A 71551-nucleotide genomic window follows, 5' to 3' on the forward strand; every position below is an offset into this window, starting at 1 on the left:
TGCTCGATATCTTTGCTAGGATAAGGGTGAGATACAGAGGTCCGTGCATGCGGGCACGAGGCAGCTGCATTAGCTGCATTAGCTGCATTAGCTGCATATATATGGCAGCTTCCCCCCTGCGTCCCCCGCCCAGTCAGCGGGTGCAGCTGTGGTGAAACGTCAGGCCGGACGACTGGTGGCTCCACAGAGAAAGTACTGTTCTGTCAATGTTCAGCTGCAAATGAAAGAAAGCAAGAACCCCCCCACCACCACCACCACCACCACCACACTACATCAGACATCCTGAGAAAAAACAGATTTGCTTATTTGTTCACAAGTAAGACAAAATACTGTTCATTATTCAGCGTAATTACGGTGAGTACAAGTTAATGGAGGCGTGTTGATGTGATCATGAGCCCAGTTTTTAAGACATGCCTCTTCTCAGTCTCTTCTCCGAGTGGATGTAATGGCCTCTGCCACAGACAGGGGGGAGAACGGGTACCCTGAAATGCAGATTTGGCAAGACCTGTTGACAACGCCGGAGTATTTGACTCCAACGTTGCTGTCAATCTGACGCCCCACGAGGACGTCTTGCCCTGCAGGCCCTGCCAGTTGCACCTTGGGGCTTTGCAAAGGTCACCGACCATTATCCAACGACCAGTCACTGTCACAACCTGCCCCCCCCCCATCTGTCTCCGGTGACAGTTTAATTGCAATTTCAGCGAAGCACCCTCTGCCGAACCCCCCCCCCCCCAAAAAAAAGTGAAACTCAATAAAAATTTGATTTTTATTTTTCTGTACCTTTCATATAAATGTGTACAAACTTCAGTCGGTCAACATATATCTGAAGTCTTCCGGTTAGTACCAAATCACCGGTTTAATGATCAATGTTCGCCTATTCAAATACAAAAGCGTAAAGGGTAATAATGTCTTCTTAGTTAGGCGTAAATCCACACATTTTAAGTGTTAATAGAAAAATTGAGCGTAATTACTATGTCATTACATGTCCAGCTTTTGACTCTTCTCTTGATTTGAAGAGGGGTGAAGCTTTGCCTCCGTGTGGGTGGCGCGCGTGGGCGGTGTCGTCCTCCGTCCTCAGGGGTCTCTGTGCTGGGCCGGAGGGGCTTGCACCGTGATCACCGGCTGACAGGACACACAAGCATCTGATTGGTTAGCGGCTCAAATGATCCCTGACCTACAGCTGGCCCGCATGACAAACAAACACCGCGTCATCACCGGGGGCGTGTCGCGGTGTGGACCTGCGCTGCCAGGTAGGAGGAGTCCGGCAGGCAGCGGCTCACAACACAGAACCGCGTGGTAATGTAAAGCGTAATATTGTAGCGACTTCAGGGGGCAGCCGGGACGCGAACCCGGGTCGTTAACCAGTCGACTAAAGGCTCCGACCCGTTAGCCAAGGGTTAGCGAGTCTGGTCATTCGTGGTCGTTACACCCCCCCCCCCTTCGGAAAGCGCATCCCCGCGCTTCAGCATACCTGCTCCCTCACGCCTCTGGACACGCGCGCTTCCGGTGGCCTCGCGGTCCCACCAGCCCACTCTGACACCAATGGAGAGAATTCAGGCGGCAGCCGGGACGCGAATCCGGATCGCTCGCCCCACGGATGACTACCCGTGATGCGAGCGATCCGGGTTCGCGTCCCGGCTGCAGCGGTTCCCGGCTGCCCCCTGAATTCGCTACAATATCACACCAGAATTAGTATTCAAATAACGCTCCCTAAATATCCCAGAGTAGATTGTGCGTTATCTTTCATTTCCCAGATAGCAAACCTGCGAGGTTTGCATTTGTAAACAAATGCTGGTGGAGTTGCTGAATTTAGCTGCAGAAAGTCAGTCTGTGACTGCCGGGTTTCCGTGAGACATAAATAGTCCAGTTTGTGCTCTGTGATGAAGTCACTGACTGGACACAGATAGCAAAATTGCCGTCCCACACTGACACTTTCATTCGGCCCACATACCGCGTGGTATGATGGCACTTGGGCGGTCCGCTCCTTTTGCCAGATCTGGGCCAGAACCAAGCCTTAGCAATGCCGCATATGGGCCAAAGGTGGCCATATTTGTGCTGTGATATTTGGGCCATATTCACCGTTTACCACACGGGCCACTTCAGGGTCACATCCAGACCACATGTTGCCCAGAGCACCGCATCTTTGTCAGAGAAGGCCCACATGTGATTTGGCCTATTTGGGCCATATTTGCTATTATACATGTGGGCCACTTCAGGCTCACATCTACATATTTTGTCAGGGCCAGAAGAAGGCCATCCGTGCCGCATCACTGCCTGAAGTGGCCCACATCCGGATGCTGTCTGGGTGAGATGACAAAATTATATTTCACGATATGGAAATGTCCGAATTCCAGTCAACCATTGAAAGACGACAAACGGTATTGAAATCATGCTGCGTTCAAGACAAGCCGGAATTTGGAAATTCCAAGTTGGAAATTTCCAATTTAGCACGATGTCACAACTCCCGGTGTTGACTCAGTGGGAGAAGAAATATGCCAGCAGGAACAAATTTAACACTGACATAGATCCATGCTAAATAAAACCCTTATGATTACTTTCTAGAAGAATCTCGTTATTTACTTAGCAAACAAACGTTGGTTGCTCCACTTGCGCTTCCTGTGGCCGGGTAAATGGGAGCACTGAAACGATACCCACGTTTTCCACCTGTAATTCCGAGTTCGATGACCATTCGTTTACTTCTTTACAAGATGGGTGTCGTTTTTTTACAGGTTTCCTTTAACGCAGTTCTACTGCCCGGCGCTATGGTACTACTACAGTGGTTGAACAACCATTCACGTGGGCTTGTAACTGGCCTTCTCTCTGGTGTCGCTGTCAGTCTGCTCACCATGTTGGCAGTGGGTGAGCAGCAGTTGACCACCTTGCAGCAGTAGGCAGCCAAGGTGGCGGAGATGGCTATCAGCGCAGCGTGGATGAGGATGTTCTCAGCATAGCGGTGGTAATCGGCATTCTGATTGGGGGCAAAAGATAAGCAGAGGTTAGGATTTGGCGGAGCAGTAGATAAAACTGGATGAACGTCCAGAAGACAGCCGAACAGTGAGTCTGCTTGACTTGATCCGTGCTCCGTAATCCAGGTGAGGAAATCACAGAAGGTTGAATCAGTTCATCGGGACATAGTGTTTACTGGGAGATACGTTTCATCATCATCTGAGTGATCTCTTCTGTCTCACCTGACTGCAGGTATCCATCCCCACCTTACAGCGGCATAAGGGCCGAAACCAACCATCAGTTTCATATGCAGATATGGGTGTGACCATTAACTAGAGTTACAACGGCCATGTGTACTATTCACAGAGGATTTGGGAATGTTTGCAATCACAGCATTGTAAGATGGTGACAGATGTACTCTTAGGCCGCCCTTCGGTTCAGGGATGGCCGTTCCCTCATCACATACTAGATGGCCTCTTTGACTCCCCGTTCAAACCAGCGTTCCTCCCAATCAAGGATGTGCACATCCTCATCCTTGAAAGAGTGGCCACTGGCCTGCAGATGGTGCAGACTGTGGAGTCCTGGCCTGATGTGTTAGCTGTTCTGTGTTGTGCCATCCTCTTGGCCAGCATTTGCCGAAGCCAGGAAGACACCCAAACCAGTGCACCAGCTGATCAAAGAGAGAAGGACAACAGCTGTCTAAGCATAAACGGATGGTGATTCTCTATGTGACGGGAGTGTCGGAGCAGTCGAGACGCGTATTTTCCAAACATCGTATCTCAGTTGCTTTCAAACAGAACAATATAGTGTACCCCATAGGCCGCGGAACGCATTTCGAATGGGTAGGGCCACGAATTGCCGTTTTTATTTGTCCTGATTATAGCCTACACTTGGGTCACAATCAAATAGTATAATCAGTATGATTAGAAAGCATCAATCATTTGACACGTCAAGTCCAGTTGCATAGGATTAGAAAATGTCAACGCTCACCACCCCGTCTTAAACGTTCCCAGAGAAGTTCCTCCGCCTCTCGTTGTGCTGGATGACGTCACTGGCAATGGTGAGACCATCCACACTGGCCAAAGCATCCCTGTGTGTGTGGCTGCACATCAAGTCATTGAGTCTCCTTTGAGTCATTGTTGACCTTAGATAAGTCTTCATACGATGAAGGGTTGAGCAGGGTTCAAGGGTTCAACAGCCTGTGTACATCTGGCAATAGGGGTTTCGACGCTTCATCGTTCATTTGAACGTTACTATTGCTTAAATTTAGCGAACACACTAGCAGGTAGTCTACTTACATAGAGCGCTGGTATTTTGTTCTGTGAAATTCACGTCCGTGTGACGCTAAGCTCATGTGACACAAATAACCAATCAATCATTAGGAAACAGAGTTTGTAGCTTGTGATAGGCTACGTACTGTACGTAGGCTTACAGCTAGCGGAGATTAGCCCGGGAAGCACGCAAAAGGGCAATATATTAAGAATGTAACGTATTTGCGATTTGAATTTTTACACATGTTTATGTTTGATGCACGCCAAAGTAGGTATGGCCACGGCCCCACTGGCCATACCGGTTCCGCAGCCTATAGTGTACCCTGTTAAGTGCCAGGAGGGATGCCGCGACTTGTACACCAGGGAAACCAAACCGACGCTGGCCAAGAGGATGGCACAACACAGGAAAGCTAATACGTCAGACCAGGACTCCACAGTCTACACCATCTACACCATCTACATGCCAGGACTCCACAGTCTACACCATCTACACCATCTACATGCCAGGACTCCACAGTCTACACCATCTACACAGTCTACACCATCTACATGCCAGGACTCCACAGTCTACACCATCTACACAGTCTACACCATCTACAGGCCAGGACACCACAGTCTACACCATCTACAGACCAGGACTCCACAGTCTACACCATCTACACAGTCTACACCATCTACAGACCAGGACTCCACAGTCTGCACCATCTACAGACCAGGACTCCACAGTCTGCACCATCTACAGGCCAGTGGCCACGCTTTCAAGGATGAGGAAGTGCACATTCTTGATAGGGAGGAACGCTGGTTTGAACAGGGAGTCAAAGATGCCATCTATGTGAAGAGGGAACGACCATCCCTGAACCGCGGGGGGGGGGGGGGGCTAAGAGTACATCTGTCACCATCTTACAATGCTGCGATTGCAAACATTCCCAAATCAAAGTTTCCAAAATTGGGTGACACAGTGGTCCAGTGGTTAGCGCTGTCGTCTCACAGCAAGAAGGTCCTGGGTTTGAACCCCGGGGTTGTCCAACCTTGGGGGGGTCATCCCAGGTCATCCTCTGTGTGGAGTTTGCATGTTCTCGCCATGTCTGTGGCAGGTCTTCTCCGGGTGCTCCGGTTTCCCCCACCATAAAAAAAGACACGCATGTCAGGGTTGATACTCCTGTCTGTGGCCCTGACCGAGGCATGGCAAGACCAACTGGAGTTGGTACCCGGGCGCTGCAGCTGCCCACTGCTCCTCACTACACAGCTAGGATGGGTTAAATGCAGTGAAAGAATTTCCCCACGGGGATCAATAAGGTAGTACCAAAACCCCCTCTGTGAATAGTACACATGTCCATTGTAACTCTAGTTAATGGTCACACCCATATGAAACCGGTCGTTGTTTTTGGTCGTTATGCCACTGTATTGTTTATAAGGGTGGGGGTACCTGCAGTCAGCTGAGACTGAAGAGGTCACTTGGCTGATGATGAAACGTTTGTCCCAGACCTGGACTGCAGCCTCCAGGTGAGCTGCTTCAGCTTCTCAGTGCAGCATTACTACTATGTGCTTATCCTTCTGCAACAGACCACCTTGCTGTTCAGCCGCCCCACGGCAGTCCAAAGCACACAGGAACGGGAGAGTCTGCCTCAGAAACAGGGTAGTGATGTACTGATCTGATATGCTAAAACCCTGCACCATTCCACTTCAGCTGTATTACCTCACCATTGGTTCAAGCTGACAGGTGTTTTTATCAAAGTAGCGTCATTTGACCTTCGTGCAGCCACGCTGGAGGAGTCAGACGTGCAACTCACCTGCAGCTGCTGGCAAACCGAGCGGGAAGTGACGGTGACGTTTTCCTCGTACAAAATATTCCAGCAGTAGGCTGCGTGATACTCCATGGCTAAAGGGACGTAGAAGACCAAGCTGAGCGAGGTGGTGACGCAGCCCATCACCTGCAGCCCCAGACAGGCCTTGAGCTGGAAGACAGATGAGACAGTGTCAGGGCACACGGTGCCGGCGTTGCCTAAGCACACATCAGAGCACTTTGGGAGGTTTCTGCAAGGGCCTTCATGCGGATAGGCCCACATGGCGTTTCGCTCCAGCGGGTGATGGAGGTCCTTACTGTGGGGAGATGGAGGTTCTGTGCTGCCATGGCCAGACTGCCGGCTATGATCACCTAGGGAACGGACAGGGAGAACACGATTAACACCTTGCCAAGAGCAGTAGAGGAGGTGCACAGCGGTCTCCTGGTCAGGTCTGGCCAACAAGTCAAACGTCACCTTCTGTCTGCATGGGGACACAGTTTGTTGTCTGAATCGAGGAGAAGTCGAGTGTCTGAAATTTGGCACATAATGAGGTCTGACATATTTGTGATTTTGATCTGCTTTATTGATCCCTGTAGGGGAATTCTGCTCTGCATCCTCGCTGTGTAGCAGGGCGGCACGGTGGCGCAGGGGTTAGCGCGGTCGCCTCACAGCAAGAAGGTCCTGGGTTCGAGCCCCGGGGTAGTCCAGCCTTGGGGGTCGTCCCGGGTCGTCCTCTGTGTGGAGTTTGCATGTTCTCCCCGTGTCTGCGGTGGGTTTCTCCGGGTGCTCCGGTTTTCCTCCCACAGTCCAAAGACATGCAGGTCAGGTGACTCGGCCGTACTACATGGTCCCTAGGTGTGTGTGTGTGTGTATGTGTGTGTGTGTGTGTGTGTGTGTGTGTGTGTGTGTGTGTGTGTGTGTGTGTGTGTGTGTGGGCCCTGTGATGGCCTGGTGGTCTGTCCAGGGTGTCCCCCTGCCTGTTGCCCAATGACTGCTGGGATAGGCTCCAGCATCCCCACGACCCTGAGAGCAGGATAAGCGGTTCGGATAATGGATGATGGATGGATGGATGGATAATGGATGGATGGATGATGGATGGATGGATGGATGATGGATGGATGGATGATGGATGGATGGATGGATGGATGATGGATGGATGGATGATGGATGGATAATGGATGGATGATGGATGGATGGATGGATGGATGGATGATGGATGGATGGATGATGGATGGATGATGGATGGATAATGGATGGATGGATGGATGATGGATGGATGATGGATGGATGGATGATGGATGGATGGACGGATGATGGATACCTGTGTAGCTAGGAGCAGTGGGCGGCCGCCGTGCAGCTCCGGGGACCAACTCCATTTCATCTCGCCATGCCTTGCTCAGGGGCACAGACAGGAGTATTAACCCTAACATGCATGTGTTTTTGATGGTGGGAGGAAACCGGAGCACCCGGAGAAACCCACCGCAGACACGGGGAGAACATGCAAACTCCACACAGAGGACGACCCGGGACGACCCCCAAGGGTGGACATCCCCGGGGTTCGAACCCAGGACCTTCTTGCTGTGAGGCGACAGCGCTGACCGCTGGGCCACCAAGCCACCCTGAGGTACCATGAAATACTTGAGGAGGTATTACTTCACAGCTGCTTGTGGTTTGGTAGCATGCTGGGCGGTACCAACTCCGTGCTGGCTCCCCCCTGTATAAAATCCCCCGTGGCTGCTGCTTTCAGCACCACCCAGTCCTTACCAGGAATGAGGAAATGAGGAGGGGTACGTCCCTCTCCAGACGAACATAGGTCGTGGTGGAGGTCACCCAGCTGATCTGGAACACACTCAAGGTGATCTGCGTGATCTTGGGGAGACAAAACACCGAGGGGCTGTTTCAAAAGTCATTCTCATGTGTAGGATGGAGCACCACTGTCGTTCTCTTTCACGCAAACACACACACACACACACGCTCACACACACTCACTAACACACACACTCTCACACACAGACACACACACACACTCACACACACTCTCACACACACACACACTCACACACACTCACACACTCTCTCACACACACACTCACACACACTCACTCACACACACACTCTCACACACACACACACGCTCACACACACACTCATATACTCTCACACACACACACACACTCTCACACACGCTCACACACACACACACTCTCACACACACACTCACACACACACACACTCTCACACGCACACACACTCTCTCACACACACACACACACACTCACACACTCTCACACACGCTCACACACACACACACTCACACACACACACTCACACACACACACACGCTCACACACACACACACTCACACACACACACACACACTCACACACTCTCACACACACACACTCTCACACACGCTCACACACACACTCACACACACACACACTCTCACACGCACACACACTCTCTCACACACACACACACACACTCACACACACACACTCTCACACGCACACACACACTCTCACACGCAAACACACACACTCACACGCAAACACACACACTCACACGCAAACACACACACACACTCACACACACACACACTCACACACGCGCGCACACACACACACACACACACACACACTCACACACACACACACACACTCACACACACACACACACACACACACACACACACACACACCCCTAGAGCTTTGGGTTCCGAATCCAGGTACTTCCGGGCGCGCGCTGGGTTCTTCTGGAACGTCACCGACACCAGGGGCGCATGCGCAGTGTTGCGCGGCTGGTCGACGTCCGCCTCCACAGTCGCCTCCTCGTCTTGGAATGCAAAACAAACAGACGATTTCAACATGCTCCGCGCGGACTGTGCGGCTCGACGCGAAACGGCACGAAGCGTCGCCGGCCGGCGGCGCTACGTCACCCGCAGAAGTAAAGCGCGTGCAAACGCTTGGCTTTTGCGGAAGTGACTGATTCCCCCCCCACCCACCCCCACCCCCCGTCTTCATCACACCGCCGCAGATGGAAGTCATTTATCAGGACGAACAACACGGACGGCCCAGCACCCTGAAGATCATGCAGCAAAAACCCCAACCAGTTTTACCGCGTACCTGCCATGACGTCAGCGCTCCTCTCGGCTCCTCAAGGACCACAAGTCTCCCGATCACGTCCCGCACACGACTGCCTGACTGACTGCCTGACTGCCTGCCTGAGACTGACTGCCTGAGACTGCCTGCCTGCCTGCCTGCCCGACCGCGGTCAGCTCGGACCACTGTTCCGCCTATGTCGACTATTATCGGAGGAGGTTTCAAACTACGCCCCTCAAACCTCCGCATTTCCACTCGTTTTAACCCAACATCGCCCTCTGTGTTGCGCAACCAACTCCACCCAACTCCAACCACATTTGACAGCCCAGCACCCCCCGGCCGGGCCTCCTCACGCAGGAAGCCCGGGGGTGGGGTCGGGGGTGGGGGGAGTGCTGACCCGCTGACACCGCGCAACGCTGCTCATCACAGGAATATGTGCATCCGCCTACGGTCACACCGGAATTCACACAAACCGGGTCTTGTTCCGTACTCCCACGTCCCTTGACAAGGAGACCAGAATCCATTTGCACAAAACTCCACCCGTTAGCAAGACAGTCGGTGAAATGCGTCTTTATTCGTATGTAAGTAATAAATCATATCGCTACATGTGTGTGTAGCGGGGATGGTTGTAACACAGCACCTACAAATCGGTTCTTTTGGACACGAGCTTCCCTTATTTGTCCACCAAAAAGACACGTTTACAACTACATGACACAACTCATTAAAGTGTTACAACCTGCCCCGCCACCGGGGTCAGTTATAACAACAGGAGGGGTCAGTTATAACAACAAGAGGGGGGTCGGTTGTAACAACAGAAGGGGTCAGTTATAACAACAGGAGGGGGTCGGTTGTAACAACAGGAGTGAGGAATTAGAAATCGAGACCACGCCACAAAACAGGCATGCCAATAAGTTTATTACACGTGCCAACACTTGAACGACTTCCTGTCGCCCACCGAGCACAGGAAGTCCCTGCTGACGTGGAAATCACTTCACAACCTGCAAGACACAGCCGCCCCTACTTCCCAGACTGCAGAGGAACTTTATTAGACTTCAGAAGAGCTTTCGTACAGGACATCAGCTACACAGTGGACAAAACGTGTGTGTGTGTGTGATCAGAGTTGCCGTGGTGACTGGTGTATGCAGGTCCACCAGGAGTGCAGTCTTCTTCGTGGGTCTAGAACTTGCACGTCTGATCCTCTTTCCTTCGGGTCTGTCATTTGCACAGGGCTCCGTGCCCACAAATCTTCTTCTGTGGTGTCCAGATCTTCCTCCCTGACCCTCCTGGACCGCCTCGCCGCTGGCTTCCTCTCCGCCTGATTTCGTTTTTGCTTTGCCTGTGTCCAAAACATGGCCTTTCCCCACATTCTTTAGTCCTGCGTTTAGTTGTGTTTCCGGGGTTAGTTGCAACCCCCCCACCTATTTAAAAAAGTGTTACAACTAACCCCGCCCAGCCAGCCATCTTCCGGCTAGCTGAAGCAGCATGGCGGTGTGACGTTAGCATGGTACACAAGACACTACTCTCCAATCTAATACAAGTTACACACTTATAACCTCAGCAGTGTCAGCAGTCAAAACCCTGGCTTGGTCCAAAGCCCTGGCTTGGTCCAAAACCCTGACTCGGTCCAAAGCCCTGGCTTGGTCCAAAACCCTGACTTGGTCCAAAGCCCTGGCTCGGTCCAAAGCCCTGACTTGGTCCAAAACCCTGGCTTGGTCCAAAACCCTGGCTCGGTCCAAAGCCCTGGCTCGGTCCAAAACCCTGGCTTGGTCTAAAGCCCTGACTTGGTCCAAAGCCCTGGCTCGGTCCAAAACCCTGGCTTGGTCCAAAACCCTGACTTGGTCCAAAACCCTGGCTTGGTCCAAAGCCCTGGCTTGGTCCAAAACCCGGCTCGGTCCAAAACCCGGCTTGAGCCGGAGGAGTGTTTCGTCTGTAAAATCTGCAGCTTTCCACCCAGCTATGCCGGGTCACATGGCCGGTCGGGAAGGAAGTTGGACAAATGTGGCCAAGGAAGTGATCCCGCTCGCTCACATGACTGTTAGGTCATCCCTTCCTGGTGAAAGTGACACGGTTACAGCAACCGAAGTCGCCGCTGCACAACGTGTCCTGTAAATACACACACGAGTATCGTTACGAGGCCCCGGACTGCATAACCCGCACCCGCCCGCTTCACGTGTGGGCAAAACTAAAGCTGCAGAAGAGATCCTGTCCCGAGTAATCAGTGCAATACGTGAACGAAAAAGAAGGAAGCTCTCACAAAACATTGTTTTCTCGTTGTGAGCGAGGCAGCAGGGGGCTGAGAGGTAACACAAACAACTGCCCCGGAAACACAGGCGCTTAAACGGACCACCGGTTCCCCAAGTTTCCATCCGTTTTATTGTACTACTGTGATACAACATCCCTTTAGAGAGGAGGGGCGTGGCCCCGTCATCCTCAGGCAGGTACAACATGAACGAGAACAACACAACAAGAACACAACAAGGACACAACAAGGACACACTGGCTGCTGAAAGAACGGCGCTAAATTGGACCGCCCGACCCGGTGTGGGTTTAGTAATACACACCCGTGTCGAGGGCGGGGGCGTCTGTACGCCACGTAGCAGAGGCAGGGCGGACGGTAGCTCGGCCGCTCCGTGTGTGTAAATTATGCAAGTAATTAACCTTAATCAAGGACAGAGCTCATTTCGAGGCCTCTGACTCGTTACAACCCGTGTTGACCGTCCTCGGCATTTCATTGGACAACTGGCGGTAGCCGTGACAACGGTGAAACAACAGAAAATAAAATACAATAGCTGAGTGGAAGTGAATCAAGTGCCCTTTAACCCCTCAGTGTGTCAGATGGGAGTGACGTGTGGGCGGCGCCTCCTCGGCCCCCACCACCCCCCCCCCCTCACAGAGACTGGTAGCCGCTGCCCCTCCTTCTCCTGCCCAGGGCGTAGGCCACCAGCACGATGATGATGAGCAGCAGCAGCGTCACGCCCACCGCGATGGCCACCGTGTTGTCCGGCACGTCCGCGGGGCAAGGGTCAGCTGAAACACACACACACACACACAACTTTAATCTCACTGACAACTGATGGATGTGTTGATGAAATTGTCATTTTATCTGAAACATTAAAACCCCCGACTGCATCCTCTACCTCCACCACCCCCACCGTCATTACAGTCTATCAGTTGTAGCTAGCAGATGCGCTCTCATCCGTACAGCAGCCTGTGCCTGAAACCTCCTAGTGTGCCATTAGCGAGGCATATCTGGTCTACGGCCCCGTGTGGCGCCCGGAGACCAACACGCCTTCGCCGAGGCGAGCGTATCCACCGCTCCACACCATCTCGCACATCCCACAGCGAAACACTTACGGAAGCCAAAGCCCTTGTTGCTGGTGAGGTTGAAGGCCTGCATCTTGCTGTGAAGGACGTCTAAATAAAGTCCGTCCCCCATGTAAAGGGACTCGCTCCTGCAGGAGTAGGAGTGTCCGATCTTGGCAGCAAACAGATGCACCGACTTGTTGTTGGCAGTGTACACGTTTTGTCCTGCGAGATTGGGAAAAAAAAAAAACAAGAAGAAGAAGAAAGCCACTTTATTCCTTCATTGCACAGTTACAGTGAGTGTGCTCTCCGCATGCCGCCACCCTACCGTGCAGGGGCAGCACCCGGGGACCAACTCCACTTCTCTATCCGTCGCCTGGCTCACGGGCACAGGCAGCAGTATGAACCCTAACATGCATGTCTTTTTGATGGGTGGAGGAAACCCACGCAGACACGGGGAGAACATGCAAACGCCACACAGAAAGGACCTGGGGCGGCCTGGGGTTCGAACCCAGGACCTTCTTGCTGCGAGGCAGAAGTGCCGACCCCTGGGCCACCGTGTCGCCCGATACCGAGTTAAAGATGTCAAAACGGAGCAGGGTTAATGATCAGAAGTGCAGTCTTCACGCCGCGGTGTGTGGCCACCACAGTAACCCAGCAGCTGCTGCACAGTAACCCGGCAGTCTACATGTAGGCTAAGAGGACTCGCAAACAAGGAAGTAAGTTCATGTATCTACCGCTCTTGCGCAATAAGCACCCGCAGCTACACTGTGAATGTGAGTCAACCGCTGGCATGACCTGATTAGAAGAGTCTAAAGGTCCACTGATGGATTACACTGGGGGGGTTTTCAACGGATTCCAGCTAACTTTTGGGTGCTGAATCCAAATCTGCCATTAGCTTTTGCCATCAGGTTTTTGAACTATGAAAAATCATTAGTTTTGAGAAAACAGCAAGTTAAAAAACACTGTTGCATTAGAACAGTGTTTCTCAACCCGGTCCTCAAGGAACCCCTATCCTGCATATTTTCTTTGCAACCCTGAATAGGTACCTGTTTGTAGTTATTCAACCAATCAGCAATGGATTTTGTCAGGCGTTGCACACCTTGCATAATTAAGTGCTGCGAGATGATTGGTCGAGTAAGTACAAGCAGGGCTACCTATGCAGGGTTACAATGAGAATCTGCAGGATGGGGGTTCCTTGAGGACTGGGTTGAGAAACACCGCATTAGAAGATCGATAGATGCAAAAATGATTACAATGATTAAATAAACACTCAGCCTAGCATGAAATTACTTAGGAAATGAATAGGGGTCATGTTTATCCCCACCAAGATTGCCAGGCTAGATGGTCAACCTTTGTAAAATCCTGAATAAGGAGCATAGAGATAGCACGAAAACGTGACGGGATAGAGCAAACCTGAGCTCAGATTTGGATTCAGCAGCCCAAATTGAGCCGAAAACAGTTTCCAAAGTCCATGCAAGAAAAAACAACAACTATATTTTTGTAGACCGGTGTTATCTGTCAGTACCGTGTCAACACTGTTCAAACAACTTTACTAGCGTTTACTGACGTGCTCCCTTTCACCTCATTCGCTTACCTGCAGAGCTGAAGGGGTAGGTCAGCTTGAAAGACAGGGCGTTGACATACACGGCGTCCTCAGTGACGTCCTGCAAAGAAAAACACCGCAGGGACAAGCTGTTACCACACGGGGTGGGGAAACCAAGAAGTTCAAACTGGGCTGAGTGGCGGGCCGGCAGCAGGGACGTGCAGCAGACTCATCACAAGGGTTTGTGGTGCGAGGTGGTGTGAGATAGTGCGACGGCTGCAGCAACGTGACAGGCATGTTGTGGTGTGCAGCGACAGAGAATAGGAACGGACGCCGCCTCGAACCTCTGACAACTGATTCATCGCTCTGCAACTCAGTCAAATGTTCCATCACATGCTTTCCAAATAGACCTGTCATAATGCATACTTCCTTTTTCTTCACACTTCTTCACCGATTCCAGTTCCCTTGTGAAATTGTGGTCTTCAGTTCACTGCTGATCGAGAGGCTAAACGGGGGGACTTGTGATGTGTTTTGGCGACCAGCTCACGCCCCAGCACGATCAAAGGGAAGGGCAGGAGGTGTGCCGGCATTGCATCTAAACGACGATTAAATCTACCACAGTCAGTGTAATGGTGTCAAAGGTCACACAAAGTGTGGTGACGAAAGGGAGGCCGGCCGGCCATTTCCTGCTTTAAATGCAACTCATTAACGTGAGTCCTCGTTGTGCTGTATGTGAAACAGCTCGAGGGCAGCAAAGTACCTTATTGAACAAGAAGGTAATGGCGCCTTCTGTGAAGGTAAGGGTAAGGTTGGCTGCAGTTTTCAGGCACCCGCCCACCGCTTGGGTCCGTTTTGGCTGGACGATGTATGTTCCATTAACCTGGAGGACAGTGGAGAGATACACAGTTCATATATATCATCAGGTCAGCTACACTGGATTATCACCGCTCTCTTAGTGGAAATCAGATTTTCTTTTTGAATTTTTGGATTTTTACCCTTTTCTCCCCAACTGTACCCGGCCAATTGCCCCACTCTTCCGAGCCGTCCCGGTCTCTGCTCCACCCCCTCTGCCGATCCGGGGAGGGCTGCAGACTACCACATGCCTCCTCCCATACATGTGGAGTCACCAGCCGCTTCTTTTCACCTGACAGTGAGGAGTTTCACCAGGGGGACGTAGCGCGTGGGAGCATCACGCTATTCCCCCCAGTCCCCCCCCCCCCGCGAACAGGCGCCCCAACCGACCAGAGGAGGCGCTAGTGCAGCAACCAGGACACATACCCACATCCGGCTTCCCACCCGCAGACACGGCCAATTGTGTCTGTAGGGACGCCCGACCAGGCCGGAGGTAACACGGGGATTCGAACCCCTTTTTAAAATTTTGAGTTGATCCCCGTAGGGAAATTATGCTCTGCATTTAACCCATCCTAGCTGGGTGGCTAGGAGCAGTGGGCAGCCGGCATGCAGCACCCGGGGACCAACTCCAGTTCTTCTTCCCATTGCCTTGCTCAGGGGCACAGACAGGAGTATTAACCCTAACATACATGTCTTTTTGATGGTGGGGGAAACCGGAGCACCCGGAGAAAACCCACCGCAGACACGGGGAGAACATGCAAACGCCACACACAAAAGACCCGGGATGACCCCCAAGGTTGGACAACCACAGGGTTCGAACCCAGGATCTTCTTGCTTTGAGGCCACAGCGCTAACCACTGCACCACCGTGCCGCCGAAGCTGATTTTGGTGGTACTGTGACATTTTATCTTGAAGCCTTGGCCTCGAGAATCAGTATAGTCTAAGGACAAATAGTAGGGATGCACTCATATAACTTTTTCCTTGCTGATACCGATACCAAGTACGAATCTATAAGTATCGTCTGATACCGATTACCAAATCTGAATCATTACTTGTACTTAACTATAAAGACTTAGATCATTAGATTGGGGTTAATGGGCAAATAATAGTAATAGAATCCGTTTTTTTCCCCACCATTAAAGAAATACAGGCCTCCATGTGCAAAGAAGATTTCTTACCAATGATAATGGTGTTTTGGCCTTGATACCTTTTTTCATGCGTAAAGTTCCACGTCATCTGTGAATCCCTCGGTAATGCACAATACATGACACTGGATCTATACTTTGTCTTGATGTTTTTCGACTTTTGCAGGATGCACCCACATACTATATTATATTAATGCAACCTCTGAGAGTTACGAGAGGCTCACAGCAGTAAACGGGGTTCTGGTGTGAATCATGTTCTGGTCAGAGGAGTTAGCCTGACCTTCCAGTTATCCTCCCTCTTGTTAATGTTGGTGTTTCTATTGTGATCATTGCATCTCACCTTGTCTCTCGCCAGTCGGATCTGCAGGGCCATCTGAGCCATCAGACATGTCACGTTTTTTTCGTTTGTCACAGAGTAGTTTCCATCCGTCAAATTGGTGGGGGACGTAGGCCTGGGAGGCGCTGGGGTCGGAGGCTTGGTGGTGGTAGTTTTAGGTTTTTCAGTTGTGGTAGTATGTGGTGGTGTATGGGTCGTAGTTGTATTTGCGGCGGGAGTATGTGGTGTTGTATGGGTCGTAGTTGTATTTGCGGCGGGAGTATGTGGTGTTGTATGGGTCGTAGTTGTATTTGCGGCGGTAGTAGGCGGTGTTGTATGGGTCGTGGTTGTATTTGCGGCGGTAGTAGGCGGTGTTGTATGGGTCGTGGCTGTCGTATTTGGTTTTGTGTGGGTTGTAGCAGTAGTTTTTCCAGTGGTTTGAACTGTAGTTGCAGTCGTTGTTGCGGTCGAGGTCTTGTTTGCTGTGGTGGGATTAGACTCAGATGCTGGAGACACAGTTGCAGGAGGCTTGCTTCTTTTGTTTTCCCCAGCAGATGACAGTGCTTCATTCAAAAAGGAAAGGGACCAGTCATTTATGATGCATTCTGGTACATATCAACTTTACTTCAACTTACTATGCAAATGACAATATTCTACTTCTTTAATTCTCTTATAAGACTACTACACCCGATGACCCTCATATTATTTGTGAACAGGGCTTTCCATAAACTTTACAAGGCTATGCTGAGTATTGCATTTTGCAACTTGGTGTTTGACTAGTATGACTTGGCTAACAGCCTAACCATATTTCAAGTTAAACTGATATTAACTTGCTAGACTTAGCCAAGACTTGATCTACACTACCGTTCAAAAGTTTGGGATCACATTGAAATGTCCATATTTTTGAAGGAAAAGCACTGTACTGTTCAATGAAGATAACTTTAAACTAGTCTTAACTTTAAAGAAATACACTCTATACATTGCTAATGTGGTAAATGACTATTCTAGCTGCAAATGTCTGGTTTTTGGTGCAATATCTACATAGGTGTATAGAGGCCCATTTCAAGCAACTATCACTCCAGTGTTCTAATGGTACAATGTGTTTGCTCATTGGCTCAGAAGGCTAATTGATGATTAGAAAACCCTTGTGCAATCATGTTCACACATCTCAAAACAGTTTAGCTCGTTACAGAAGCTACAAAACTGACCTTCCTTTGAGCAGATTGAGTTTCTGGAGCATCACATTTGTGGGGTCAATTAAACGCTCAAAATGGCCAGAAAAAGAGAACTTTCATCTGAAACTCGACAGTCTGTTCTTGTTCTTAGAAATGAAGGCTATTCCATGCGAGAAATTGCTAAGAAATTGAAGATTTCCTACACCGGTGTGTACTACTCCCTTCAGAGGACAGCACAAACAGGCTCTAACCAGAGTAGAAAAAGAAGTGGGAGGCCGCGTTGCACAACTGAGCAAGAAGATAAGTACATTAGAGTCTCTAGTTTGAGAAACAGACGCCTCACAGGTCCCCAACTGGCATCTTCATTAAATAGTACCCGCAAAACACCAGTGTCAACATCTACAGTGAAGAGGCGGCTGCGGGATTCTGGGCTTCAGGGCAGAGTGGCAAAGAAAAAGCCATATCTGAGACTGACCAATAAAAGAAAAAGATTAAGATGGGCAAAAGAACACAGACATTGGACAGAGGAAGACTGGAAAAAAGTGTTGTGGACGGATGAATCCAAGTTTGAGGTGTTTGGATCACAAAGAAGAACGTTTGTGAGACGCAGAACAAATGAAAAGATGCTGGAAGAATGCCTGACGCCATCTTTTAAGCATGGTGGAGGTAATGTGATGGTCTGGGGTTGCTTTGGTGCTGGTAAGGTGGGGGATTTGTACAGGGTAAAAGGGATTCTGAATAAGGAAGGCTATCACTCCATTTTGCAACGCCATGCCATACCCAGTGGACAGCGCTTGATTGGAGCCAATTTCATCCTACAACAGGACAATGACCCTAAACACACCTCCAAATTGTGCAAGAACTATTTAGAGCAGAAGCAGGCAGCTGGTATTCTATCGGTAATGGAGTGGCCAGCGCAGTCACCAGATCTGAACCCCATTGAGCTGTTGTGGGAGCAGCTTGACCGTATGGTACGCAAGAAGTGCCCATCCAACCAATCCAACTTGTGGGAGCTGCTTCTGGAAGCGTGGGGTGCAATTTCTCCAGATTACCTCAACAAATTAACAGCTAGAATGCCAAAGGTCTGCAATGCTGTAATTGCTGCAAATGGAGGATTCTTTGACGAAAGCAAAGTTTGATGTAAAAAAAATCTTATTTCAAATACAAATCATTATTTCTAACCTTGTCAATGTCTTGACTCTATTTTCTATTCATTTCACAACATATGGTGGTGAAAAAGTGTGACTTTTCATGGAAAACACAAAATTGTTTGGGTGATCCCAAACTTTTGAACGGTAGTGTAAATACAAGACAAGACCACAGCAGCTACAACATTTCAAATAGGGCTCCGCGGTGGCTACGTCACGACATTTTCAGCTTGGGATCGAAAAGCGGACAAACAAGCCAAACAACCACGCGCAACACGCCTTGCTTTCATGCATTTCAACACGAGAATTGAGCGAACTAGAGGATTTTGTCATTTTAATTGCTTGAAAAGGAACTGGATCCATGTTATGAAACATTTCCCAACAAGCATCTCACTTAAGTCATACATGTAGGCACTGGTTTTAACGCTGAAGCCCCTCCGCAGCCTTATCAGGGTGATGAATAGCTGCTCATCTCATCTCATCTCATCTCATCTTCAGCCGCTTCGGGTCGCGGTGGCAGCAAGCTAAGTAGAGCACTCCAGACGTCCCTCCGCCCTCCAGCTCCTCCTGAGGGATCACAAGCCATTCCCAGGCCAGATTGGACATGTAGTCCCTTCAGCACGTTCTGGGTCTACCCCGGGGTCTCCTCCCAGTTGGACGTGCCCGGTAAATCTCCTAAGGAAGGCGCCCAGGAGGCATCCTAATCGGATGCCAGAACCATCTCAACTGGCTCCTTTCGATGCGAACGAGCAGCGGCTCTACTCCAAGCTCCCTCTGGATGTCCGAGCTCCTCACCCTATCTTTAAGGCTGAGTCCAGACACCCTACGGAGGAAACTAATTTCAGCCGCTTGTATCCGCCATCTCACCCTTTCGGTCACTACCCAAAGCTCATGACCATAGGTGAGGGTTGGAACGAAGATTGACTGGTAAATTGAGAGCTTTGCCTCCCGGCTCAGCTCCTTCTTCACCACAACGGTCCGGTACAACGTCTGCATTACTGCTGATGCTGCACCAATCCGCCTGTCAATTTCCCGCTCCATCCTACCCTCACTCGTGAACAAGACCCCAAGATACTTGAGCTCCTTCACTTGAGGCAACAACTCATCCCCAACCCGGAGGGATCAATCCACCATTTTCCGGTAGAGAACCATGGCCTCAGACTTGGAGGTGCTGACTCTCATCCCAGCCATTTCACACTCAGCAGCTGCAAACCGCCCCAGTACATGCTGGAGGTCACGTTCTGATGAAGCCAACAAAACCACATCATCTGCGAAGAGCAGAGATGCAATTCTGAGGTTCTCAAAACGGACACACTCCTCACCTTGACTGCACCTTGAGATCCTGTCCATGAATATCACAAACAGAATCGGAGACAAGGGAAAACCTTGGCGGAGTCTGACACCCACCGAAAACGTGTTTGACTTTGTGCCGATAATGCGGACACAGCTCTCACTTTGGGTATACAAGGACCGGATGGCTTGTAGCAACTGCCCCAGTACCCCATACTCCCGCAGTACCCCATACTCCCGCAGTACCCCTCACAGAGTGCCCCGGGGTACACGGTCGTAAGCCTTCTCCAAGTCCACAAAACCCATGTAGACTGGCGGGTCAAACTCCCATGCCACCCTCAGCACTTCCGCAAGGGTAAAGAGTTGGTCCGTTGTTTCATGGCCAGGACGGAATCCGCATTGTTCCTCCTGGATCTGAGGTTCGACAATCGGTCGGAGCCTCCTTTCGAGCACCCTAGAACAGACTTTCCCAGGGAGGCTGAGCAATGTGATGCCCCGATAATTGGAGCACACCCTCCGGTCCCCCTTTTTGAATATGGGAACCACCACCCCAGTCTGCCACTCCACAGGTACGGTCCCCAACCTCCATGCGACACTGAAGAGGCGTGTCAACCAAGACAGCCCAACAATGTCCAGCGCCTTCAGCATCTCAGGGCGAATCTCATCCACACCCGACGCTTTGCCACCGAGGAGCTTTTTAACTACCTCAGAGACCTCTGTCAGGGATAAGGGTGAGGCTTCCCCTGAGTCTTCAGACTCTACCTCCTCCACTGAAGACGTGTTAGTCGGGTTCAGGAGCTCCTCAAAGTGTTCTTTGAGGAGCAACAGTTCCCCTCCCCGGCTGAACACAGCCTGAGTCAAGCCCTGCTTCCCCTTCCTGAGTCGCCGGATGGTGTGCCAGAACTTCCTTGAGGCCAATTGAAAGTCCTCCTCCATAGCCTCGCTGAACTCTTCCCACACCCGAGTTTTTGCTTTTGCGACCGCCAAAGCAGCTGCCCTTCTGGCCTCCCAGTACCTGTCTGCTGCTTCAGGAGACCCCTGGGCCAACCAAGTCCAAAAGGCCTCCCTTTTCAGCCTGACGGCTTCCCTCACCACCAGTGTCCACCAGCGGGTTCTTGGGTTGCCGCCTCAACAGGTACCGATGACCTTTTGACCACAGCTCCTGCCTGCCGCATCTACAATAGAGGCTTTGAACATGGCCCACTCAGACGCCATGTCCCCAGCCTCTTTCGGGATACATAAAAACTTCTTCCGGAGGTGGGATTTGAAGACCTCACTGACAGGGGCCTCTGCCAGACGTTCCCAGTTCACCCTCACTACACGTTTGGGTCTGCCAGGTCTGTCCGGCAGCCTTCCCCGCCACCTGATCCAACTCACCACCAGGTGGTGATCAGTTGACAGCTCTGCTCCTCTCTTCACCCGAGTGTCCAAAACATATGGCCGCAGATTTAATGATACGACCACAAAGTCTATCATCGATCTTCGGCCTAAGGTGTTGGTACCAGAACATCTTATAGCTGCTCCTTAACTGATATATTTTGTGGGGCACCAAACGCTTCCCTGTCTTTGGCGCCATTTTCTTTTCCATTCCAGTAATTCAGTTCAGACTTAGCCTGTCCAAGGAAACTGAACAGTGTGTTAAATTGTAAGGAATCAAGTCCAGTAAAATATTTACATTTCTTGTCATCTGCATTTATGCGATTGCAATTATGCGATCACACGACATCAAATTAACTCCGCTGGAACTAGAGGATTCTGCATTTGTTCCTTCTGTTATGAATTGATTTCTGTATACCATACGTTCAACTTTGGGTCCAAGAGTATACTTGCAGTAGATGGTCTGTGTAGACTTATCCTGAAAGGGATAGCAGGCATCGTCCTCACCATCATCAGCCCCAACTAACATGGACTTAGATTCTTCGATTTGCAATCCTTCTGTTGAAACCAGTGGTAATTACTTCAGGCTCAAGTCGCTCCTTTTTGACTTTAGAAGGGCCCACAATACGGTTTTCTCTGGCTTGCTTTGTTCTTAATCGTTTTGTTGCACTAAGAGCACGACCCTCCATTTCTTTCTTGGTAAGAGTGGCAAAAATAGGGTCAGGATGGTGCTCCGTAGGACCCTCCGCTGCGAAGAAATGTAAACTGCATATGTAAGTGTCCTTCTTAATGTCCAAAAGATGACAGAAGTCTTTCCTTCCACATGCATGAAGCCACCTCTTTGTTTTTTCTGTCTTCTCCTGTTCGCGTTTCTTTTCCAACTCTGTTAGGCAATCTTTCATGGTTCCTGACTTCGGGAATCTCAAAACCTCTGCTCCTTCAGGCAGCCTGTCTTTATATTGTGAATCCGACCTACAAGTTCCCCAGCAGCAATGCTTTGTGGCACCTTTTCTACACTGTTTGGCTGCCTCCATGACAAGGTTACCAGCAGTGGCGGACTGTACCTAATTACATTTACTCAAGTACTGTATGTACAATTTTGAGATAATTGTACTTTACTCCACTACATTTCAGAGGGGAATATGGTACTTTTTACTCCACTACATTTGACAGCTTTAGTTACTAGTTACTTTGATGCTAATACTTTTGTACTTTTACTTAGGTACGATTTTGAATGCAGGACTTTTACTTGTAACAAAGTATTTTTACACTGTGGTATTGCTACTTTTACTTCAGTAAATGTTCTGAATACTTCTTCCACCACTGGTTACCAGCCATCGTAAACACAAATCTTCTGTAAGACCACTTTCGCACACTACAAAACGAAGAGCAGTTTGTCCGCAAATCAATCCCATGACTCAATGCGCGCTCAAGCCTGTTCTATCTTTAGAATCGCAGTGGAGCCCTATTACATGAACCCTCCCTGCATAGTGTTACCTCATCACAGCATATTCTTTTCTGCTCTATCCCTACTGATTAATGAATTGGAAATTTTCCCCTACAGTGACAAAGACACGTGCTTTTTTTGGGAGGGGGGCTTTTTCTCCCCAGTTGTACTTGGCTAATTACCCCAATTACCCAAAGCCGGAAGTAACGCGAGGATACGAACCGGCGATCCCCGTGTTGATAGGCAACGGAATAGACAGCTGCGCTACCCGGACACCCAGACACGTGCTTTTTATGTCATGTGTTATGCTTTTCTTTTTTTCTTTTTAAACTCCCCTTTTTTCCCCCCAATCGTACATTGCCAATCACCCCCCTCTTCCGAGCCGTCCCGGTCTCTGCTGATCCAGGGAGGGCTGCAGACTACCACATGCCTCCTCCCATACATGTGGAGTCGCCAGCCGCTTCTTTTCACCTGACAGTGAGGAGTTTCACCAGGGGGACGTAGCACGTGGGAGGATCACGCTATTCCCCCCTAGTTCCCCCTCCCCCCTGAAAAGGCGCCCCGACCGACCAGAGGAGGCGCTAGTGCAGGAATTGCGTCTGTAGGGGCGCCCGACCAAGCCAGAGGTAACACGGGGATTCGACCCGTCGATCCCCGTGTCAGTAGGTAACGGAATAGACCACTACAGTACCCGCACGCCACGTGTTCTGCTTTTCTGAGGTGGGATGACCTCCCTTTACTGTTACTCCTTCCTTTTCCACACAGAGACCGCATGGTGACAGCTAGCTGTCAAACCCTGACATTATCTTACATTTAGCAAGCGGAGTACTGTAGCGAATTCGGGGGGCAGTCTGGGAGACCGTCGCCATGGCCGGGACGCGAACCCGTGTCTCCCGCTCCGCAAGCGACAACGTTAACCAGTCGACTAAGGGGCCTGTAGCGCCGCACTATGTAATAACGCCGCATTATGTAATAATGTAATAAATTTTCACATCATTATGTAATAACGCCACGTTTTTTTCAAATCAAGACATAAATTTTGGTGGTTTATTACATAATGCACCAAATTATTACATTTTCTTCATAAAAAAGTGTAACATCCGCATTTCGTAATAAGTTGTTACATATTGCACCGGTTATTACGAAATGCGGACGTTACACTTTTTTATGAAGAAAATGTAATTATTTGGTGCATTATGTAATAAACCACCAAAATGTATGTCTTGATTTGAAAAAAACGTGGCGTTATTACATAATGATGTGAAAATTTATTACATTATTACATAATGCGGCGTTATTACATAGTGCGGCGCTTAGTCAAGAACCGACGTGTCTGCTTATCCATGCACGTTACACTACCTCCCCGCGCTAACGCATATCAGCTCCTTCACGCCCCTGGGCGCACGCGCTTCCGATGACCTCACGGTCTCACCATCCCACTTCTGACACCAATGTAGCGAATTCGGGGGGTAGGTCGGGACGCCGCGTCCCGGCCGGGGCAGTTCCTGTGGTTGCCCCCCCCCCTCCCCAAGACTCATTTTGGACAAAACCTATAAATATATATATATATATATGTGTGTGTGTGTGTGTGTGTGTGTTGTAAAGCAGAGGTCATGGGTGATGTCACATATTCTGTCAGCTCGTCTGCACCCAGCCCCACCTGTGACCCACACCTGCTCATGAGGCGGGGTGCAGCGGATGCGCTTTAGACTCTGCCAGATGGTAAAACTCATCTACGTAGTTTCTGATCTCTGACGTCACGCGGCCTCCACATCTGCACTGCTGCTTCAGAACTCAGCCACCCTGCAGCAGGCGTGTTAAAGAAGGCCGTGACTGGGGCGTTGCTTGTTGCTGTTGTTTTACAGAAAGTAGGTGAGGGGACTTTGTCTGGGCCAGATACCCAGCATCGATCCGTCAACACAGGAACGTCCGCAGTTTTAGAAAATAAATGATGTAACAACGGTACGGTCCTTTTGTTTGTTTTCCTAGTTTCTGTAAGTTGTTGTGGTGCTCAGCAACAAGTCAATTGTCACTTTTTTGTGTCATGTCACTATACAGAGGGAACATACGGGGTTTTAGTCTTCATAAATGCTCTGATGACACAAGTGTATTTTTTTTTTTTTGCAAAACCGAATGAAATGTATAAGAAGGCAGAGCTGTAATGGATGAACAACATGGAAAAGCTGAAGTGTCCTCATCTGTACTGGCCATGCTGTGGGTGCTGTGGGCTGTGAGGGTTACTTGCATGAGAGTGGACGCTATGTTCTGACTCTTTCATGCAACTTGAACTTGGAGTTGAGCTGAGGGGGGCCGGCAGTGTCATCCTCAACTGCTCTTTTGTTTTCAATTAGAAAAATAAAACCCCCTCCCGGACTCCTCCTTCACTGTAGCCTACTTCCTAAGGTATAACCCAGAATAATGTAGGTGAAATCCACAACGTCCTGCCATTGCCAGCATTCTGCGAGATGAACGAATTAAGGAAGTGGTCCCAAGACGTGATTCAAACCAACAAGAAGAGTGATTATACTGTGCCTGCGGAGGGAAACCCCCACATCTGAACACCCTTACAAGAATAGCTGACTCGAAGTTTGCCTCATTGATTGAACTTAAGTAAACCTCAAAGCAAAGTTCAACTTCAAGTAAAGTTCAAGTATGTGTACTAGTGGTACACTTGTTGGTATGCTTAAGCATAATTTTGTTTAGTGTATCTCTGACAAGTACTTCCAAAGTAAACTGTACTCACTGAGTTTTAGTTTAAAATAAGTCTACTAGTAGCGCACTTGAATAGAGTACTTGTAGCCTGCTTCCTCAGTTCTAAGGCAGTGTGCGTGTGGGTGAACTCCACAGCGTCCTGCTCCTACCGGGACGATCCTGTGACAGCAACAAATTCAGGAAGTGGTCCCAAGTTGTGACTTCAACAAAGAAGAAGAACGATTATGATGCGCTCGCGGCGGGGGGCGGGGGGGGGCCCAGAGCTGAACAGCTTCCTGTAAATAAACTACCGACGCCGGCGGAGCCCCGCGCGCCTCTGGCCGACGGTGAGACAGCTGTCACGTGACACCGATGTGGCAACAGGCTGTCGTGACCTGCGCTTGTCGGCGACACAAACACGCACAAACTTGAGGAAAGCGAAGTCGGGACCTTCCGAGGAGCTCGTGTTCCCGGAGGGCTTCCGGCAACGTCTCTTAAGGAAATCTCTGCTCTGCGTAGCAGCAGCCTGACGACCCTCCGCACAACCTGCCCCCCCCCCCCAACTGTTCCACATGGACAAGGAGCTGTTACAGCTGCCTTACCTGAGACCAGGACCACCAGGACCACCGACACGAGGAGCTTCTTCATGATGACAAGGGGGGACAGCCGACAGCAGGCCTACATGCAGTCCTGAAGCGTTCTGCTGTGGTCTGGGTGGGAAGTTAGCTGGGTGTGGAGGTGGGGAGCCGCGCGCCTGCCTTATAAACAGCCGAGCAACGAAACGAAACTAAAGATGCTGCGGATACACAGGAAGCTGAACTCGGCGCGCTATTGGTCAGCATGGAGGCCGTATGCGCCACAGGACGACGCGGGAAAACGAAACTCTTCACTTCGCTCGAGTTTAAAGGTTGAAGGACATTTTGCTGCTTGACTTAGAATAATAATAATAATAATAATAATAAAAGGAAGTTTGGAAACTCCGGAAGGACGGTTATCGCGTAACTCCGGGCGTCAAGTGAAAGGCTCGAGGATCCTTTGGAGTTTAATTGTATTGTTGATGTGCCAACTGCGCACACACTTTCTAATGGCCACGACTGAAGTTCGCTTCGTGAAATGTCGGTTTTGATGTCGTCCCAGGCAGCGACCCTACGTTGTTTCAGCAGGTTGGGGCAACCAAGGTCTTACACTCGTCTGACCCCTAGCGTTCGTTTAAAGAAGTGTCTGTCCTGACGGGAGGCACGCTGGATCGAATTTGCTTGATCAGCCCCATTACGTTTAGAAATGACAAAATGGCTTCACAACAACAACGAAAACACAATAATAATAAGATCGCCCTACTCGGAACAGCCCACATTACGACGAGTACTGTCAATCAAGTGCCCTATAGGGCCTCAGGTCCATAGTTTGGACCCGGCTCTACAGGACGTAAAACAGGAAACACGATAATAATAATAATAATAATAATAATAATAATTGCTTTGGTATTCATATCAATACTCTTTATTACACGGCAGACTGAGATTTTTTAAGCACCTCATCACAAAAACAATTTCATTTCCTCAAACAGATGAGGCTAAAGGTAATCAGCGTGCATCGCCATAAATCAATAAATCAATAGCTCCAATGGCGACGGGCGGTGGCAAACATCGGGACACAAAAGAGCCATGGACATCTATAGCTCTGACAACGACTCCAAAGAGGATAAATACTGAGTCTCATCAGCAGCCAGTCAGACTAGCTTGGTCTAGTCAGAAAGGCACGAACTGAGGAAGCCTCTTGGATGAGAGGCGAAACGTCTTCACGGATATATACCAAATCCAGTTGCACTGGATTCAGCTCCTCTGGATAACCATGACGACCCGGATGAAGGAGAACATTCACCGACATCACCATGCATGTTACAGGAAACACACGTGGGAAAGCGAACGTTTTAAACCGACTGTCTTGCTTTTGGCTCATCTGGATTGTTTTGCTTCTTCAAGGGAACAACTCGAATATCTTGTTTTCTTAACTGTCAGCCTAAGCCCTGCCCAATTTGGCACAACGAGCGAATTCCCCATCTAAACCCGCTAACGCATAACACCTCGTTGCAGTGCACGAAATAAAAGCGCGATCCATCTCCGCACATCGTCCATTTTCGCTCCTTCAGCTGATTGTCAGCGTTGATTTTATTTCCCGGGAAATTTTCCTGATAATGAGGTCACCCCGTGCGTTTCTCTCAGCCAATCCCGACGCCCGAAAAACGAGTGGGCCCGCCCTCCGGCGAGAATAACGACAGAAAACGGCGCATTGCCATAAAAGGAATATATTCGCGCATGCGTATCGGGTCCAGTTTTGTTTGAAGTGAACTGCTGCCTGGATTTGCCCACAGAGAGCACAGAGTCGGCTCAGCAATAGCTTTTAATATTGCCTTTGTCCGATCCCCCCCCCCCTCCAAATTGTTTCGAGTGCCTCTATGCATTGTAGAAACGATGTTAGGGCACCACTACCCGAACGCCGAGAAGTCACAACAACTAGTCAACTACGTGGAGGATTATCTGGAATGTGTTGAATCGCTGCCGCTGGACATACAAAGAAATGTGTCTCTGCTTCGAGAAATCGACTCGAAGTACCAAGGTACGGTGCTGGTGTTGACTTGTTCCGTGTTTCGGCGAGTTTTTTGGACCGCAGCCCGGGCCGGTCGTGCTGAAATGGTGGGGGCACGTTTTTTTTTTTTTTTTTTTGCAGATCCGAGCTGAGCGGCACCGAACTCGCACGGAACACGGCTCCGTTCGTTTTTCTGTCATGCGTCGCGAAACACGTCCCAAGTTGTGACACCCGTTCCCGGGGAGAGTCGTGTGTTCTCGCGTGGTTCGTCAGTAAAAGTACGCCCGTCCGCCCCTCCGCCGGTCGGGCGTCGCGTGTATCGCTGGTGGCAAAGTGGATCAATGAGCTCCGTAAACATTTGTTTTCCTTTTGTTGCACGAGCTCGCGTAGAGGGCGTGCGGTCTCTGGCGTTAACGTCCGCGAGCGTGTGCCGTTACCGAGACGCGCCGTGAGACGCTCGGACAGGAGGGCTTTTCTGTACGCCTACGCGAGCCCCGTGGGCTTTTCTGCCGCGTTCGCCCCGCAACTCGGGTTCGCTGACTGTCGACAGCATAGCTAGGCTAATTCTATTCTTTGAGGCAACACCCCCCCCTTGAAATTTGTACCGCCGTCACTTCCTGTGGGCGGGGCGTATTCCCACTGCGGAAGTGCAAGCGTCCCCCTCGCAGGATCTGAACCGTATCCACTTCAGTTTATAACGCGACCCCCACACCACACCACACCATTTTCCGCGCTCAGTTTGATCAGTTAAAGGGAGACTCGGATATTTTTTGAAGCCCGTGGGCAGTCTTATGCAGAAAGGGCAGGTGTGGGTGCAGGATTTTGTTTCGACCAAGCAGTTGCACACCTGTGTCTCCTAATTGTGTTGCTCTGCAAAGACTCTACTGGTTGATAAGTGGGATCAGGTGTGTAACTGTTTGGTCGGAACAAAAACCTGCACCCACACCGGCCCTTTCTGGATGATTGCCCACCCCTGCACCCTGTTTTCCTATTGTTGAGAGTCAAAACTGGCGATGGGTGGCAGGATCTTTCAAAATGGTTCAATACTGAGCAAGCTAGTGTCAGTCGACCACTACGCACCAATAATCTTTCACCAGATAACATCCGTTAAAGTAGGGTTAAGTGATCCTGGGCTGAAGGTGCGTCTGCCAGGTTTGACCAAATATTGTAAAAAGTTCTAAATCAGAATCGCTGATAGGATCTTTTAACAGAGCTTCTTTTTTTGTGGGGGGGAGGGATTAACAGACTTACTCCTACACAAGGGATCTTCTGTTATAAAAACACAAGTCTAGTACAGTTACACCACAGTAATAGCCATTTTTTTCACATTTTCTTTTTTGCACTTATCTCCAACTCCCATGCTTCCTCTGTTGTCTTCCTGCAACACCTGGGTCCTCGTGAGATTACGAAGCAAGACTTCTGCTCCGAGTTGAAAGTTGAATTGATAGTTATAATTCCATGATTGATATCATGGTTAGGGCTCTTTAGACTCCTCATTTAGACTTCAGAGCCAGTCGGTGCCAGAAGAGAACTCGTTTAGTTGATGTTATTTGGCAAGCGCTATTGCCCCAAAGGATCACATTGCAGCTTGGTATGCATCAGTACGCTGAGGCTTGCTGGCTCAATACTGAGTCACTTTGAAATATTCCAGTTGCTCAGTTCGACTCCTATTCATAGGAAAATGGGGTTTAGGATAAAAATACCAGAGTTTCCCTTTAAGTGTTTGACCCCTCTCCAACCCATGCTGTATTTTCTAGAGGTGCTGAAGGAGGTCGATGACGTATTTGAGAAGTACAAAGGTGAGCAAGATGCGGCTCAGCGGAAGCGCCTCCAGATCCAGCTGCAGCGTGCACTTATCATCAGCCAAGAGCTGGGGGATGAGAAAATCCATGTGGTGACGCAGATGACTGAGCTGGTGGAGAATCGCTCCCGCCAGATGGACTCTCACTCCTTGTGTCTCCAAGAGCCGGGCGAGGCTGATCGACAGGCTATGGAGAGGCGATCTGGTGTCCAGGAGACCCCGGCGCCAGAGCGCTCATCTGCGCGGCGTCCCCGCCGTCAACGTAACAGTGAGAGCCGTGACTCATGCCACACGTCGGCCAATGGCTCCCTGGTGGACGACCCTGTGGAGGATCTGTCCGTTTCTCAGCCCAGAGAGAAGAAGTCCAAGTCTGCCAAGAAGAAGAAGCGTAAGTCTAAGCAGGAGCGTGACGCCTCACCTGTGGACTTTGCCATTGACCCTAATGAGCCCACCTACTGCCTGTGTGAGCAAGTGTCTTACGGCGAGATGATCGGTTGCGATAATGACCAGTGCCCCATTGAGTGGTTCCATTTCTCTTGTGTTGGGCTGACTTACAAGCCCAAAGGCAAGTGGTACTGCCCTAAATGCAGAGGGGACAATGAAAAGACTATGGACAAAAGCCTCGATAAGAACAGAAAAGACCGGCGGTCGAGGTAGTGACCAATACCCCTTTCTCATCTCTAAAGAAGTTCGCTCTTAGCCAAGGGTTAAGACTATCAGACATAGTTCTTAATAGTACACAAGATGTTGTGTGAGCACAATCGGACATCAATAGTAGCAGTACTGCTAATTCTTTATCGAGAACTTGTGTTAACTTTGTGCTGTTACGTTGATTAATTCCATTGGCTATAACTGTATTATAGTCTTAGTTTCGTTGCTGTAAGATTCATCAGGATGATGTTGCCTTTACCCATTTCTTTACTGTTTATCCTCTTGAGATTTTTATTTTTTATCATGTGCCAGAAAAGAATGAAAGTATCAGCATTTGTTTATCTTTTTTCTTTTTTTTTATTCTGCACAACATTGTCATTTACTTTAACGTGAAATTGATTATTGTCTTCATGTTGTCAGGGTTTACTCTTAAGAAAATGTTTTGTCTTTTTTTTTTTTTTGGATTCCCCCCTCCCCCCTTATTCTGCCCAATTGTATCTGGCCAATTACCCCTCTTCCGAGCCGTCCCGGTCGCTGCTCCACCCCCTCTGCTGATCCGGGGAGGGCTGCAGACCACCACATGCCTCCTCCCATACATGTGGAGTCGCCAGCTGCTTCTTTTCACCTGACAGTGAGGCGTTTCACCAGGGGATGTAGCACGTGGGAGGATCACGCTCCCCCCAGTTCCCCCTCCGCCCCCGAACAGGTGCCCCGACCGACGAGAGGAGGCGCTGGTGCAGCGACCAGGACACATACTCACATCCGGCTTCCTATCTGCAGACACGGCTAATTGTGTCTGTAGGGATGCCCGACCAAGCCAGAGGTAACACGGGGATTCGAAGCCCTTTTTTAAAATTTTGAGGTGATATACTTTATTGATCCCCGTAGGGAAATTATGCTCTGCATTTAACCCATCCTAGCTGGGTAGCTAGGAGCAGTGGGCAGCTGCCATGCAGTGCCCGGGGACCAACTCCAGTTCTTCTTTTCATTGCCTTGCTCAGGGGCACAGACAGGAGCATGTCTTTTTGGTGGTGGGGGAAACCAGAGCACCCGGAGAAAACCCACCACAGACACGGAGAACATGCAAACCCCACGTGTCCTCCGATACATGTGGCGTTGCCAGCTGCTTCTTTTCACCTGACAGTGAGGAGTTTCACCAGGGGGACGTAGTGCGTGGGAGGATCACGCTACTCCCCCCTGTTCCCTCTCCCCCCCGAACAGGCGCCCCGACCGACCAGAGGAGGCTCTAGTGCGGCGACCAGGACACATACCCACATCCGGCTTCCCACCCACAGACACGGCCAATTGTGTCGGTAGGGACGCCTGACCAAGCCAGAGGTAACACAGGGATTCGAACCGGCAAATCCTGTGTGGGTAGGCAACGGAATAGAACGCCACGCCACCCGGACGCCCTAGAAATGTTTTGTCTTTTAACTCATGAAGTTTCATTCCTAATTCGATGTCAAATATTTAATGGGTGACTGTCTATACATGATAGCAGTGGGGAGAGGTAATATGTTTGGCTTGGAGAATCCCTTTCACATAGAAAATATAAAAGGTATTTTCTGAGATTAGAAATATTAAAATTATGATGCGCTGAAAGAAATGAGGTCGATTTTATATGACACTGGAGTAGGACTTCATGTTTATGGACACTATGTTGTTAGTCACTATCGTAACATAACTATTGCATACATTTCTTTTTTTATACTCATTAAAACAGTTACACAGCAGAGAATATAACATTCCTGTCATTTCTCATTTTTACTTTTTAACCATGGATGAATTTTGTTAGACTGTCATTCATTCCTCCTTCTCCTCACTGATAATGGATTCTCCAGACATATCCTGGCTCGGGACAGCAGGGCTTGCTTGGTGGCATTCTGGAATGCCAGTGTGACGGTAATGAGGGTGGGGTTGAGGCCCTCCAGAAGTCTGCAGCTGGTGGCTGAGGCATCACCCTCTCCCAAGAGGGTTGCACACTAGATCTGGGCATCCAGGGTCACAGACAGCACACAGAATGCCTCCAATTCCAACAGGCTTATTTGTCCTTGATTAGTTAAAAAAAACACCATAAAACTCAGTCATCACATATTGTCATGCTTGCTGAAATAACCTTCAGGAGTTCGTAACACATCTCGAAATGTTTTCCATGCCCAGTATCCAGGTTACCAGAGTTGGAAATGCATCCGGCATGCGAGTGTGGTTGACACAGTTTTGACTCATCAAAGCCAGATAAATGTTTCCTTCTCACGATGCAAGCTTAGTTACAGTCTCCTAAATCCTCTGTTCCACCTGACAGTAGGATGGCTTCGGCTCCTCCATTAGTCATATAAAGCTTGCTGGATATCCCTACTCTCAGGTTCCATAGCCAAAGATGCTCTTGTTGTTTCTTTTAAATGGGCCCTATATCTTGAGCCTGTCGGAGGAAAGATGGATAACAAAGACAAATCTAGTAATTTGGTTTTCAACATCATTGAGCACCAGGATGAAATCACCACTTTGTTCCATAATAATGCTGAAAATTCTTACTTGGTACTACTTCCTGTGACTGCGAAGGCAGCTTTTCTGGTGATAGCCACACTGCAAACTCCAGGTTCATTCCTCAGTCTCTTTCTCACCTAGGAGCATTCAGAAATATACATGGCCTACATCTTTGATTTCCAGGCGGCCTCAGATAAATCCAGTTAACATGCATGAAACGGCTTAAAAGCTTGGGAAATAAGCCTGATACTATAATAAGTCAGTTTTTATTCAGAAAAATAGATTTCTACAGAAATATATGAACCCAGTGGTAAATTTCCATAACACTGAAACAAGCCTGTGTTAGATGGACATTCCAATTAAAAAGCATTAGGTTTCAGAATGGAAACATGTACCAATTGTTCCTTTCTGCAGATGCCACAGGGTGAGGTAGGGGGTGCGCTGAGCATGGCTGTGGCTAGCCAGCACCAGGTGGCTCCCAGGGTGGGTAAGTGCAGCAGTATGGAGTGTAAGCAGGGACCTTCTGTCCTCCAGGGTGTGCAGATGCTACTGGGATGCAGCACTGAAGATGGTGAGGTGGAGGCACATTAAGAGCAGACTACCACCTGACAAAGGTGTGGAAACAATGAGTATCGAGGCACAAAACAACAGGAATGCTGGACCTCTATAATGAAATTAGACAGAAATTAGACTCGACTTGTGTAGATATCTACAAATAGGATGGAGTAAATGTAAGGTAAGAGTGAGAGAGATGAAGCAGTGTCAAAGGCTAAACCTTGATGCAAGGTGGTTTTCATCTCAAAGCTGCTACAAGGAGTTTTGGATTTTTGTTGACTGTGGACAAAAGCCAAGCTGTTTTGCAGAAAAATGGTTTCAGTTTGCATAAGTATTACCTCTTGTCACAAAGATCACCATGCACGCTGACTGCTTGTGCATTTGTTTTGCAGGGAAGAGTGAGGCATGTGGTGGTGTTTTACAGGGAAGAGTGAGGGATGTGGTGGTGTTTTGCAAGGAAGAGTGAGGGATGTGGTGGTGTTTTGCAGGGAAGAGAGGGATATAGTGGTGGTGTTTTGCAGGGAAGAGTGAGAGATGTGGTGTTTTGCAGGGAAGAGAGGGATGTGGTGGTGTTTTGCAGGGAAGAGGGAGGGATGTGGTGGTGTTTTGCAGGGAAGAGGGAGGGATGTGGTGGTGTTTTGCAGGGAAGAGGGAGGGATGTAGTGGTGTTTTGGAAAAGCACATGTTCACAAGATATGCAGAGATGAGGTAATGCATCTCTGTGCCATAAAACATTTCATCAGGTTTTGCAAGGACTCTGACCCAAGCTTTTAGAGTCATTATACAGCAAAATCTGATCTTCCTGCTGATGGTCTCATTTGGTTATGTTGGCCATATAGCGGCATCAAAATGTATATCACAATTTGGCGGCACGGTGGTGCAGTTGTTGGCGCTATCACCTCACAGCAAGAAGGTCCTGGGTTCAAACCCTGGGTTTTCCAACCTTGGGGGTCATCCCAGGTTGTCCTCTGTGTGGAGTTTGCATGTTCTCCCCGTGTCTGCGGTGGGTTTCCTCCGGGTGCTCCAGTTTCCCCCACCATCAAATAGACATGCATGTTGGGGTTAATACTCCAGTCTGTGCCCCTGACCGAGGCATGGCAAGAACAACTGCAGTTGGTCCCCGGGCACTGCATGGCGGCTGCCCACTGCTGCTAGCTACACAGCTAGGATGGGTTACATTCAGAGAGGAGTTTTTCTACGGGCATCAATAAAGTATCTCAAAATTGAAAGTAAGACTGGTAAATACTGAGGAGAAACTCTTGGTAGGAGCTTTAAAGATGTGTCGCCCTAAACTGTCACACAATACTGACTGGGATGGTTCATCGGTCCATATGCTGCCTTGCACCTGTTCATTTCAACTAAGGACACACTGGCCTATGGCGTTGTGTTTCTCTCTGACCAGCATCCTGTGCTCCTCTACCTCTATCTGTGTGTTTCACTCTCCAGCCACCTGCTCTGCAGTTAGTCTCTGTCCTGATGTCCCCTGGCATCTCTATGAGCAGACAAGAACAATGTCTAAACTGCAAAACTACACAATCTAACCACCGCAGTTGTCCATGTTATTACTCCAGATGATCCTCTCTAAACAAATATATTACTGAATAAGAGTATAAAAGTCTTGCGCACAACTATACATATTAGAGCAGCCATTTTGGAATGTAAACCCTGTTAAATTCCTTGATTATTTTAATAAACCAAATACACGATAACACGAATACTTTGGTAGTGAATCGATTACAAAACGTGGTCAATTGCTGACCACATCAATATTTTAATTTCTGAGTTTTACGACAAGGATGAAGAGTCTGCTAACTTGGTTTCTCTCCGAGCAGTAGTATTTGAGACTCAAAGGTTGAATCAGTTCACCTGGACACAACGTTTATTGACAGAAACGTTTCATCATCATCTAAGTGACCTCTTCAGTCTCACCTGACTGCAGGTGTCCCCACCCTTATAAACAATACTGTCAGTACTGAACCACAGGCTTGGACTCAAAACGCAGACTCGGTTCACAAAAATCAGTCCTTTTAATCAGAAAGAGGTCGCTACACAGGTGATCAGATAACAAGGCAACAATGTCTAAATCGGCAGGCGAAAGGCAGGGTTGAAAAGGCAAAAAGCAGGTCAGGAAACTATAGGGCTAAAGAAACTCACACAAGGGAAAACATGCTGGAACGCTGTCACAAGGAACAAGACGAGCTGGCACAGAGGGAAGGGAACACTAAGACTATATACTCTGGAGGAGGGGAGACAATGAGACACAGGTGCAACACATGAAGGCAGGAAGTAAAGGACCTGAAACAAGACAAGAGGCGAGTATCAAAATAAAACAGGAAGTATAAGACAAGAACACTGGGAGAAACAAAAGATAACTATCCAGATGGGGCGTGACAGTACCCCCCCCCCTACGGCCGGCTCCAGACGGCCCAGGGTCGCCAGGGTGGGCCCGATGGAAGTCCCGGATGAGGGAGGGGTCCAGGATGTTGCTGGCCGAGACCCAGGAACAATCCTCCGGGCTGTATCCCTCCCAGTCGACCAGGTATTGGAATCCCCGGCCCCGACGCCGGACCGCCAGGAGCCCACAGACAGAATAAACAGGGCCACCATCAACAAACCGAGGGGGGGGGGGTTGGAGGCAGGGACCAGGGGGCTCTCTATGGCCAGTTTGATCTGACTCACTTGGAAGGATGGGTGGACTCTCGTGGCTCTGGGGAGTTTGAGCTCGACTGCAACTGGATTAATGACTTTGGAAATAGGGAATGGCCCTACAAACCTGGGAGCAAGTTTCTGGGACTCCACTCTGAGAGGCAGGTCTTTAGTGGATAGCCATACCCTCTAGCCGCTCCTGTAAGTGGGGGCAGGGATCCGCCGTTGGTCAGCCGCCTTCTTGTAATGCTCAGAATTGTGGAGCAGGGTGCGTCAGGCCTGGGCCCAGGTGTGGAGACAGCGGCAAACCAGAGCCAGCGCAGTGGGCACACTGACCTCCCTCTCCAGGGCAGGGAAGAAAGGAGGTTGATATCCATAGGCACACTGAAAGGGGTAGAGACCAGATGAGGAACATGGGAGGGAATTGTTTGGATACTCAACTCAGGTGAGCTGACTGCTCCATGTGTTGGGTCTCTGGGAGGCGAGGCAACGCAGGCTGGTCTCCAGCTCCTGGTTCAGCCGCTCCGTCTGATCGTTGGTTTGGGGATGGTGGCCAGATGAGAGGCTGGTGGATGCTCCCAGGAGGGAACAGAAAGCCCGCCAGAACTGTGCCACAAACTGCAGGCCCCGGTCAGACACAATATCCCTGGGGAAGCCATGGAGGTGAAAAACATGATGCAGCATCACCTCGGCTGTCTCCTTGGCCGAGGGCAACTTGGGCAAAGGAACAAAATGGACCATTTTCGAAAATCTATCCACCACCATGAGGACGGTGATGTTACCCTCAGAAGGGGAGAGACCAGTCACAAAGTCCACAGAGATGTCTGACCAGGGTCGATGTAGCACAGGGAGTGGGCGAAGCTGACCAGAAGCTGGGCGTTGGGAGACCTTACTGCGAGCACACACAGGACAGGCTGCCACGTACTCTGTCACTTCCTTCTCCATGACCGGCCACCAGAACTGCTGTCGTATGACGAACAAGGTCCTGTGTACTCCAGGGTGACAGGATAACCGGGAAGAGTGGGTCCAGTGGATGACCTGTGAACCCAAGACAGGAGGCACAAACAGCCGGTTCGGTGGGCAGCCGGCCGGAGGTTGACAGTTCACATTGGCCTCGTTGACCCTTCTCTCAATGTCCCAAGTGACAGAACCCACAACACACAAGGGAGGAAGAAAGGGAGTAGGATCTTTGCAAGAGTTGTCAGAGGGAAACAAACGGGAGAGAGCATCAGGCTTTAAGTTCTTGGAGCCAGGGCGATAGGACTGGGTGAAATGGAACCGGTTGAAAAAGAGAGCCCACCTTGCTTGCTGAGAGTTGAGCCTCTTTGCCGTCCTCAAGTACTCAAGGTTTTTATGATCCGTCCAGACGAGAAAAGGCTGTTCGGCCCCCTCAACAAGTGCCTCCACTCCTCCAGTGCCATCGTGATGGCAAGCAGCTCACGGTTGCCAACATCATAGTTTCTCTCAGAGGCCGACAGCTTGCGGGAAAGAAAGGCACAGGGGTGTAGCTTATTGTCCTTAGCCGACCTCTGAGAGAGAACAGCTCCCACCCGCACATCGGAGGCATCCACCTCCACCACAAACTGCAGGTTGGGGTCAGGCAACGTGAGGACAGGAGCTGAGGTGAAGCTGGTCTTCAGTCTCTGGAAAGCGAGCTCAGCCCGGGGGTTCCACTGGAAGCTAGGCTTAGAAGAGGTCAGTGCATGAAGGGGGGCAGCAACAGAACTAAAATTTCTGATGAACTTCCTGTAAAAATGAGCAAACCCCAGGAATCATTGAACCTCTTTACGGTTAGTGGGAGTGGGCCAATCAACAACAGCGCTAACCTTTTCTGGGTCCATCCTGACCCCCCCCCCCCAGACACGATGAACCCCAGGAAGGACACGGAGGGCACGTGAAACTCACACTTCTCAGCTTTGACAAAGACTTGTTGGTGGAGGAGGCGCTGGAGGACCCGCTGGACGTGCTGAATGTCAGTTTCCTCATCAGGGGAGAAGATTAAGATGTCGTCCAGGTAAACAAAAACAAACTCATTGAGCATATCCCGGAGGATGTCGTTCACCAGGGCCTGAAAGACAGCTGGGGCATTGGTAAGTCCAAACGGCATGACCAGGTACTCATAATGACCACTGGGAGTGTTAAATGCAGTCTTCCATTCATCCCCCTCCCTTATTCTAACTAGGTGATAAGCATTCCTTAAGTCCAGTTTAGTGAAAACCTTAGCACCATTTAGTAGTTCAAAAGCAGTGGAAATTAAAGGGAGGGGGTACCTGTTGCAAACGGTGATCTCGCTGAGTCCTCTGTAGTCAATGCAAGGCCGCAGAGTTTTATCCTTCTTGTCAACGAAGAAGAATCCAGCGCCAGCGGGAGAGGAGGAAAGCCGAATAATCCCTGCAGCCAACGTACTTTCTCATGGCCTGGGTTTCAGGAGCTGACAGGGAATACAGGCGACCCTTGGGTGGTGAAGTTCCGGGGAGGAGGTCAATGGTGCAGTCATAGGCCCAGTGCGGAGGCAAGGACATGGCACAGGCCTTGCTAAAAACCTCCTTAAGGTCGTGGTAGCAGACAGGAACCCGGGAAAGGTCGGGAAACTCTGGATCCAGGCTGGGGGAGTTCTGGGAAGCTCAGGTTGAAGCTCAGACGGCAACGGTTGAGAAGGTGAGAAACAGTTCTTTGCACAAGTCTTTCACCATGAAATTACCTGCCCTGTTTTCCAGTCTATATGGGGGCTGTGGAGTGTGAACCAGGGGTATCCCAGGATAAGTGGGTGCTGAGGAGCTCGAAAGACATGAAAGCCGATTCTTTCGGTGTGAGAGTCGGGGAAAGACAGGTGCAGTGACTGAGTGCGATGGGTGACCTTACATAATAGCCTGCCATCCAGGGCACTGGCATCCAGGGGCTGGTTGAAGCAGAAGGTTTTGAGGCCCAGCTTCCTGGCTAGGTCAAAGTCCATTAGGTTAGCATCTGAGCCGGCATCCACTAGGACTGGATGCTTAAGAGAAAACGCAGGGGAGATGAGAGACACTAGAGGTTGCAAACGAGAGAGATTAGAAACAGTCCAAGTACGGCTCACTAGTACCCTCACCTTCACTGGCGAGCCCGGTCTTTTAACGGGCAGAAGGCAATGAAGTGGACCGGTTGGCCACAGTAGATGCAGCGACCCTCTGAAACTCGTCGCTGGTGTTCCTCTTGGGTCAGGTGGGTTCGGCCAAGCTGCATAGGTTCCTCCGTGTCTGGGGGAAGCGCTGTGATAGAGTCGGCAGGAGGAGTGCGTCGCCAGGAAGAAGAAGAAGAAGAGCTGCTGACCTGTCGCCTCTGCTGGAGCGGCAGAGAGTTGCAGGGTCTGGTTCTCCCTTTCTCTCTCTCATACAGATGCTTGTCAATCTTTATAGCCAGGGCTATAAGGGAATCCAGCTCTGCAGGTAGGTTCAGGGGGGCTAATTGGTTTTTGACAGTGTCAGAAAGTCCATCAAGAAATGCATCAAACAAGGCTGGCTGGTTTCAATAACTCTCTGCTGCTAGAGTGCAGAACTCTATGGTGTAATCAGAGACCCTCTTCTTACCCTGTCGCAGTCTCACCAGGGCTCGGGCTGCCTCCCGTCCAGGGGCTGTCTGCTAGAAGATCTGGGTGAAGGTCTTGGAGAACAGTGACAGTGAATTGCAGACAGGGGATTTCTGACTCCACTCTGCCGTCGCCCAGGCCTCCGCTCTCCCAGTCAGATGAGAAATAATGTATGCGATCTTTGAGCGGTCAGAGGGGAAGGCAGCAGCCTGAAGCTCAAAATGCAAATCACACTGGGTTAGAAAAGCTCTGCAGTTACCTGTGTCTCCGGAGAAACGCTCTGGTCTGGAAAGGTGGAGAGGCAGGGACGAAGTGGCAGGCGCAGGAGAAGCAGCATCGGACCCAGAACCCGGAGGTGCCGCCGGTGTCGATTCGCCAGAGCCCGGCGGGTTCTGCATCTTTCACATTTGGTCAAAGAGATGGTTGAGCTGGGTTCTGAAAGCTGCCAAGAGGGACTCCTGACGGTCTGTCAGCTCCTTCACTTCATGGCAAAGAAGACTGATCTGTTCATCTTGACTCTGGATCTTGTGAACCTGTGCCCAGAGCACAGAGCGTACTGTAACTGAGTCCGCTGAGTCCATGTTATGGCCAATTCTTACTGTCAGTACTGAACCACAAGCTTGGACTCAAAACGCAGACTCGGTTCACAAAAAAATCAGTCCTTTTAAATCAGAAAGAGGTCGGTACACAGATGATCAGATAACAAGGCGACAGTGTCAAAATCGACATGCGAAAGGCAGGGTCGAAAGGGCGAAAAACAGGAAACTATAGGGCTCAAGAAACTCACACAAGGGAAAAATGCTGGAACGCTGTCACAAGGAACAAGACGAACTGGCACAGAAGGAAGGGAACACTAAGACTATATACTCTGGAGGAGGGGAGACAATGAGACACAGGTGCAACATATTAGGGCAGGGCAGGTAATCACACAGGAGGGAGACACATGAGGGCAGGAAGTAAAGGACCTGAAACGAGACAAGAGGCGAGAATCAAAATAAAACAGGAAGTATAAGACAAAGAACACTGGGAGAATCCAGACGGGGCGTGACAAATACATTGACTGCAGGTACCCCAACCCTTATAGACAATACAGTGACTGCAGGTACCCCACCCTTATAAACAATACAGTGGCTGCAGGTGTCCCCACCCTTATAAACAATACAGTAACTGCAGGTGTCCCCACCCTTATAAACAATACAGTGACTGCAGGTACCTCCACCCTTATAAACAATACAGTGACTGCAGGTGTCCCCACCCTTATAAACAATATAGTGGCATAGCAACCGACACCAACGATCAGTTTCATTTGCAAATATTGGCGTGTCCATTAACTAGAGTGGGTTGGGGAATAGTTGCAACCACAGTATTGTAAGATGGCGACATGTACTCTTAACTGGGCGTTTGTCAAAGCAAGGAAGACGCCCAAACAGTGCACCAGCCGATCTAAGAGAAGAGAACGACAACAGCTGTCTAAACCAGTGGAGATTCTGTGCGTGGCAGGGGTGTCGGAACAGTTGAGGCACGTCTTTTCCAAACATCGTGTCTCAGTTGCTTTCAAACCCAAAAACACACTGCGCCAGAAGTTGATCTACCCCAAGGGTTAGGTCCCCGGCACAAACAGAGCAATATAGTGTAGCTGTTAAGTGCCAGGAGGATTGCCGTGACTTGTACATCAGGGAAATCAAACAGACGCTGGCCAAGAGGATGGCACAGGAGAGCTAACACATCAGACCAGGACTCCACAGTCTACACCATCTACAGGCCAGGACTCCACAGTCTACACCATCTACATAGTCTACACCATCTACATGCCAGGACTCCACAGTCTACACCATCTACAGGCCAGTGGCCACTCTTTCGAGGACGAGGATGTGCACATCCTTGACAGGGAGGAATGCTGGATTGAACGGGGAGTCAAAGAGGCCATCTATGTGAAGAGGGAACGACCATCCATGAACCGAGGGGGGGCTAAGAGTACATCTGTCACCATCTTACAATGCTGAGATTGCAAACATTCCCAAATCATATGTGAACAGTACACATGGCCATTGTAACTCTAGTTAATGGTCATGGTAATTTGCAGATGAAACTGGTCGTTGGTCTCATTCGTTATGCCACTGTATTGTTTATATGGGTGGGGACACCTGCAGTCACTAATGTTTGTATGGGTGGGACACTTGCAGTCACTGTATTGTTTTTTAAGGGTGGGGTACCTGCAGTCACTGTATTGTTTATAAGGGTGGGATACCTGCAGTCTATGTGTTGTTTATAAGGTTGGGGGTACATGCAATCACTGGATTGTTTATAAGGGTGGGATACATGCAGTCACTGTATTGTTTATAAGGGTGGGGACACCTGCAGTCACTGTATTCTTTATAAGGGTGGGGATACCTGCAGTCACTGTATTGTTTATAAAGGGTGGGGACACCTGCAGTCACTTTATTGTTTATAAGTGTGGCGGTACCTGCAATCAATGCATTGTTTATAAGGGGGGGGGGCACCTGCAGTCACTGTATTGTTTATAAGGGTGACGAAACCTGCAGTCACTGTATTGTTTACAAGGGTGAGGATACCTGCAGTCACTGTATTTGTAGAGGCTAAGCTCAGTGCTTTAAGCCACTGAGGCGCTACTGCTCGGGTTGACCTAATCGACGCACATGTCACATTACTACGTTTGTAAACAAAGTAGAATCGAACGATACAAACTGCTGTGCGAACACTTGGTCCATTTATTGTTCTTCGGCAATAATCCAGCAATAATCCATTGAACATGTAAACGCTACACAAGTGTATGAGTAGTGGTCGAAAAACTGTTTGCCCTCCGTGCAGCAACACCTAACAAACAACAGGTGAGGTCCTACCTATGTGTTCCCCATAAAGTGGGAGGAGCAAACACTTTGACCCAATTAACCAATTGGAGGAGCAAAACATAGACCCAAAGGGACACCCTGAATTTGGCTCTTACAACACCGTCCCCTAATTGTTAGAGGCGTCAAGACACAACAATTCAAGACAAAAGAGGTCAAATTCACAACCCAAACAGGAGAATCAAATGAATATGATTAATCAACCTCTTGCACCAAACACAACTTTGTTATGGGTCTTTTTACCATGTTAGTTTTGGTTTGTAGAGTGACAGAACGCACCAGACCACCTTTATCTGGGAAAACCTCCAGCACTTTGCCAAGAGGCCATGATCCACGTGGGGCTGCAGGATCCATGATCACCACCACGTCCCCAATCTTCAGACTTCTTTTCCTTCCATTCCACTTCTGTCTCTCCTGTAGCAATGGCAAATATTCCCGGATCCATCGCTTCCAGAATAAATCTTAAAGGTATTGCACCTGCCTCCAACGTCTTCTCGCATACATGTCGGATGAGTCAAACAGCCCAGGTGGCATGGCTGGCTTGCCCTTCAGCAGGAGCAGATGGTTCGGTGTCAAAGGCTCCAAGTCGCTTGGATCATTAGACAGTTTGGTGAGTGGACGATCATTAAGAATGGATTCCACCTCACACATGATCGTGTGGAGCCCGTCATCATCCACCACTTGCTGGTGCAGGACTGAGCTGAGGATGCGTCTTTCTGAACGAATCAGGCGTTCCCATGCCCCGCCATGGTGCGAGCCCCCTGGGGGATTAAACTGCCACTCGATACCAGCTGAAGTAAGAGCTTCTTGGATGCGATCGTTATCCAATACAGAGAGAGCCTCCCTCAGCACCCTTTCTGCACCATGGAAATTGGTTCCATTGTCTGACTTCAGGAGGACCACTTGACCTCTTCTACTTATGAACCTACGCAATGCATTTATGCAAGCGTCCGTCTCCAACGAGCTTGCCACCGCCAAATGGACTGCTCTACTGGCCAAGCAGGTAAAGATCACTCCATACTGCTTGTAGATGGTTCTGCCCTTCTTCACTTCCAAAGGTCCAAAGTAATCGACCCCGACGTTAGTAAACGGGGGGAGATCTGGGACGATTCGCTCTTTAGGAAGATCAGCCATCTTCTGCTCTACAGACCTTCCATGATGTCGCCTGCAGAAAACCCAATTTTGAGATCACACTCCTCACAGCTGAATTGGCACACGTAATCCAGAACTTCCTCCTCACTGCCGACAATGTGTGGCTTTGTCCACTGTGACCCAATAACTGGTGAGTATCTTTGAGGATGAGCTTGGAAATGTGCTGATCCTTGGAGAGGATGAGCGGATGTTTAATCTCTGAGGGCATAGCTCCTTTGTTTAATCTTCCCCAGACTCTCAGGAGCCCATCCTCCACGACTGGATCCAGCTTGTAGATGGAACTCTTTCGGCTTACTGTTCCCTTAGACAGCAAAGAAGAAAGCTCGTCTTGAAACATCTGCTTCTGACAATAACAATCAATGGCCAACTCAGCCTCCGACATTTCACTTGGTGCCAAGGATTTTGTCCTCTGTGTGCTCACGGCCTTTTGCCTTTCCACTCCATCTCCAAAGGCCTTCCTCCTCCGACTGCGTTCCAACAAGATGGCTTTCAATCTGAGGAACCAGGCTACAGATGCCTTGAGCTTTCTCCAGTCTGAGAAGTAGGTAAGAAGATGATCAGTGGCACTGGATGGCTCACTACCAATGACATTCACCAAGACATCCTTCTTGACCTCCGGATCATCTGACGTCACCTTGATGTCAATGCCATAGCTGGCTGGCCACTCTTCTTCAAGACCCCAGAGAAACTCCGGACCTTCGAGCCAACTGCGATCCTTGAGAAAGTCTGGCGCTCTTATTCCTCTGGATGCAATGTCTGCTGGGTTCGCTTTGGTTCCCACGTGCCTCCATTGCGAAGGGTCCGAAACTTCTCTGATGGCAGTGACCTGATTCGCCACAAATATGTGGAAGCGTTTGTCTTCATTCTTGATGTACTTTTAAACCGACGTACTATCGGTCCAAAATGAAGATGTGTCAAAATCAAGTTCCAGCTCTGCCCTTAGCATTACATTCACTCTTGCCGCCAGGACGGCAGCTGATAGCTCCAGCCGTGGAACAGTCACGGTCTTCAAAGGCGTGACCCTGGCCTTTCCCAACACGAAAGCAACATGCACCGTTTTTTTGATGTTTAAGCCTGAGGTAAGATACAACCCCGTAACCTTCTGTGCTGGCATCAGCAAAGTGATGTAATTGACTCTGCAGTGGCTCACCGAAGTCCTTTGGTTTTACACATCGGTCTACCTTGAATGATGACAGCACCTCAATATCCTCCAGCCACTGTTTCCACTGCTTTTCAGTATCGGGTGGCAATGCTTCATCCCAGCCCTGGCCTCTTCTGCACAGCTCCTGTTGCATCATCTTGGCAGATAGAGTAACTGGTGCCAACATACCTAGAGGATTGTACACAGAGCTTGCTGTGGACAACATTCCGCGCCTGGTAACAGGCTGCTGTTTCACCTCCATCTTGAATTTGAAAACATCTGATTCGACACACCAAAGGAGGCCCAGAGCCCGCTCAATGGGAAGCTTCTCTCTGTCCAAATCGAGCTCCTTAAGATCCTTGTCCAACTGTTCATCTGCAATGGTCTGCAAAACTGCTCGACTGTTGCTGATCCACTTTTCTAGAACGAAGCCACCTCTCTTACAGAGAGCGCTGAGATCCTGAACCATTTGGATAGCCTCATTTTCTGAGCCCAGGCTTATCAGGTAGTCGTCCACATAAAAATGTTTCTTCACAGCTTGAATGGTCTCAGCAGAGAAATCAGACATGTTGCACAACTGGGAGATGACACAGCCCCGAACAGTTGCACAGTCATCCTGTACACTTCGAAGTCTCTGCTGAAGTCCCCTTCTGGCCACCAAAGAAATCGAAGGACATCTCTATCTTGCTCCATAACCTTCTCCTGATGGTACATCGCCTTCACATCGCCCATAAAAGCGACGGGCTCCTGTCTGAACCGAAGCAGAACTCCAAGCAGCGAACTAGTGAGGTTGGGCCCTTGCAGTAGTTCTTGATTTAGAGATATTCCTTGATACGTGGAGCTACAATCAAATACCACTCGTAGAGAAGCCTTTCTTGGATGGACAACACCATGACGTGGGATGTACCACATTTTTCCATTGCGTAACAACTGCTCCTGGAGGTACCTGTTCTGCATACCCCTTGTCAATAACTCCCTTCGTGTTGGTGGAGTATTCCTGGCGAAACTGTGGATCATTGACAAACCTCCTCTTCAATCCAAGCATCCTCTGCTTGGCCACAGTGAAGTTATTTGGCAGGAGGACGTCAGGTTTCTTGAAGGGCAGCTTCAAACAGTACCTCCCTTCTTGCAGTTTTGCAGAGCTCCTCATGATCTCCAGAAACTTTAGATCCTCTCTCGACGCCTGCTTTTCCTCAGATACTTCATTGAAGTCGTGATCATACCGATTCTTCAGCATAAGCTCCAAGTTAGAAACTGAAATTATATTCACCGCAACAGAAGGCAGTGCCATGTTACGGTTGCTGGTATCCACACTTCCATTCAGAGGACCATTGATGACCCACCCCAACACTGTCCTTATAGCGAACGTGCCATCTTCTTGGCTGTTAACAGTTTCCCAAGGCTCCAATAACCTGGGAGTGTTACTTCCAATTAACATGTCAACGTTAGCCTTTACGGTGGGAATTGGGATCTTTGACAGATGTGACCACTTTTTCACATCTGCAACCACTACAACATTATCCGTAGTTGCCGGCATCTTCCTCTGTGTGATTGTTTCGGGGAGGTAATAGAAGTTATTTTCATTCAAAGCAGACACCTCCAGGCCAGCTAAGGAGTAAGCAGAAACAACCTTCTCCTGTCCCATGGATGTCAAAAGGAAATTAGTTCTTTTTCCTGCCATGTTCAATTTCTGCATGAGATCTTCTGAACAGAAAGTGGCCGAGCTTCCTGGATCCAAGAATGCGTAGGTCTGTATAACTCTACTTCCCCTTGTGGCCTTGACCTGAACTGGAACGATGGGAAGAATACAACGGTCTTTTCCGTCCCGTTTGAGCACATGTCCCAGAAGGAGACGTCACAACTGCAGCCAATGGTAGAGAGACTGATGCTCCAACTGCTGATTCCTCTGTATTAGTCTTGTTGATGTGAAGCACAGTGGGATGTTGCTGTTCACAGACAGCACAGACCAAGCGTTTACTGCAGTCGCGGCTTATATGTCCAGTGCATAAGCATCCAATGTCACAGCCTCTCGCCCTTGACATCAAAGCGATCGCCCTTGACACCTGCTGCCCCCTCCTTCACCCCGGCACACCAGCTGACACCTGCTACACCAGCTGACACCTGCTGACCCCTCCTTCACCCCGGCACGCCAACTGGCCATCAAGCAATCGTCCTCACCCTTAAAAGGCCTCCACTGTGGACCAGTCTTCGCTGGAACGTCGCCATTCATGGACTTCTGCCAGCCTGCCTACCTGCCAATGAGCAAACTCCTGCTCTACCCCCGAGATCGGTCACTTCAATAAAGACTTGATTCTTCCCTTACCTGGTTGTCCTGTCTGCTTTTGCGTTCTTTCCTGATACGTGACAGTACGTTCCACTATGGACCCAGCAGACCATTCCACCACATACCTGGTCACGGTCTGCCAGGCTGTAGCCAACCAGGAATCGGTCCTCGGCCAGCACAGCCAGGTGCTACAGGAGATGGCTGACGCCCTCCGTGAGCTCGGCTCAAAGATCTCCGGAATCCAGACCCAACTTAGAGCCTCCGCTAGCCCGGGATCCGCCCCTCCAGCTCCGCCACCCTCAGCGCCATCAACTTCGGCTAAGGAACCATGGGTTGCCCCACCCGATAAGTATGATGGAGATTTTGGACTTTGTCGCCCTTTTTTGATGCAGTGTTAGATTGTGTTTAACCAGCAGCCCCAGTCATATTCCACGGATGGAGCCAAAGTCGCTTACATCATGGGTCTTCTCCGGGGAAGCGCTCTGGATTGGGCTACAGCGGTGTGGGAGATGCGGGCCTCCACTTCCTCATCCTACGCTGAGTTCACCACTGCTTTTCGCCAGGTTTTTGACCATCCCGTGCGGGGAAAGGACGCTTCAAAAAGACTGATCTCTCTCCGCCAGGGTTCCCGCAGCGTCGCTGACTACTCAGTTGAGTTTCCGTACGCTATCAGCGGAGAGCGGATGGAACAACGAGTCCCTCCAGGCCGGGTTTTCCAACGGTCTAAGCGAATCCATTAAGGACGAATTGGTTTCCTACCCCGAGCCTGGAGGGTTGGAGGAATTGGTTACCCTGGCCATTCGTGTGGACAACCGTCTCCGGGAGCGGAGGAGAGAGAGGATGCGCCGCTTTCCTGGTCACAACAACTTTCCACGGGCCACACCTCCAAACGCTGGGGGCCGAGCTCGCTCGACTGAGGCTGACGTCCTCCGAGAAAGCCCGAGGCGTGACTCTTCCCCAGCTTCGGAGCCGATGCAACTCGGCCGCTTCCGGCTCAACCCGGAGGAGCGTCAACGCCGCATCACCGAGAACAGCTGCTTGTATTGTGGTCAGCCTGGTCACTTTCTCGCCTCCTGCCCTCAACGTCCGTCAAACTAGCAGGCTCACGAGGGAGGGGGAGGATCCTCGTGAGCCCAACTGTCTGCCCTCTGTCTCCTCGTCCACGTACCCAGTTGCAAGCTACCATCAGTTTTAAAGGTCAGTCCACTAAACTTTTGGCTTTAATTGACTCTGGAGCTGATGAAAGCTTTTTGGATGCAAGTGTTGTGAAGCAGTTAGGTCTTGCCACTGTGAGTCTGGACCAGCCTCTTGAAGCTAATGCCCTGGATGGACGTCTCCTGGCCTGGATAACCTCTAAGACCGAGCCTGTGCGCCTCCTGTTGTCGGGAAACCATCAAGAGGAGCTAAGTTTTTTCGTTATCAATTCTCCATTTGTTCCCATTATACTTGGTCATCCCTGGCTGGTTAAGCATAGTCCCCATATTGATTGGTCATCGGCCAGAATTTCAAGTTGGAGTCCTGTCTGTCATGCCATATGCCTCCCGTCTGCTCTGCCTCAGTCTGTCCCCAGTCAGGTGTCAATCTCTGAGACCTCTGACCTGTCACTGGTGCCTCCAGAGTACCATGACCTCCAAGCCGTGTTCAACAAGCAGCAAGCTTTCTCCCTGCCTCCTCATCGCCCCTATGATTGCGCTATTGACCTGCTGCCGGGCACTCCCCTCCCCAGCAGCCGCCTATATAGCCTCTCCAAGCCTGAGCGGGAGTCCATGGAGAGGTACATCAAGGACTCCTTGGCGGCTGGTCTTATTCGCCCGTCATCGTCACCCCTTGGTGCGGGGTTCTTTTTTGTGGCCAAGAAGGACAAAACCCTCCGGCCTCAATAACATCACAGTCAAGAACAAGTACCCTCTGCCCCTCATGACTTCTGCTTTTGATTCTCTCCAGGGAGCCACAGTGTTCACTAAACTAGACCTCCGCAATGCCTTCAACACCCCCCTGGGGCATTTTGAATATCTAGTGATGCCGTTTGGTCTCACTAATGCCCCAGCTGTCTTCCAGAGTCTGGTCAATGACGCCCTACGTGACATGTTGGATCGTTTCGTTTTTGTTTACCTGGATGATATCCTGATTTTTTCCAGAGACCTATCAGAGCATGTCATGCACGTCCGCCAAGTCCTCCAACGGCTACTGGAGAACCGCCTTTTCGTAAAAGCAGAGAAGTGCGAATTCCATGCCCCTTCAGTCACCTTCCTGGGCTACATCGTGGCCGATGGGCAGGTGAGAATGGACCCCGCCAAGGTCAGAGCGGTTCTTGAGTGGCCAAGCCCGACCAGCCGTAAGCAGCTTCAGAGGTTCCTCGGTTTTGCCAACTTCTACAGACGGTTCATCCGCAATTACAGCCGCGTTGCGGCCCCACTAACCGCTCTTACCTCCACCTCCAGACAGTTCCTGTGGACCCCTGTAGCAGAGGCAGCTTTCCAAGCCCTCAAGCACCGCTTCACCACAGCTCCTATCCTCATCCAGCCAGACCCAACCAAGCAGTTCGTTGTAGAAGTGGACGCCTCTGAGATTGGGGTGGGGGCGGTCCTTTCTCAGCGCTCCAGTGAGGATGGCAAGACACACCCCTGTGCCTTCCTGTCTCGCCGTCTCTTCCCAGCTGAAAGGAATTATGATGTGGGGAATCGTGAGCTCCTGGCGGTGAAATTGGCACTGGAGGAATGGCGACATTTTCTGGAGGGGTCTGAGCTTCCTTTCATAGTGTGGACTGACCATAAGAACCTGGAATACATCCAGTCAGCAAAGTGACTCACCGCGCGCCAAGCCAGGTGGGCGCTCTTTTTTGGTCGTTTTAATTTTTCTTTGACGTGCAGACCTGGCTCCAGGAATGCCAAGCCCGATGCTCTGTCTCGTGTGCATGGGGAGGAGTCTGAGCCCAAGCTCCAACCTGACACCATCGTTCCCTCTACCTGTGTGGTTGTGGCTGCGGCTGTCGCCTGGAACATTGAAAGGGAGGTCATGGCAGCACAACAGACTCAGCCTGACCCAGGTAACGGTCCCCCTGGGCGCTTGTTTGTTCCAGATGCTGTTAAATCTAGTGTGTTGCTGTGGGCTCACTCTTCCAAACTTACCTGCCATCCTGGAGTAACCCGTACCCTAGCCTTCCTCCGTAGGCGGTTCTGGTGGCCTTCCATGACGGAGGATACTGGGTCTTTTGTTTCTGCCTGTCCTGTTTGTGCCCAGAATAAGCCCTCCACTCGGGCCAGTGCCGGTCTGCTGCGCCCCCTGCCTGTTCCACACCGTCCCTGGTCGCATCTGTCCTTGGATTTCGTCTCTGGTCTGCCCGCCTCCGACGGTAACACCGTTGTACTGACTGTTGTTGGTCGCTTCAGTAAATTTGTTCATTTTTTGCCCTTGTCTAAACTGCCTTCGGCTTGAGAGACTGCGGATCTTCTGGTCAGGGAGGTTTTCCGGGTCCACGGTCTTCCCCGTGATATAGTGTCTGACCGTGGCCCCCAGTTCACTTCTGTTGTCTGGAAGGCTTTCTGCTCTGCCATCGGTGCCACCGTCAGCCTGTCATCGGGGTTCCATCCTCAGACCAACGGCCAGGCCGAGAGGGCCAACCAGGCATTGGCGACTGTTCTCCGCTGTCTGGTGTCTGCCAACCCATCCTCTTGGTCCTCACAACTTCCCTGGGTAAAATATGCCCATAACACCTTGCCATCGTCCGCTACTGGGTTGTCCCCTTTTCAATGCCTTCACGGCTATCAGCCTCCCCTTTTTCCTTCTCAAGAGGTAGACATTCCGGTTCCGTCGGTCCAGGCCCATGTCCGTCGGTGCTGTCGGACCTGGCGGCGAGCCCGTGCTGCACTGCTCAGGGCCTCCGGCCGTTACCAGCGCTTAGCGGATCGTCATCGCACCCCTGCTCCGGACTACTCCCCCGGTGACCAGGTATGGCTCTCTACCAAGGCTCTACCCTTGAAATTGGAAGCTAAAAAACTGTCCCCCAGGTATATTGGTCCCTTTCCCATTGTCAAAGTCATTAACCCCTCTGTGATCCGTCTGAAGCTGCCCCGCACTCTCCGGGTTCACCCTTCCTTCCATGTGTCCTGCCTCAACCCTGTCTCTACCAGCCCTCTAGTTCCCCCGGCCCCCCCGCCCCCACCTCCTTGTATGATTAACGATCATCCGGCTTACACCGTTCGTCGTCTCCTGGACTCTCGTCGCCGCGGTCGCGGCCTGTAGTATCTCGTGGACTGGGAGGGATATGGCCCGGAGGAGAGGTGTTGGGTCCCTCGTCGCCTTGTCCTGGACGCGAACCTCATCCGGGACTTCCACAGGACACACCCTGACGGGCCTGGTAGGTCGCCCGGTGGCGCCCCTCGGAGGGAGGGTACTGTCACAGCCTCTCGCCCTTGACATCAAAGCGATCGCCCTTGACACCTGCTACACCAGCTGACACCTGCTGCCCCCTCCTTCACCCCGGCACACCAGCTGACACCTGCTACACCAGCTGACACCTGCTGACCCCTCCTTCACCCCGGCACGCCAGCTGGTCATCAAGCAATCGCCCTCACCCTTAAAAGGCCTCCACTGTGGACCAGTCTTCGCTGGAACGTCGCCATTCATGGACTTCTGCCTGCCTACCTGCCACTGAGCCAACTCCTGCTCTACCCCTGAGATCGGTCACTTCAATAAAGACTTGATTCTTCCCTTACCTGGTTGTCCTGTCTGCTTTTGGGTTCTTTCCTGATACGTGACATCCAAAGCAAATGCCCTTCTCCTTTAAAAGGCTGATTTTATCTTTGTGCCTTTTACCTTTAAATTGTTGGCATTTCTCAAGAGGATGAGTGCGTGAACAGCAGTGGCAAGATGCCGTGTTTTGCTTCATTGAGCTATTGGTTGGTGGCTCATCTTCACCAGAATCCTTCTTTGTCACAGTAGTAGCAAAGCTACTGCCTTTGTACTTTGACTGTGTTGGCTGTTCAATAAACTTGTTGGAAACGGCACTTGATGATGATACACCATCAATATCACCAAAGATGGGGTCAGACAGCATTTTCACATGCTTCTCCAGGAACCTGACCAGGTGCTCAAAATGAGCTCTTTCTTGAGAACTTTCCATTATGTCATAAGCTTTATTTCTCCACCTCTCTCTGAGCTTATATGGAAGTTTTGAAATGACCATCCTCATGTTAGTTGGCAAATCCAACTCCTGCATGTACTCAAGTTCTCCCATCACATTGCAATATCCCCGTAAGAACAAAGCATAAGCCTGAAAGGCTTTGGCATCCTCAGATTTTATTGTTGGCCAAGCTAGTGCCTTTGCTATATAAGCAGTAGCAATCCTGTACTTGTATCCAAAATGTTCCTCAAGAAGGCCCTTTGCCTGGCTGTAGCCCCGCTCAGGAGCCATGTGCTGACAGCTTTGAACCAATTCCTTTGGCTGTGCTCTGGTAAACTGCTCCAGATAATACAAACAATCAGCTTCACTAGCCTTGTCCTCCACAAGTTGCTCAAATTCTCTAATGACGGCTTGATACTGTAATGGGTCTCCTTCAAATACAGGAATGTCTTGTGTGGGCGCAGACATCCTCTGCTGGTAGACAAGAGAGGCTGTGATTTCATTTTGTTTATGCATAATGGTGATGACATTGTCAGGTGGTAGGCCTACTGGTGCATTTTGGGTTTGTTGATCTACATACTGGCTGTTGCTTTGATTTGGCAACGCAGTCATACTAGGAGGAGCATACATGCATGCTCCTGTTGCTTGTTTCATTGGAAACGAGATGTTTTTCTTTGACATACAATCCACTGCTGGTGGTGGCAGTGACCAATCCCGTGTCTTTGGCCTACAATCCATTGCTGGTGGTTGGCGTGCCAGTGACCAATCCTGTGGCTGCGAGGTCTGCGCAACAGGCCTATATGGCTTAACTGTAGGGTCAAGGGTGTAAGCAGGTTTCATTTTCCTCTTTTCCTTTTCACAATAAGCGTTCATGCCATTAGAGGAGACTCAAGAACCACCTGCTTCCAAGACAGTCAGCTTAGCAGTAGTTACTGCAAGCTCCGCTTCCAATTCCATCTGTTGCTTTTTCCCTCTTTAATTGTTGCTCCTGTTCTTCCAGTTTGTGCAGCTCCTTTAAGGCTGTCATGCGCACAGGAAGTGCAGCCTTCTCTGCTGCTGCTTTCGTTACTGATGAAGTATTTGACTTGTTGGTGTCACTTTTGTTTGAGGGACGAATGTTGGACACACTGTCCCCTGGATTAATTTCCTTTTCATCACCATGAAATTCACCTTTGTCACAGTTAAGTTCACCTTGATTTTCAACATTGTGATCATTTTCATCAGAACCATATTGTATCTTGTTTTTCAACCACAATTCTATTTTACTGAAAAATTCATCATTGAACAACATTTTGGCACGAAACCACACTTCATGTTTCTCGTGTTCTGCTGGTGGCAATAAAGACATTAAAAAAATCATGTGTACACCTTATGTCGTCACAACATTCAATAAATTCATCAAAAGCTTGTTGCACCTGTGAAACATTGCCATTTGACAGTAAACCTTGTATCACGTGTCTACGATTACAAGCTTTAGTTAGATTTGATTTTCTATCGTTTTGCAATCTGTCCAATTTACTACACAAGGCTTTGGGGGTAAGTGTAATCACCCGTTTGGGCCCGATAACGTCATCGGTACTGTTTGTTGTACCAGGCGCAACCGGCTCATTGGCGTCCGCGAGCAGTGGCTTGTCCATGCCTCCACTCGCGCTCGTAGTGACAAAACAACGCGAAAGTTTGTTTATCCGCTTCGCGCCCGATGCATCGGAATTACGCGATATTGTGTGCACACGTACTACAGATGGCCAAACGTTGGTAGCGCGCCACACATACCTCCCCAATAATGAAGACGATCCTGATGATGATGACCCGGTCACCGGCTCCTTCTCGTCCACTGCGCGTTCTGTTGTATCCGAAACCGCAGAGCCAAGTGCAGTCAGCCTGGGAGCAGATGAGAAGCAGCTGGGAGGTAGTAGGATATTCCATTCAAACGCACGGCTCACTTTTCTGGCTACGGTGCTCCATTGCCGTCCAGAATCGCGAACACTTGGCACGCCGTGGGTTTGTCTTCAAACCAGCTTCTTTGGCAACGTTTTCGACTTGCTGTAGAAGCTAAGCCCAGTGCTTTAAGCCACTGAGGCGCTACTGCTCGGGTTGACCTAATTGACGCACATTTCCCACTACCACGTTTGTAAACAAAGTAGAATCGAACTATACAAACTGCTGTACGAACACTTGGTCCATTTATTGTTCTTCGGCAATAATCCATTGAACATGTAAACGCTACACAAGTGTATGAGTAGTGGTCGAAAAACTGTTTGCCCTCCGTGCAGCAACACCTAACAAACAACAGGTGAGGTCCTACCTATGTGTTCCCCATAAAGTGGGAGGAGCAAACACCTTGACCCAATTAACCAATTGGAGGAGCAAAACATAGACCCAAAGGGACGCCCTGAATTTGGCTCTTACAGTATTGTTTATAAGGGTGGGGACACCTGCAGTCACTGTATTGTTTTTAAGGGTGGGGACACCTGCAGTCAGGTGAGACTGAAGAGGTCACTTAGATGATGAAATGTTTCTGTCAGTAAACGTTGTGTCCAGATGAACTGATTCTGCCTACTGTGATTTCCTTACCTGGATTATTGAGCATGCATCAAGACAGTATTTGAGACTGTTGCCACAAGGAGTCCCTCTTGCTAGACAGGAGGGACCCCTTGTGGAAAGGTTTGATCTGTTCTTTGATAAAGCCAGAATTCAGGCCCCAGTGAATCAGCTGATCTCTACAACATCACTCAACAGACGGTATTTCAATGCATTGGCAGTCCAAGGGCGCAGCCACAAGTCTGTTGAGGAGCGATATGACGAACCTACAAAATATAGGTCAGGTATTTCAGGAGGAATATGATATTCCCTTAAGTTTTCATCAAATGTTGATCAAATCGTTCAGGTGGACCTTAATTAGCTTATGGGAAAAACCAGCATAAAGTGTGTTAGCAAGATGTTGGGGCACCATGAGCCTCCAGAACATCTTCAGTGCTCCTTGTCAGATTCTACAATTCTCTGAACTCTACTGGAGGGATGAACACCATTGTTACAAAAGATATTCCCTCAACTGGTGTTTTGATGATGGCGGTGGTGTTATGGGTTGTGCAGGAGGACCCAGAAGACCACTCGGGAGGCGGAGGACTCTTTAGTAACGTTTAATGAAAATTAACAAAGGAAATAATAAGGGAGAGAGAAATGTGGGATGTATGTGGTGCTCGGGTCGTTTTCTGCGTGGGTTGTGTGAATATGCTATGTGTAGTGACAGGCGGTAGTGTTGTCTATGTGTTAGTGTACATTATCCTAAGTGTGTGTAATATGTGAATGGAGCGTAGGGTGTTGTGTAAGTGTGCGTGTACCAGCAAAAGTACCAAGTCCGAGGGCAAAGGGGAATCAAGGAGCAGTCCGAGTTCAAAAGCCAAAGTAGTAGTCCGAGGAGGCTGGCTGGCAGGCGAGCTGGCTCTGCGCAACAGGTCATAGAGATGCTATGGGAAGATCTGGCAATGAGAAGAGAGAAGAACAGGTTCTTGTAGGGGTTGCAGATGGGGAACAGCTGAGATTAATGTAGATGGGGCACAGCTGAGGGAATGAGAGTGACCGGGGAAATGCAGAGCCGTGCTGCCAGCAGATGACATCAGAGTCGCGCCGTGCCCGCTGGGAGGTGCTGGGGACCTCAGGGTCTGAGTCCGGTGATGGGGAACGTAAACGTGCCCCAGCTCTGGTGGTGAGGAGTGGAAACACAGGCGAAGCCGAGCACCGTGGAGACACAGAGGGAACAGAGGAGGTAGGTTGTGAGGGTGAAACCATAACAGGACCTCTCCCCCGACGGGAGGCCCCTGGCGACCGACCAGGTTTGTCAGGGTGAGCCCCGTAGAAGTCCCGGAGGAGACTGGGGTCCATGATGAGTCGGGGAGACACCCAACTGCAGTCCTCAGGACCGTAGCCCTCCCAATCCACCAGATATTGGACATCACGGCGGTGCACGTCCAGCAGCCACCGTACCGTCCATTGTGGGTGGCCGTCGACCAGTTGAGGAGGAGGTGGAGCAGGGACAGAGGGCATAAGAGAGCTGCAGGAGGGTGGCTTGAGCTAGGACACATGAAAAACCGGGTGAACCTTAAGAGAGGCAGGGAGGATGAGACGAACAGCCGTGGGGTTGATGAGGCTGTCCATAACATAGGGGCCAATGAAGCGGGGTGACAACTTCTTGGAGGTGTCCTGGAGCTGAAGAGGTAGGCCCGCTGTGGACAGCCATACCTTCTGCACAGGTTGGTGGGCAGGAGCCGGAGTGCGGTCGTTGGACGGGAGCAGGGCGGCCCGTGTGGCCTTCCAGACCCTTTGGCACCGGCGGAGACGGGCTTGTACGGAGGGAACCACTACTTCGACCTCCTGACTGGCGAACACTGGAGGCTGGTACCAACAGAGCACTTGAAGGGGGAGAGCCCGGTAGTGGTGCTGGGCATGGTGTTCAGGGCGCATTAAACACAGGGCAGGTCGTCGCTCAGATGTAGCATCAGAGGTGCCGTTGGGAGGTGCTGGGGACCTCAGGGTCTGTGTCCGGTGATGGGGAACGTGAACGCGCCCCAGCTCTGGTGGTGAGGAGTGGAAACTCAGACGAAGCCGAGCGCCGTGGAGGCCCAGAGGGAACGGAAGAGGTAGGTTGCGGGGGCTGTGAGGGTGAAACCGTAACAGGTGGAGAGTCTGTCTAACATTTTGGTCCAAAATCTCCCATAGGTGTTCAACTCAAGTCCCTCAAATTCTAATTCCAGCTCCACCATGTGGCTCTGTGCCGGTAGTTAACTACAACCATTTATTTCATTTATACAATCGCGTCACCCTAATACAGTCAGAGCCTTGACTGATCCACCTCGACAGTCCTCATCGCCCGCAACAGAATCTGTATCCTCCGCCACAGGTGGAACGCCTCGGCCCTGCTACAGATTATAATATGGCAAGGATCCTCCAAAGGACCAGCAAAATCCACATGGATTCTCTGCCATGGCTTCCCCAGCAATGGCCATGAATGCAGTGAGGAGAGACTGGGAGACTTCTGGCTGCATTGACATGAACGAAACACTTTGGCCTGCTGTTCAATCTGAGCGTCAATACCCGGCCACCAGATGTAACTATGACCAATGGCTTTCATTTTAACCACTCCCGGGTGCCCCAGATGCAGCTCTTTCAGTAATTGTCTCAATTTTGGGGGCACATTTACCCGGTAGCCCCACAGAAGGTACCCCTGGACCACTGTGAGCTTATCTTTCCTTAAGTAAAAGGGTGTCAAGGCAGTGTCCTGCCCTTTCACCACAGGAAACTGCCCTGACAAAATCATGTCCACCACTTGAGAGAGCACTGGGTCATACCTTGTTTCTTTGTGAATGTCTGTGATGAATACAGGCAGGGAGTCCAGGTGCTGTATCACCACTGTATCCACTGAACCTGGTTTGTCCTTGTGTGCTACCTGCAGCAGCAGGCATGACAGGCCATCCGCACTGCCATGATCACATGTGATCACGTGCCATGATCATTCCTGTACTGAATCGTGTAGTTGTGAGCCGTTAATACAAGGGCCCATCGTTGAAGCCTAGCAGCTGCCATAGACAGACGGAATAGCTTTGCTGGGGCTTAATATTGTTGTCAGTGGCCGGTGGCCAGTAAGTAGGGTGAAATGACACCCATACAGATATGCAGGAAATTTGCGTACGCCAAATACATCAAGGGCTTCCCCTTCGATTTGAGCATAGCTTTGCTCTGCTTTGCTCAAGGTTCTGGAGGCGAACGCCATGCGTCTCTCTTGACCATCAGACATCATATGAGAAAACACCATGCCCATGTCATAAGGCGAGGCATCACACGCTAGTCTGATCTGCAGTTGGGGATCATAATGAGTCAGTACTCTCTCTGAGAGGAGCTGTTCTTTTGCCATACAGAACACTTTTTCGCACTCCAGAGACCATTTCCATTGTGCCCCCTTGTGTAGCAATGCTTGCAAGGGGCTGAGTTTTGTTGCCATGTTTGGAACAAATCTGCCATAATAGTTTATTAATCCCAGAAAAGAGCGGCACTGGCTTACATTCATTGGGGCAGGGGCCTCTGGGGATTTGTGGAGGCCTGTGGCATCGATATGTCCCAGGTATTCCAGTGAGCTTTTTAAAAACTCACACTTTTCATGCTGCACCCAGAGGTCAAGTTTCTCCAAGCGACTCAGCACTGTTTTTCAGGTGATCAGTGTCATCACATTCAGTTACTAGGGCGTGATCCAGAAAAGAGTGCACATTGAGGATCCCCTGAACAACTTGGTCATGACTCACTGGAAGACAGAGGGCGCTGACGTTATTCCCAAAGGCAGCCGGTTGTAACGGAACATTCCCTTGTATGCTGTGATGGTGAGGTATTTGTGGGAGCTCTCCTGGACTGGCACCTGAGAGATCAAGTTTGCTGAAACCCTAGTGCCCCGCTAAAGAAGCAAACAAGTCCTCTATCTGGGGGATGGGATAATGTTCAGCACAGAGGATGGGGTCAATGGTTACTTTAAAATCCCTGCAGATGCACACCCCCCCTTTTTCTTTGTGATTGGCACGATGGGGGTGGCCCATTCACTGAACTGGGGAAATCACCAAGAGTTGTTGTAGGCACTTCCAGCTTCTCTGAAATAAGGGAGACTGCTGCCCCAGTGTCTAGATCCATCTCTGCTGTTTGCCCCTCTATTTCTGGCCTGACCCAGATTGCAGAAGAGGCTGGATTGTCCTGCTGTATGACATTTCTTCTCCACACCCCATCATTAGCTACATCTACCATGTTCAGGGCTAATTCAGCATCTGAGTGTCGTATCAGTGTCACTCGGTTCAGCACTAGTGTCCAGCTTATTAACCTGTCTTTGAATTTTCCTTTTTCTCCCTCACAGTGTTTGCTGCTTTATTTCCCTGCTTCTCTCTTTGCATGTGCGTGAAACGTGGCCTTTCTTATCAGGGCGGTGGCAGATCTGATCTTTGTAGAAGCAGCCACTTTCAGTATGATTTGAACTACCACTCCGGGTGCATGTCCTCCCTGGAGTTGATGAGGGACGTGGCATTCACCTTCATGGAGCTGGTAAGCGGCTGGCCACCGTCTCTATAGAGATGGCGATTTCCACCGCTTTCTGGTAGGTAAGGGCAGCTTCTTTTAGTAGTCTCTTCTGTATATACTTGGTGTTGAGGCCGCAGACCAACCTGTCCCTCAATGCATCCTGCAGATAAACTCAAAACTCACAGTGCTCTGACAGTTTTTTTTCTCCAGATCTGCGATATACTGTGCTGTTGTCTCCTCTCCACTTGATTTCTTTTGTGAAACCCATATCTTTCAGATATCACAGTGGTTTACAGGGAGAAATTGGCTTGTAGTATTTACATAGTCTGAGCATAAGTTTTCTCTTTCGCCTTACTTGGGGATTTTATTTTTTTGGATTTCCCCCCCTTTTTCTCCAAAATTGTATCCAGCCAATTACCCCACTCTTCTGCTCCACCCCCTCTGCCACGTTTTAATTTGTGTTGTTTATGATAATTTATCTATTGATTTTGTTGCATAGGTTTATTCATTTCACTTGAATATTATTTTGTTTATCCTTTTTGTGTTTTTTTGTGTTGTTGTTTTGTTACATGTTCAAAATAAAGCAAATGAGATGGTTGTGTGTTACTGCTGGCTGTGCAACAGACTGTCCCTCAGGGATGAGGAAGACCTGCTGGACCTGGACCTAATGGTTTGGTTCTGACACTATCGCTGCCCGACCTGACTCACACATACATGCGAGTTGCACACGTGCACGGCTGACTCGGGAGGGGCAATGTGCCCCCTGAAAACACTAAACCCCCCAGTGGGAGCCACCAAATACGAAGAGCCCTGTTCTAAAACACGACCCATCACACCCTGGAGAAGAATCATGAAGTTACATCATCATTTAAACAGGTGTAAGACTTTCCTTCAGTTACACCCAGGATTTAAAAATGGCAGCATGTGTCATTTCATGGCTTATTTTCTGAACCAACTGATGGGTACTGTTCATTATTACACCCAGTATACACCCAGTATACACCGTACAGCCCATATTATGGGCTTGAGAGTGCCACCAACATTTTTAAGAGTGCGACTGAAAAAAACGATAGGTGGCACTGGTGCTCCCGATGCTGCTCGGGGGAACACCGAAATCTCTTTCGCAAGCGCAGCATCTCTCTGTGTTCTCCTGACGGTATCGTGGTCTAAACCAATAAGAGACAGAGCTCGGGCGGGTCCTCACCTCTGATTGGCTGTGGTCCTTTTCACTGCTCTAAGTAGTGTCAGTTCAAAAAAGGCGAGCGACCTGAGCAGGCTGAGCGCCAGAGACCTTGAACGGGAGAATAACAGCCTATAGGTCTACGCCAGCATTTCTCCAAGCTCTCCTCCAGGAGGAGCACTTGTCCTGCATGGTTTAGACCTCCCCCTGCTCCAACACAGCTGATTCACATGATCAACTCGTTATGAGCTCCCGAAGCTGCCTCATAACAACACTGATCATTTAAATCAGCTGTGGTGGAGCAGGGAGAGATCTAAACCAGTGTTCCTCAACCCAGTCCTCAAGGACCCCCTATCCTGCATATTTTCTTTGCAACCCTGAATAGGTACCTGTTTGTAGTTATTCAACCAATCAGCAATGAATTTTGTCAGACGTTGCACACCTTGCATAATTAAGTGCTGCGAGATGATTGGTCGAGTAAGTACAAGCAGGGCTACCTATGCAGGGTTACAATGAAAACCTGCAGGATAGGGGTTCCTTGAGGACTGGGTTGAGAAACACTTATCTAAACCATGCAGGGCAAGTGGTCCTCCAGGAGAGGTTGGAGAAACGCTGGTCTACGCGACAAAACGAGTGAGAATGAAGAGAGGTAGAGCCATTGAAAGCACCAACACTTTTATTTAGAAATGTTTAAATGTTCAATTTAAGCTCAGTGTAGCACTTTAAACACTTTATTTTTCTTCATATATTCTTCATATATATATATTCTTTATATATTGTGTTTAAAATAAAGACAAGCTTTTTCTACACCTTATTGTTTTAAAACATCATTCACATTATATGACAGAAGAGCGATAAAAAGGAGACCTTTTGGTGTTAAAAGCGACGCAATGAAAAATGTGGGTGCACCTAAATTTTGTGCTGGTGCACCTAAAAATAAAAAGTTAGGCGCACCAGTGCAACCAATGCAAAAAGTTAGTGTAGAGCCCTGCATAGAAGGTAAAAGAGTGAGGGTTAACGGCTCTAAATAAGTAAAAGGGAACAACAAGGGTGCTGTAGCCTTGGGGGAGTAGAGACAGGATGTGCTGTGATCCGTGGTTTCAGAAATAAGAACAGGATCTTACGACAGCAGCTGCAGATGGAGGCCACTTGGAGTACCGGATATTATGGAGCTGGAGATGGAGTCAGATCAACGGACCAATCACAAAGAAGACCACACATTCATGTTTAGTCAACACTTTGTATAGTATAAAGACTGGGTCAGGGAAAGGAGAGGGAGTCAGACTTCGTGAACTGACACACTCTGTTGTTGGTCAGGGATAGGAAGATCTAGACCCAGAGCTCTGTATGCTTTATCCATTTACTGCTAAATAAAACGGATGGTTTTGAGACCGAACATCTTCTCCTATTGCTTTATCAACAAACACGCAGGACTACGCTCTCACATAGATGAAGATGAGTTGGTAGAGTGAGCTGCAGTCCAACACTACATATCTCATTGCATTTGGAGGTTACACCAAGGAGAACGTCATTCTTTTTCTCTCTGTTTTGCCCTGGTTCACATTTGGTCTCTTCGGGTGACCAGGGAGAGGGACCAGGATGGAGTGCAGAGATGTGCTTTTCGCTGTCACATTCTCTGCATTTGACAGACACTCTGCAGTCCTTCGCAACATGTCTAGTGGAACCACAGCACCGGTAACAGATGGAGTTTACTTTGAGATAAGCTTTCCGGTCATCTAGGTGCTTGCTCCTATAGGCACGACACTTAAAAAGGGGGTGGGGCTTGTTATGGATGGGACAATGTTTATCTGGCTCGTCAGTTTTCTTCTCAGGCTGGTTGTTCAGGGAGCTCGGGGCTGTGGCTGACACCTCAGTTTTCTTAACGAGGACAGACGGCTTGTTGTTGAAGTTAGCTGCTCTGTCTGGCTTCTGGCTGTTTGAACAGTTGGATGAGGAGAATGCAAAACTTGGGTCGTTTCTGGTTTTTGCTTGGTTGCAGATGAACTGTACAAAAAAAGCTGAAAGGTGGAAAGACTACCTTATGGTCTTCTTTGTATCTGAAGCCTTGTGTTACCCATCTTTCCTGCAGGTTGTAGGGGAGTTTTTCAACTATGGGGTTAACACCCCGTGCGGTATCGAGATATGCAAGCCCGGGTGTAAGATCACTCCACTTTGCAGACTCCAATTCCAGTAGAAGGTCACCCAGCTCTCTCAGCTGGTGAGGGTCTTTGTTGGTGATGCGTGGGAAATTTCCAAGCCTTTTCAGTAGAGCATATTCGATGATCTCAGGTGTTACAATATTGGCTAAACCAAGGTTATGTGTATGTGCTCTTATACTGATGTCACCACTAGAGGGCCGCTTCATAGGACAACCCATCCAAGTGGAGCGAGGCCTTTACGGTAGCAGTGATGTAACGCTGGCTTGCAACCTTCAGCTGTACATCCTGAGACACAGCCACCCTCAGCTATGTCCCTTCACCTATATTTCAGGTCAGACTCTTTGCCATAAGCTCTTAAATTCAAATATTTATTTACCCAAAGTTGGACTTGAGTACGTATGTGAAACCTGTTAAAGGAGCAAATATATGTAATTTTAGTCTCTGACAGGGCCAAAAAGCTAAAATTCCTTGCAAGTCTTTGAACCCACTTAAAGCTTCAGTTGTCCATCACAGCTGTCCTCCATATTAACAAACCAATTTTCACTTTTTTTCACTTTCATAGTGATATCTGAGAGCTGTGCCTCACCTCACACTCCTCTGGTGTATGACCTATACTCAAGAGGAGCTCTGTGAGGAGGCGGACAGGCTTTTACAATATTGGCTAAGCCCAGGTTATGTGTATGTGCTCTTATACTGGTGTCACCACTAGAGGGCGCTGTTGTGTTGACCTCTGGTCTATAAAAGAGCATGCGCAAAATAAGGAAACCGCTATTCCGGTTACAGCAACACCGATGAAGTGCACGCGTGATTTTTCTCCGTGAAACGAGTCTAGTTGAGCCGGTATTCCTGCCCTCAGAGGTGACAATGTCAACAGGTTATGGGGCCCAGAAGGGAAGGTGGAAGACGATGGTACAGACTATGCTTTGACGGAGATGAGAAAAATGACGAGTTATGGGAAACCAAGTTTTTAGGCCATCTGCGTTCGCTCGGTCTTAAAGAGACCATTTTACAGGAGCCAGATGACGACGAAAATGAGGACGTGGTCGCCGAAGATGCAAAGAAAAATGAAGATGCCTATGCTGGACTGATACAATTTTTGGACGACAAAAGTCTCTCCCTGATTATGAGAGAAGCCGACGATGATGGAAGAAGAGCGTTGGAGATGCTGAGGGACCACTACGCTGGCAAAGGGAAGCCATGTGTGATGAGCCTCTACACAAGAGCCAACATCTCTCAAGAAAGCGGCAGATGAGACCGTCACACAATACACCATTCATGCAGAAACGGCTATAACAGCGCTGAGAAACTCAGACGAGGTTCTTGGCGACGGACTGTTAATTGCTGTGATTCTGAAGGGCCTGCCCGAATCCTTTAAGCCGTTTTCCATCCACATAACACAGGGTGATGAGAAGATAACTTTTGCGGAGTTCACAACCAAGCTGAGAAGTTATGAGAGCGCGGACAAGTTTAATGGCAACCCAGATGATGACAATGTGATGAAGACAAGCAGCTCAACAATGAGAGTGAGGGGGAGAGAGAGTGAGAAAAGTGCTCGGAGATGACCTGCTACAACTGCAAAGGGACACAAAGCCCAGACATGCAACGTTACTGGAGGTGAGCGTCCAGCACAGGGACGGTGGTGCAGTGTTTGCCAGAGCTCCACTCACAGAGACGCCCTCTGCAGGCGGAAAAGACGAGACAACGTGAAACAAGCAGTGGATGCACAGGATCACACTTTCGCTTTCAGAATTGATGACTGTCAGGTCAGTGGAGTAAAACAGAGAGGTCTGATGGTGGATACGGGCGCAACGTCACACGTGATCACCGACATGGGAAAGTTTAGGAGGTTTGATGACAGTTTCCAGCCAGAGACACACGTTTTGGAGTTGGCAGACGGGATGAAAACAAGCGGTGTGGCGCTGAAGAGAGGTGAAGCGGAGGTCTGCCTGCTGGACAGTGAGGGTCGCCGGGTGAAGACGACGCTGAAGAAGGCGCTGTATATTCCATCATATCCACAAGAAATCTTCTCTGTTAAAGCAGCGACGGGCAACGGAGCTGCAGTCAACTTTCGGGAAGGACACAACCACCTCATCCACAAGGATGGCACCAGGTTTGGCATCAAAGTGTACAACAGACGTTACTATCTGAACACTGTAGATGATGAGCAAGGTGATGGGTGTCAAGGATGCTATGATATACAAACCTGGCATGAAATACCAGGTCACTGTAACTATGAGGATGTGTCAAAGTTGGAAAATGTAGTAGAGGGAATGAAAATTAAGGGAAAATGTGATAAGTCTAAACTAAACCGTGAGGAGTGCACACAAGGGCAATTTGCTCAGAGTAGAAACAGAGAACCAAACACTGGGAAGGTCCTAAAACACAGGCTAGTCAAATTTGTCACAAAAAATGGCGTTGAACGCCAAACTCACACACATCCAGAAATGATTGATGATGATTTTCATGGGAAGGAATATGTATCCCCCATGCCAAAGGCCAAGATGGCTAACCAGAGTCCAAAAGAGAGCCAGGAGCCTAAAATTGAAAATCTAGAGAGTAATGAGGACACTCGGACAGAACAGAGAGGAAAGAGTCATGGGACACGTTACCCCAAAAGAGATAGGAAAATTCCTAAGTGCTTGGAAGACTATGAATGTGAAGTTGAGTGTAATGACCAGATATTAACCAATATTGACTACTGCTCCAGAGTGGCCTGTAATGTACCGCAAACCTTCAAAGAAGCCATGAGCTCAACAAAGTCAGAAATGTGGGCTAGTGCTGTGAAGCAGGAAATGGATTCTCTTATGGAAAATGATACTTTCACACTGACCACACTGCCAGAAGGTAAGAAAGCAGTGGGGGGTCGTTGGGTCTATACAATCAAAGACAATGCAGAGAGTTCTAAGACCTACAAGGCCAGATATGTTGCAAAAGGTTATAGTCAACTAGCTGGGATAGACTATAAGGAGACTTTCTCTCCAACTGCAAATATGACCTCAGTACGTACCTTGATGCAAATAGCTGTTCAGGATAACTTAGTCCTCCACCAAATGGATGTTAAAACAGCTTACCTCCATGCTCCAACTGATTGTGAGGTGTACATGGAGCAGCCTGAAGGATTTGAGGTTAAATCAGACACAGACAAACAGTTAGTCTGTAAATTAAACAAGTAACTGTATGGTCTGAAACAATCAGGACGAAACTGGAATAGAGTGTTACATGATCACCTCAATAAAAATGGTTTTGTACATAACCCAGCAGACCTTTGTGTCTATAATAAACAAACTGAAAATGAAAGGGTAATTCTGATAATTTGGGTGGATGACCTAATTATCGCTGCAAGTGACAATGACTCACTCAATGGTGTGAAGGAATGTTGAGGGCAAATTTAAGATGAAAGATCTGGGGGAACTTAAGCATTTCCTAGGGATTGATTTTGCACAAAGTGAAGGAGAAATAAGGATGAGCCAAAAGCGGTATATAACAAAGATACTTCAGAGGTTTTTAACATGTGCCTGCACATTGTTTTTAATGACAATAAATTGAACTGAATTGGTATGTCTGACTGCAAGATAAGGTCAACCCCATGTGAACAGAAGCTAAATTTTGATAATGAAGGTGAACTTGTAGATCCAACAGGATATCGTGAAATAGTAGGCAGTTTGATATATGTAATGACATGTACAAGACCTGATCTAAGTTGGGTTATAAACAAGCTGTCACAATACCTATCAGAGCCAAAAGAACAACACTGGGTAACAGCCAAACATGTGTTAAGATACTTGAAGGGCACAATCAACCAGGAGTTGTGTTACAAGAAAAGTGATGAAAAACTCAAACTTGAGGGATATAGTGACGCTGATTGGGCAGCGGAACAAAATGACAGACGAAGCACAACAGGGTGCTGCTTTAGTCTAACTAAAAATGGGCCTGTTATTTCATGGGAAAGTAAGAAGCAGGCAACAGTAGCCTTGTCTACATGTGAAGCAGAGTACATGGCACTTGCTGCAACAACACAAGAAAGTGTGTATCTTGTACAGTTATTGAATGGGATGGATAGTTAGTGCCAACATACACCAGTGAAATTATTTGAGGACAACCAAGGTGCAATCGCTTTATCAAAGAACCCAGTATGTCATCAGAGATGCAAACATGTCGACATTAGATATCATTTCATACGATCTGCACTTACTGATGGGAAAATAGCTATCGAATATTGTCCAACAGCAGATATGGTTGCAGATGTCATGACCAAGCCTGTAACGAAGTTCAAGATTGAAAAATTTGTAAGATATACACTACCGTTCAAAAGTTTGGGGTCACATTGAAATGTCCATATTTTTGAAGGAAAAGCACTGTACTTTTCAATGAAGATAACTTTAAACTAGTCTTAACCTTAAAGAAATACACTCTATACATTGCTAATGTGGTAAATGACTATTCTAGCTGCAAATGTCTGGTTTTTGGTGCAATATCTACATAGGTGTATAGAGGCCCATTTCAAGCAACTATCACTCCAGTGTTCTAATGGTACAATGTGTTTGCTCATTGGCTCAGAAGGCTAATTGATGATTAGAAAACCCTTGTGCAATCATGTTCACACATCTGAAAACAGTTTAGCTCGTTACAGAAGCTACAAAACTGACCTTCCTTTGAGCAGATTGAGTTTCTGGAGCATCACATTTGTGGGGTCAATTAAACGCTCAAAATGGCCAGAAAAAGAGAACTTTCATCTGAAACTCGACAGTCTATTCTTGTTCTTAGAAATGAAGGCTATTCCATGCGAGAAATTGCTAAGAAATTGAAGATTTCCTACACCGGTGTGTACTACTCCCTTCAGAGGACAGCACAAACAGGCTCTAACCAGAGTAGAAAAAGAAGTGGGAGGCCGCGTTGCACAACTGAGCAAGAAGATAAGTACATTAGAGTCTCTAGTTTGAGAAACAGACGCCTCACAGGTCCCCAACTGGCATCTTCATTAAATAGTACCCGCAAAACACCAGTGTCAACATCTACAGTGAAGAGGCGGCTGCGGGATTCTGGGCTTCAGGGCAGAGTGGCAAAGAAAAAGCCATATCTGAGACTGACCAATAAAAGAAAAAGATTAAGATGGGCAAAAGAACACAGACATTGGACAGAGGAAGACTGGAAAAAAGTGTTGTGGACGGATGAATCCAAGTTTGAGGTGTTTGGATCACAAAGAAGAACGTTTGTGAGACGCAGAACAAATGAAAAGATGCTGGAAGAATGCCTGACGCCATCTGTTAAGCATGGTGGAGGTAATGTGATGGTCTGGGGTTGCTTTGGTGCTGGTAAGGTGGGAGATTTGTACAGGGTAAAAGGGATTCTGAATAAGGAAGGCTATCACTCCATTTTGCAACGCCATGCCATACCCAGTGGACAGCGCTTGATTGGAGCCAATTTCATCCTACAACAGGACAATGACCCTAAACACACCTCCAAATTGTGCAAGAACTATTTAGAGCAGAAGCAGGCAGCTGGTATTCTATCGGTAATGGAGTGGCCAGCGCAGTCACCAGATCTGAACCCCATTGAGCTGTTGTGGGAGCAGCTTGACCGTATGGTACGCAAGAAGTGCCCATCCAACCAATCCAACTTGTGGGAGCTGCTTCTGGAAGCGTGGGGTGCAATTTCTCCAGATTACCTCAACAAATTAACAGCTAGCCAAAGGTCTGCAATGCTGTAATTGCTGCAAATGGAGGATTCTTTGACGAAAGCAAAGTTTGATGTAAAAAAAATCTTATTTCAAATACAAATCATTATTTCTAACCTTGTCAATGTCTTGACTCTATTTTCTATTCATTTCACAACATATGGTGGTGAATAAGTGTGACTTTTCATGGAAAACACAAAATTGTTTGGGTGACCCCAAACTTTTGAACGGTAGTGTATGTTTGGGATGTAAATGTTTTGTGACTGATGTGTACAGTATAGAGCAAGTATCGGCTAAACCAAGGTTATGTGTATTTAACACCCGTCCCACGTAGCTATATAGTTTTCACTGTATAACTGGGGTTTGTAGTACGATGGGCGGGGCCCTGGGTACTTTTAACAAATGGCTGCCGTGCTAACCTGTGCACAAAAAAGGAAATTCCTAAGCAGACCCTTTTTCTTTTATACAAAAATTAATTTTAATTGGCGACGGTGCCTCCGCTTAGCAGGAATATAGATATACTCCTTTTGTTTAATCCTACTAAGAATTATGTTTCAAAGTATTTGTTCCCTAATGAACGATTTCTATACTTCTAACCCAAAATACACCTTCTTGAAATGTAAACATGACACACACAATACTTTAAATGCAAATTATGAATTTAGTAAATGTAAAAACAAATACCTAAATCAATAATAAAAAATAACAATTATTCAAAGGACAAGATACTTCACATCACTTAAATGTATTGCCCTTTTGATAATGGGCTTGCTAATTAAATTCCACTTGACTTTAAACACTTTTCTTATTTCGTTACCTATATACCTCCTACCCAAGGGGCCCACACACACTCTCTCACACACCCTCAATACTGCAAAAAACAAAACAAAAGCATGTCTCGTTTTTCAGAATAAAACGTTGCAGGCCTGAGTCCATGCTGGGCAGCGTGGTGACCAAACACAAATGGCCGTTCCACGTGACTACGTCACGCAGCAACATAAAATAGCACGTGCATTGGTTATTGTTACTCACAGGCCGTGAGTTGGAACCCGGGTGATGGCTGACGAATGAAGCGAGGCAAGGCGAAGGAAACCACGAGTGAAACACCGGCGGGAAGCTGAGTGGAAGACATCTGCTTGTCTTTAAGGTCCAAGGAGTACTTCCTGGTCCTCTCGGTCTAATGAGGGGACAGGACAGGTTTTCCTCAGTCACTGTACTCGTCATGAAACTCATCACTTCTCATACTGAGCTCAGTTTAGCTTTAGCGGGTTGCTAACATCAATATATGCTAACACACAGTAACATGAGCCGCTACTACAGCAAACACAGGCTAATAGGCTAACAGGCTAATCGCGACTAGCATGAGAATTCTTTAGCAACGTTACAGAGTGATACACAACACACACACTGAGATATTTACCTTGGGCAGATTGTACACAACGTCCTTTACACACTGTGGAACTCTGCATTCCCCGGGTAAAGTACATGACGCTCCGCTCCCTCTCATCGCACCTCCTCCACACAGCTGTCTGCTCCGCTTGTCGTCTGACTCAGCCCCTGAATCGCACCTACGGGTCAACCTGAGTTTCCCGCCCCTCCGCCATTCTGATTGGCTTTTAAGTTGGCAACAACCAATGCTATTAACAAGATATCATGACAGACAACCAAATACTGCCAAGAGTTAATTTGTGAGCTGTCCACGTTTTCTCCTTGATTTGTATAGCCAAACAAACTATTTAAATCTCAATCAACTTTATTGACACTACAATGAACGTAACGCAATTGATCAGCCTATATTGCTTTTCTTTTTTTTATTCACATGAACTGTATTAAAAATTGATCTTAACTGATCTGATTTTAATGAAATACTTTTTTAAACTTCATCATGTATGTAACCGGTTATTTTCTTGCCCGGTGCGGGATTCGATATGAGGTGTACCGCACCACAAGGCCACAAGGGTCAGACCCGTTAGCTAGGGGCTAACGTGTCTTATTAGTAGTTTACAGTCGTCACCCTTCCCGGAAGCGCGCCCTCGCGCTTTGTTCTTCCCGCGCTCCGAAGAGACTTCTGAGGATCTGCACACTTCCGGATCCCACCGCTGCCACCAATGTAACCGGTTATTTTCTTGCCCGGTGCGGGATTGGATACGGGGTGTACTGCACCACAAGGCCACATCACTAACCGCTCGGCTAAAGGGTCAGACCCGTTAGCTAGGGACTAACGTGTCTTATTAGTAGTTTACACTAGTTTTCCCCTTATCCCACCCGATTAACCCAATGGCATATGGCCGGAACCCTCGTCGAATAACTCCCCTGGCTCACGTTTCCACAGGAAGGAGATAGTCGTAACACCAGCTTCCTTCAAACTCGTGTCGGCTGCTCACCACAGAATAGGTTCGAATCCCGCAAGAGATATGAAAATAAAAGCGATGATATCCCTTGAAATAAGTGCGGAAGTGGGTGAAAACAATGTTAAAAAGATAAATGAGTAGAGAAGAAATGGATATATTGTATGTTTTTCCTCCTTTCCCCCCCCGTTCCTTTCTTCCCCCCCCCCCAGCAGTCCCTTTTGCCCCATCTTGAGCGCGAGGAGACAGCCATGAGACTTGGAGTTTTGAAAATAGTAGTCAATGTTGCAGCTGTATTGAACATAGAGCAGTCACTTGAACAGCAGTATCCAAAGCTGTTCCATGGGGTTGGAAAACTGAACTCCAAGCAGGTTGGCTTACACATCAACCCAAACGTGAAGCCTGTCGCCCAGCCTCTTAGGCGCATACCGTTCAACCTCAGGGGGGCAGTAGAGGCCAAAATAAAGCAATTAATGGACATGGACATTATTGAACCTGTAGATGGCCCCACCCCATGGGTAAACCCTGTGGTTATTGTACCAAAAGCTGACAATGATGTGAGACTATGTTTGGACATGAGACGTGCAAACCAGGCTATCGAGAGGGAGCGGTATCCTATTCCCACGGTTGATGAGATATTCCAAGGCATGAATGGCTCAACGGTGTTTAGCAAGCTAGACCTAAAATGGGGATACCATCAGTTGGAACTGAGCCCTGAGTCACGTGGAATCACGACCTTTGCCGTACACAACGGAGTGTACCGATATAAAGGGTTGATATTCGGTGTGTGCTCAGCCAGCGAGCAATACCAGCACGAGGTAGCTAATGCACTAGTAGGGACAGAGGGTGTCGAAAATATATCCGATGACATCATCGTGCATGCACACGACCAGGAGAGAC

At 49.0% G+C, this 71551-nt stretch overlaps 3 protein-coding genes across 3 annotated transcripts; 1 reads left to right on the forward strand and 2 right to left on the reverse strand.

The window, feature by feature from the left end:
* Positions 1-752: 752 nt before the first annotated feature.
* Positions 753-9228, reverse strand: LOC130130338 (uncharacterized). Its single transcript, XM_056300018.1, has 7 exons — positions 9127-9228; positions 8703-8836; positions 7766-7870; positions 6319-6372; positions 6008-6172; positions 2846-2968; positions 753-1122 (listed from the first exon to the last, which is right to left on the reverse strand). Exons 1-7 carry the CDS (start codon positions 9131-9133, stop codon positions 1075-1077), a joined length of 636 nt encoding a protein of 211 aa, XP_056155993.1. The 5' UTR covers positions 9134-9228; the 3' UTR covers positions 753-1074.
* A 2224-nt stretch (positions 9229-11452) lies between these two features.
* On the reverse strand, positions 11453-26434 carry cd68 (CD68 molecule). Its single transcript, XM_056300019.1, has 6 exons — positions 25995-26434; positions 16289-16827; positions 14712-14831; positions 14003-14072; positions 12457-12630; positions 11453-12129 (listed from the first exon to the last, which is right to left on the reverse strand). Exons 1-6 carry the CDS (start codon positions 26038-26040, stop codon positions 11990-11992), a joined length of 1089 nt encoding a protein of 362 aa, XP_056155994.1. The 5' UTR covers positions 26041-26434; the 3' UTR covers positions 11453-11989.
* A 338-nt stretch (positions 26435-26772) lies between these two features.
* ing2 (inhibitor of growth family, member 2) lies at positions 26773-32162 on the forward strand. The gene is made up of 2 exons (XM_056300020.1): positions 26773-28008; positions 29736-32162. The coding sequence occupies exons 1-2, from the start codon at positions 27864-27866 to the stop codon at positions 30434-30436; spliced, it is 846 nt and encodes a 281-aa protein (XP_056155995.1). The 5' UTR covers positions 26773-27863; the 3' UTR covers positions 30437-32162.
* The last annotated feature ends 39389 nt before the right edge of the window (positions 32163-71551 follow it).

This window comes from Lampris incognitus, chromosome 20 (assembly GCF_029633865.1).
Source record: "Lampris incognitus isolate fLamInc1 chromosome 20, fLamInc1.hap2, whole genome shotgun sequence".
In the NCBI taxonomy this organism is placed as follows: domain Eukaryota; kingdom Metazoa; phylum Chordata; class Actinopteri; order Lampriformes; family Lampridae; genus Lampris; species Lampris incognitus.

What these genes read in the sequence shown, in the direction of transcription:
- LOC130130338 (XM_056300018.1), bottom strand. An exon ending in CGGAACCCAAAGCTCTAGGG is followed by an intron (nt 7,871 to 8,702) that starts GTGTGTGTGTGT and finishes TGTCTCCCCAAG; the next exon opens with ATCACGCAGATCACCTTGAG. An exon ending in AGAACCTCCATCTCCCCACA is followed by an intron (nt 6,173 to 6,318) that starts GTAAGGACCTCC and finishes TCTGTCTTCCAG; the next exon opens with CTCAAGGCCTGTCTGGGGCT.
- ing2 (XM_056300020.1), top strand. Translation starts at nt 27,864, where the DNA reads ATGTTAGGGCACCACTACCCGAACGCCGAGAAGTCACAACAACTAGTC. An exon ending in AATCGACTCGAAGTACCAAG is followed by an intron (nt 28,009 to 29,735) that starts GTACGGTGCTGG and finishes TGTATTTTCTAG; the next exon opens with AGGTGCTGAAGGAGGTCGAT.
- cd68 (XM_056300019.1), bottom strand. Translation starts at nt 26,040, where the DNA reads ATGAAGAAGCTCCTCGTGTCGGTGGTCCTGGTGGTCCTGGTCTCAG. An exon ending in TTACCTTCTTGTTCAATAAG is followed by an intron (nt 14,073 to 14,711) that starts GTACTTTGCTGC and finishes TTTTCTTTGCAG; the next exon opens with GACGTCACTGAGGACGCCGT. An exon ending in CTACCCCTTCAGCTCTGCAG is followed by an intron (nt 12,631 to 14,002) that starts GTAAGCGAATGA and finishes CCAATCTCGCAG; the next exon opens with GACAAAACGTGTACACTGCC.